The 71654-nt window shown below is 47.9% G+C and overlaps 1 protein-coding gene across 1 annotated transcript; it reads right to left on the bottom strand.

Annotated features, from left to right (window-relative positions):
- Positions 1-35844: 35844 nt before the first annotated feature.
- EFNB1 (ephrin B1) lies at positions 35845-48795 on the bottom strand. Its single transcript, XM_006056627.4, has 5 exons — positions 47879-48795; positions 39032-39309; positions 38191-38283; positions 37848-37976; positions 35845-37695 (listed from the first exon to the last, which is right to left on the bottom strand). Exons 1-5 carry the CDS (start codon positions 48004-48006, stop codon positions 37283-37285), a joined length of 1041 nt encoding a protein of 346 aa, XP_006056689.1. The 5' UTR covers positions 48007-48795; the 3' UTR covers positions 35845-37282.
- Between the last annotated feature and the right edge of the window lie 22859 nt (positions 48796-71654).

Raw genomic sequence — 71654 nt, 5'->3', positions numbered from 1 at the left:
TTCCCAAACCTTGCTTTGAGCTTCATGAGTTCCGGTCTTCATTCCCAGTGCTTCCCAACCCCTTTTCCTCCCACCGAGCTGCCATTAGATTCCTTAAAGCCCCAAAAGGGATTAGAGTGACCATTCATACAAATGCACATACGTATGGGGACATGTGCACACACATCGCCCAGATATGGGCACTGAAGTCTGGTTCTTTGCTTCCATTGCTGGTCCACAGAATTCCAGGGAGCTCCCAGGCCCTGCACTTCCCCTCCCAGGTTTCTCTCAGCTGCTGCTCTTGTTCCCCCAATGACTCCCTTTTCCTCTCCAGGCCCCTGAGCCTCTGCCTTCTGCCCTCAAGGTCTTCATTTTCCCTCCTCTGACCCTACCTCTGTGCCCCCAGGACTTGTTCCCTCCCTTTACTTGTCTACCTAGTCCCAGCTCCTCGCCCCTTGGTGTGCCCATATCTCTGTCCTTTCCCTCATCACCACCTCAGTCTCTATGCCTCTGCCCTCAGGGTCTTCCCTGCCACTTTCCCTGTCCTTTCAGTCACCCCTGTTATACCTGCCCTTCCTTCTCTGCTTGGTGCCCTCAAGTCTCGCCCTCTCCCTGCAATGCTCTCCCTTTCCACTTGCTGGCAAACACCCAGGCTTTGGCTCTTACAGCCTCTATCTGTTTCTGCCTGGCCTTTGTGCCACCTGCAGGCCCAGCATCCCCAAGGGCTCTCCACACAGCCACTCACTAATTAGGTCAATTATGAGGTCAATTATCTAATCCTCTCCAATCCAGCTCTGCATTGCTCCACACACTCGCATTCTCAGGCACTTTCAGAGACCCCAAGCTGTAGATATTCCACTCCTTGCTACCTCTCCTGTAGATGCTCCCTGCCTGGCCTCTTGGCTGAGCAGGTTCTGCTCATCCCAGAAAACTTTGGAAGGGGCAGAAGTCACTGAATGGTGGCTAGAAAGACTAATTTCCAAGAGCGATGTGTGGGGAGTACCTCCATAAGCAACACTGAGGTCCCCATCCCAGGGATGACTTCACTGGAGTCAATCCCCAGTACCTGGACTTGTGCATGTGTGTGTTGGGGACTGGAGAATGGATCCTGCCTGGAGACAAGGGAAGGGACCAAAAGACCTTTAGGCCAAGGCTCCTCAATCTTTTCCTGAAGTCATATGACTCTTGAGCATCTTGAAGGAAGAACTGGACTATAGAAACACACACCTACACCCGTTTGCAATTCATTTCAAAGAACTGGTCCCCAGACCCCTGGAAACTGTCCAGAGATCCTGGCATAAACTTGGATCTAGAAACTCTGATCCAATGGCTCTTCCCAGCATTGGGCCAGCCTCTATCAGGAAAATCACCCCTTCAGGATGAGGTCCAGAAACCCTCAACCTTCCCTGCCTCTTCCCAGAGCCTCAGTTTTCACTTCAGGAGCGCCTTGCCTGCCTGCTCCGTTTCCTGACAGCCAGGGCCATGAAAGCCCAGTGTCATTGTAGCCTCTGGGGCACCAAGGACTGCCACAAGAACCTGACGTCCATGATAGATCTCTGCTGAAACGCCCCACCTTGCAGCTAAGGCCACCGCTCATTGGCAGTCTGACCCAGTAAGGGAGCCAAGGAGAAGAGGACCAGAGCAGGGGCTGGCAGAAGTGAGGAAATGAAAAAGGGAAATAGAGAGTCTAGGTAGGGAAGAAAATGGAGGCCAGAGAAAGACACTAAAGAGAATGAAAGCAGACACTCAATGAGGGCAGTGTTGACATTGCCGAGGAAAATTCAAGAACTTCACCAAGTCTGATGTCTTCCACTGCACAGATGGGCAGATTCAGGCCCCAGAGAGAAAAAGGGACTTGCCCAAGACCCTACAGCCTGTCCCTGGCAGCATTTCAAGTACTCAAGCCCAGACTATCACTGCCCCACCCCACTTGAAGGGCCCTGGGAGGAGAGGGCGTGGAGAGGCATAGAGCTAACAGCCTACAAATCTCTGTCTCACTGGCCACAAAGATATTCATTACAACCATCAGTATAATAAGGATATTTTTAAAATAACTTGAATATCAAACAACAGGAAGTTAAGTATACAAATTCTAGTTTAGCTATAGTGTTGAATGCTTTGTAACAAAAAGAAATTGTAGATTAAATTTCGTATCAGAACATGTTCACAGTACACTTTGGAGATCAGTTTATAAAACCAAACCAGTAAACACATACAGGAGTAAAAAAGGACGAGAAAGAGGAAACACACTAAAATGTTAACACTTGTTATCTCTAACAAGAATGTTGCAAATTATTGTGGTCTTCTTTTTGCTTGTCTACATTTGCCATATTTTCTTCAGCATGCAAGTATTACTTTTGCAATGACAAAAAGCAGTACAGTGTTACATGTAAAACACTTCTTAGAATGTTTGTCTCCAGCTCAGACTTCTCTCTTGACCTCCAGGCTCCGAAATCCACTGTTGGCTGTCCCATCAACCAGAGCCAGAACACAGGGCTGAAGGCTCCTCCTCCTCCTTGTTGTTGTTCAGCTGCTCAGTTGTTTCCAACTCTCTGCATCTCCATGGACTGCAGCACGCCAGGCTTCCTGTCCTTCACCATCTCCCAGAATTTGCTCAAACTCATGTCCATTGAGTTAGTGATGCCATCCAACCATCTCATCCTCTGTCATCCCCTTCTCCTCCTGTCTTCAATCTTTCTCAGCATCAGGGTCTTTTCCAATGAATTGGCTCTTGGCATCAGGTGGCCAAAGTATTGGAGCTTCAGCTTCAGTATCAGTCCTTCCAATGAATACTCAGGGTTGATTTCCTTTAGGATTGACTGACTTGATCTCCCTGCAGTCCAAGGGACTTTAAGAGTCTTCCCCAGCATCACAGTTCAAAAGCATCAATTCTTCAGCACTCAGCATTCTTTATGGTCCAACTCTCACATCTGTACCTGACTACTGGAAGAACCATATCTTTGACTATATGGACCTTTGTCGGCAAAGTGATGTCCCTGCTTTTTCTCTGCTGTCTAGGTTTGTCATAGTTTTCCTTCCAAAGAGCAAGTGTCTTTTAATTTCATGGCTGCAGTCACAGTCCACAGAGATTTTGGAGCCCAGGAAAATAAAGTCTGTCACTGTTTCCAGTTTTTCCTCATCTATTTGCCATGAAGTGATGAGACTGGATGCCATGATCTTAGTTTTTTGAATGTTGACTTTTTTCGCGCTCCTCTTTCAACTTCATCAAAAGGCTCTCTAGTTCCTCTTTGCTTTCTGCCATTAGGGTGGTGTCATCTCCATATATGAGGTTATTGATATTTCTCCTGGCAAACTTAATTCCAGCCTGGCATTTTGCATGATGTACTCTGCATAGAAGTTAAATAAGCAGGGTGATAATACACAGCCTTGATGTGCTCCTTTCCCAATTTGGAACCAGTCCATTGTTCCATGTCTGGTTCTAACTGTTGCTTCTCAACCTGCATACAGGTTTCTCAGGAAGCAGGTAAGGTGGTCTGGTATTCCCATCTCTTGAAGAATTTTCCACAGTTTGTTGTGATTCACACAAAGTCTTTAGCAATTGTCAATGAAGCAAAAGTAGATGTTTTTCTGGAATTCCCTTGCTTTTTCTATGATCCAATGAATGTTGGCAATTTGGTCTCTGATTCCTCTGCCTTTTCTAAATCCAGCTTGAACATCTGGAAGTCCTTGGTTCACATAGTGTTGAAGCCTCACTTGAAGGATTTTGAGCATTATCTTGTTAGCATGTGAAATGAGTACAATTGTATGGTAGTTTGAACACTCTTTGGCATTGCCCTTCTTTGGGATGGGAATGCACACTGACCTTTTCCAGTCCTGTGGCCACTGCTGAGCTCTCCAAATTTGCTGGCACATTGAGTTCAGCACTTTAACAGCATCATCTTTTAGGATTTGAGATAACTCAGTTGGAATTCCATCACCTCCACTAGCTCTGTTCATAGTCATGCTTCCTAAGGCCCACTTAGCTTCACACCCAAGGATGTCTGGCTCTAGGTGAATGACCATACCATCATGGTTATCTGGGTCATCAAGACCTTTTTTGTAGTTCTGTGATTTATCAACTTTAGCTGTCCCCACCTATGCCCTTCCTAGCAGAAGCCACAGCCATGCCCAGGCAGCACTACTGCAGCCTCTAGCCTGCTCCACTCCACCCTGCTCACAATGATAACCTGGGAAATTTTGTTAAAAGGTTCATCCAGCCAAGTCTCTCTCACCTGCAAAGTGCCCTAGAAAAGGACCTATGGGCCTTCAGCAACTTTGTAAATCTCATTTCCAAGATTCCTGTTCCCAAAAGAGGAGGAACACACACATACACACTTCCCACCTCTGCTACTATTGTCCCATCCCTACTTGGCAAAATCCCTACCAAGACTTCCCAGATGCCACTCTCCCTGCATGCTGCTGCTAGGTCACGTCAGTTGTGTCCGACTCTGTGCGACCCCATAGACGGCAGCCCACAAGGCTCCCCCCATCCCTCGGATTCTCCAGGCAAGAACACTGGAGTGGGTTGCCATTTCCTTCTCCAATGCATGAAAGTGAAAAGTGAAAGTGAAGTTGCTCAGTCATGTCCGACTCCTAGCGACCCCATGGACGGCAGCCCACCAGGCTCCTCCGTCCATGAGATTTTTCCAGGCAAGAGTACTGGAGTGGGGTGCCATTGCCTTCTCCCCTCTCCCTGCATACATATCCTTTATTCAACTTCCAATCCATTTTTCCCATCTGCCCTCATTTGGGCATTGGGTTCATCTTCTCCTCTGGCCAGCAAGAAGATGATTCTTGTGGTTCGGAAGTAGACTTTAGTAGAGCCCAGCCTCCTGATAGAGGCAATTCCAAAGGGCAGCAAGGTGAGTCACAAAGTAGGGGCTGGGTGTGGGGTAAAGATGAACATGGAACTTTCTCATGGGACTGTTAACTTCAACACACACACACAGAGCCCTGTACAGTTTGCATGCCCCCATAATAGGTGGCCAGTGTCTCTCCTAGCACATGGAGCACTCATACCACACAGTAAGTATACCAACCTGCACTTTCCACAATCTCTGCCCACATGCACACCCCCGACATAAAATGTGCACATTTTCTCAATTCAAAGAAGCCTCTCCCTTATCTTTTAAGGTTTAAAGACTTGGAGTCAACACTTGTAAGCAAGCACACAACCCCACACCCTAGGATCTGCCCACCCTACAGTGGTCTACCCTGCTGTCTACCAGATGAGAAGTGTTCAGTGTGGTAGTAAGAGCTGGGATGTGGAGCCACACCAGCTACCTAGACTAGTAGTGTGTGGCCTGGTGGCAAGTTACATCACCTCTCTCAGCCTCTTCAAGTATAGAATCAGAATAAGAGGAAATAAGTATGTATAAATATGTAAAGTGTTCAGAACAGTGCCTGTCATAGAGTGTTATATGTATTTGTTGTTATTACTATTTGGTGGTTTAGTCGCTAAGTCGTGTCCGACTCTTGCGACCCCATGGACTGTAGCCTGCCAGGCTCCTCTGTCCATGGGATTTTCAGGCAAGAATACTGGAGTGGATTGCCATTTTCTTCTCCAGGGGATCTTCCCAACCCAGGAATCGAACCCAGGTCTTCTGCATTGCAGGCAGATTCTTTACCAACTGAACTATGAGGGAAGCATTATTACTACTACCTGTCATAAAAATATATACCTATATCCATACAATTCAGAACCTTTTGGGGAGAATAACAGAGGGCTATATGTGTGTGTGTGTGTGTACACGTGTGCACACACATGTGCATACATGCATATGGTCGTGCATGCACACATGTGAGCTTACATATAAGTGATTACTGAAGTGGTATGATTTAGAAGGGGACTACCCACACCTCCACCCTTAATCAACACCATTGCCCAAAATTCCACCAATATTGAGTATATCATCTGAGTCTTAAAGGCCAGTTCTTTTCAACAATCCCCTATTAAAATGCACATACCCCTTGGGGGGTGTTAAGCCTTATCAACTAACACCTTAGTTGTCAGCTAACACCTTAGTTATCAGCTAACACCTTAGATATCAGTTAACACCTTAGTTGACAGCTAACACCTTAGTTGACAGCCAGCTGAGAGCAAGACCCTGCAGGACTGGCTTTTGGAAGAAGGAGGACAGGGATAGTAGAAATAGAGGGGGTCGAATAGGGTTGAGAGGAGGGCACGGAAGTCAAACCCCACCAACTTCCCAAAGGTACCAAACTTGGCTTGCCCTGCAGTGTATAGAAGGGACAGATCTTTCCTTCCAGCTGATGTCACCAGGTGTGGGTAGGGGTGAGGCAGAAAGAAAGGGAGATCATATGCCAGATATGTCCCCCACAGCAGCTGGTAAGTGTTGGCACAGCCAGCCCAAGCCTTCCTTCAAAGGTGGATGGAAGTTGGAAGCTGGAATTTCTGCATCCTCCTGCCTCTCCTGCAATTTTCGCCCCCTCTCTACCCACCAATCCCCCTCCAGGGGCTAATCGAAGGCAGTAGAGAGGAAAGAATACAGGTAGATGGGCTCTGACTTCCCCATCCTCAATTCCCACCACCCAGAACTGCCACTCTGAAAGCCTACAGCTACTCTGTGATTGGGCCCTAAGGGGCCACTTCTATCCCATTGACCTTAGAGGTCAACACTGCCAGCTCCTGCTCAGAGCCTCTGGCATTTATCATTCCATCCAAAGCCATTCCTGTTTCCTGCCTGGACCATTCCTGTGTGTAATGAAAGCCATAAGCTCATTAAGCTGGGGGTGAGGAAGGACTTCCTTTGATTTGTCCTCAATTTACCTCCCTCAAGCTTCAAAGAGGCCTCCCACGTCCACAGGGCTGAAGCTTCAATGGCCCAGTAGAGCTCCCTGTGTTCACAGTGCTCATGATTGGAGCATTTATAGTCCATTCATTTCTACAAATGGTGGAGACCCAGAATTCCTGCAATGTCAATGCTAGAATGATGATCAGCAATCATCTAATCCCCTCTATACTCTCCCCAGTTCCTACACATTATTCAGACAAGAAAACTGAAGCCCAAAGAAGTTACTAGTCCCTCATTTAGGTCCACACTGCTAAGGTGGACAAAACTCTTTCCTGTGCATTCCCCTATGGCATACTAGGAACAATCTTGTAAATAAAGGAAGATTCACATGCCCAACTCAGAGAAGAGGAAATTGAAAGTCAGAACTGCTTAAGAACTTGACCAAGATCTCAGAGCAAAGATGTGGCAGACATGGCCTTCAACCCAAGCCTTGTCTCAAAAGCACTTTCTGGCACAAGCAAGTGATTAGCAGCACGGGCTTTGGAGTTAAATAGACATGGGATTGACTTCTAGTTACACCCCTTCCGAAGGTATGGATTTGGATTTTCTCAAAGCCTCAGTTTCCTCCTCTCAAAATTCAGGGTTACGATTACCACTCTCATGGGGTTGTTGTCAGGATGAATGGATCTGATATATTGTAAAGTGCTTATTCATTCAGTCTACAAAGATTTAGTGAGCACCTACTATGTGGGCTCTGTTCTAGGCCCCAGAGATATAGCAATGAACAAAAGACAGACAAGCCCTGCCTTCATGGAACTTATAATCTCGCACAGTGGGAGAAGCATGTGAAGAATTAAGTAAACAAGACAACTTCAGGTAGTGATGAGTGCTGGAAAGGAAATAAAATAGGGTTGAGGGATAGAGCACGCCTCGAGTGGGGGCAGGAGGTGACTTTAGACTGAGGTGATGTTTGAGCTCAGTGAGGACAGAGTGTTGGACAGAGGGAAGAGCAGGTCCAAAGGCCAGAGGTGAAACCTCAGATCTCTACCATGTTTATATATCTCTTGCCCTGACTGCTGTACTGAGCTCCAGACAGCTGCCTACTTTGATGTGCACGTGTGTGTGCTAAGTCAATTCAGTAGTGTCTCACTCTTTGCAGCCCTATGGACTGTAGCCTGCCAGGCTCCTCTGTCCATGGGATTCTCCAGGCAAGAACACTGGAGTGGGTTATCATGCCCTCCTCCAAGGGATCTTCCCCACTCAGGGATCGAACCCATGTCTCTTACATCTCCTGCATTGGCAGGTGGGTTCTTTACCACTAGCGCCACCTGGGAAGCCCACCTACTTTGACAGCTCTGCTTAATGTCTAACATGATTTTAGAGTTGACATGGCCAAAGCAGAGATCCTGAGTTCCTCCCAAATCTTCCTTCCCCCCAGTGCACCCCAGCTCAGTAAATTGTATCACTATTTGTCCAATTGCTTTAGCCCCAAACCTGGGAGTTACCCTTGAATCTTTTCTTTTTCTCACCTCACATCCAATCCATCAGAAAAGTCTAGCCACTCTACTCCCAAAACGTTTCCTAATCTGTCCACTCCTCAGCACCTCCCCCTCCACCAACCCGGCTCAAGCAACCATGCTCACTCACCCCAACAGACCTCCCCTCACCCACACAGTCTGTTCTCAATGCAGAGACCAGAGTGAGTCTTTTAAAAATGCAGATCAGATCAAATTACTCTCTTGCTTACCACTGGCCTCTCACTCTGGCTTAGAAGAAAGCCCCAAGTCTCCCACCCCTGGCCTGCAGGGCCCTGTCTGTTCTGGCCCTCCCTGTGTCTCCCACTCATCCCTTACAACTGCCTCCCTTGTCTGTTCACCTCCAACCCCATCGCCCACCTCCTTGGTGAGTCCTCCAACATGATGAAACTCTTAGAATGGATAATTATTAACACTCAGAAGATGTGAGGCGGTAGGTAAAAAGAGAGAGAAGCCTGAGAAGGTCTAGTAGAGAGAAAGGAGGACACAGAGAGCAGTTCTGAAGAAGCCCAGTAAGGAGGGGCCGGACAACCGTGTCCAAACTGGCAAGTGGTTGGTGTCCAGGCCCAAGTGGGGAGGAGATAACTTTTAGTCACGCAGACATCATGGGCTTTCACAGTGAGAGGAGAATGGAAGGCAAACCAGGCCAGAAGACAGTGAGCATGGATGCTCCGTTGTGAGAGGGGAGGCAAGCAGGAGGGTGGGAGCTTGAGGAGCATGGAGGAGGGGATATTTTGCTTTCAGGGAAAAACTGGAACATATTTGCAGGCTGAGGGCAGGGAGCCAGCACAAGGGAGAAAATAACTGGAGTGTGGTCCCCTGGGGAAGGGGCTGGTTAGACTCAGGAGGAGGAGGACCATACTTTCTTCTGAGGAGTTTGGGGGCAGGGAGGGGAGGAGGGCAGTTGGGAAGGGGAATTGGGGAAAGGGGGCTCAAGCCCATGGCCATCAGCCTCCCACTATATCCCTTCTTTTCCTTGTCTTGTTAGGCTTAACCACCAAGGGCAGTGCCAGCCAGCTGTTCTTCAGTTCTGACATTTACAGTTAAGGAATGATGGGGAAGCTGGGTGATAAGGTGTGGTGTTATAACCACCCCTTTTTTCTGCCCTAGGGCCTATGGGCACAGGTGACCAGGGCAAGTGGAGCCCATGCCTGGTGTGGCCTTTCTCCCTGGATCCCTTGTCAGATTTCTGAGTCTCAGAACAGCACCTTCACCAATCCCCATGCCCACTGCCTTAACTCACACCCCTGCCTGCATGTGCAGGGGGAGCTAAGCCTGATCCTGAGACTAGGGACACTTTGAGGAATGCCATCACCAGCCCCGGTGCAACAGTCTCATGCTTCTCTAGGCCCACAGGCTCTGTGCCAGGACTTTTGCATACCTGAGCACACACAGTCTAATGCCCCCAAAGATCTTATGAGCAAGGTAGTTTTATTATGCTCATTTTACAGTTGAGGGAACTGGGCTTAAAGAGATGCTATCAATTGCCTAAGGTTACCCAGAGCCATTAACCAAGGGGAAAAGTCCCCAGGAATTGGAAGATCTTAGATCTTAGTGTGTGTCCAAAGGCAAAAACAGTCACTGAAGCAGGAAAGGCCCTCTAAGCTCATCTTAGGGGAGTCAGTGCCAGGACAAATGGGGAAACGGAGGACATGGCAGGGAAAGCAATTTGCCAAGGTCACTCAGTGAATGGGAGTCAAGATCTGTGTCTCCCTACTCCCTGTGGGGCTACCAGGGTGAACTGACAGCACCAGGGCCAGCCATCCACCCTACAGGGCCATGGAGGAGGCAGGGTATATGAAGCCATGGAGGAGAACAGCCAAGAATGCATTAGGCTCAGCAGTCTTGGAGACCAGGGACATATCTGCCTGTTCAACATCCTGGTAAAATGCCTGGCATGAGAGTCACACCTCAGAGAATGTATGTGAGGTGGACGGAGGGAAGAACAGCGAGGGGGAGACATCTGGAACAAACCCAGAGGAAGGCCCAGAGGAAGGACTCCGTGCTGGTCCAGAATCCCCTCCTGGAACCAGTACCTCACTCCCCACTCTGCTATTTGGAGGCCAGAACCCAAGGCTCCGACTCCTCGTAAGCTGGAGAGGGGTGGAGAGGAAGCTCTGCCAAAACTGGCTTGGGGTTTTGATCGGAAAACCTAGAGTCACCATCAATGCATCCCCCAGCCTCCTTGCCCACCATTACTCCAGGAACATTCTTTGAAGCCCTCCTTGATCCTGCTGATGAAACAGAAGCCCCTGCCCCTATACAAACACACACAGCCCGCTACCCTCCTGATTGGGGTACTAATAAAGCAAACCCCTTCTCAGTTCCCAGGGCACACAAGGAACACCTTTGTGGCTGGGGCTGGCACATCTGGTCTGCCTGTCTATCAAGACCCCAGGCCTGCTCAGTTCTCTGGGGCCCAACCTCTTTTCCGCTTGTCCCATCACCCTCTCATCTACATTGCCTGTCCCACCTTCTCTCTGGTATGTGCTCAGGGAGGGTATATTTGTGCTCAGAAGCAGAGAGCAGTAGGATCAAGTCCTCACACATGGGCACCAGCCCACATCCTTGTACATACATGCATACACACACAAAGGCACACATACTCCACTGGTTATCCACACTCACACTTATGCCACTATACACACATACTGGAACTTGTAGATCACATGCACACACACAGGCTTGTGCCAAAAATGGACACACATTTATCCAGATCCAGGCATATAACTCTCCTGCCAAGGCCAGTCTGTGAAGTTTCTTTCCTGGGTGGACCCATCTTTGTTGAGGTGGAAGATATAAGAAAACATAGAGACTGGATGTAAGAGTGGGTATAATTGTGTCTCCTGTGGTTGGAAAATGTTCTAGGGTCCAAAGAAAATGAGCCAGTGTTTGGCTCTAACTCCCTCCAACCCCTCATGCTCTGACCTCTCTGTTGGATTTCTTACTGAAACTCAGCTCCTTGCCCAGTGCTCAGCCTAGTGTTCTGGCCTGGCCCTGCCCTGCCCAGTCCTCTGGGGTCCAAACATGTGGCCAGGGCTCAAGAAACCAATCTTATGGTGCACAACCTGGGAGGCTGCTCAGTTGTGGAGAAAGACCCCTCCAGGCCAGAGGTCATCTTATCTCCCCTTCCTGAGACAGTACAGCCCAGAAACCTTCCCCCAAAGGAAGGCAGGAGGTTCCCTCAAGGAAGAAGCTACAGTTCCCAGTATCAACAGGTCCAGGATGGATCCTGATAAGAGGAGGTAGAAAAGAGGGCATTGGGGCCAGCCTAGCTCTGGGAAAGGGTAGGCTCCACTTCCTCACCTCTGCTCTGCTGAGCCCCCACCAGGGATTCCCTAAGCCCCTCACTGCTCTCCCTGCTCCCCAATCCCATCTCTTCCATTCTGCCTTCTCTCTTCACCATCCTTCTCCTGATCCTCTCATGAAAAATGGATGGAGCTTTTATTAAACTGTTTTCTCTTCAAAGGAGTTTTCAATTTTTAATGCTTTGCCGGGGTCGGGGAGACAGACTGGCCCAGACAGACCATGGGGAGGGGCAGAAGAGGTCTGCCCTGAAATGTAGGTAGGAGGAGGGAGAAGGGAGGCTCTAGGTCTGCCTGAGGGTCAGGGAAGCAGGAAGCAGAAGAGATTTGTCTTTGCGATGGAAATGCTTTCCTGGGTGGGACACAACTCTGCCCTTTTCCCTCTGCTCCTCATGTTGGAAAGGGAAGTGGACCAGCTTGTGTTGAACACCTACTGTGTGCCAGGGCAGTGAAGTGGGGTGCTATAACCACCCCTTTGTCCTACCCTGGGACCTTTGGGCACATTTGATATACAGATGCCCCATTGACTCATGACACCAGCTCAGTGATGGGAGGCAGTAAAACAGAGTGATAAAGAGCAGACTCCAGAGTCAGCCTACCTGGCTTCAAATTCTGTCTTCATTGTTTGCTTGCTGTGTGATGCTCAGCCAGTCATTTCATCTCTCTGAGCCTCAGTTTTCCCATAAGTCAAATGGGAGAAGGAGTACATTCCTTGTAGGTTTGCTATGAAGATGCAATGAGATCATGCATGTCAAGTGTACATACGTATCTAACACTTAGTAAGCCCTGGATGCATACTTACAGTAATAGTGTGATAATCAATGTCCACATCTCACAGATGATGAGGCTGAATCTGTAGGAGCTTAAGGGTTGACCTTCAAAGCTTCAAGGCCATTAAATGGTGGAGCCATACATCATACCACCTCTCAAAGGGTAGAATTCTGCCTTCTTGAACACTCCCCATAGCTGGCACACAGTTGGCAGTCAGAAAACATGTGCTGAATAGTTAACTCCTGCCATCTTCAATTTTGCTGTCTTATCCCAACCTAGCCTCAATTTACTATGTGTCCCCTTAGACTAATCACTTTACCCTTGCAGTGATGGAGATCCAAGTCCCCCACCTTCTTCCCTGGCTCTCTTGGCAGATGTAGCCAGTGTGGAAAGGGGAGGGATGGGAGGAGCCCAGTTACTAGCTGGAAGAGTAAACTCCCAGTCGGATGAGACAGCCCAGGACAGAGACCCACAGACCCAACCACAAAATGCCTATCGTGGTGTCAAGTATGTAAGTTTGATTCTGTATTTAGAGTATGTACTTTGATACTTTTTATTGTGGGATCACAAAAGTAATGCATGGTCATTGTAGGAAATCTGGAAAACCTGGACAATTTTGGAAAAAAGAAGAAGAAATCTACTTTGAATCCATAATGGCTATAGGGTTGATTTGACCTCAGTTGGACCTCAATTGGTCTACATACATCTCTTCTCTGAATTCTAAAGCCAGAGGATCTAGTTCAATATGGATATTGTGGTGCATGTGTGTGGACAAAAGCGGCACGAGGCCCAGCTGAATTCAATTCAACCATGGACCCAGCAGCACTCTGGGCAACTCCAGGGAGAAGGAGATGAGGACCTTTTTTCCAACCCATCTGGTCTGGCTCCAAATGAAACTATGAAAAAAAGTTGGCTGTAAATGATAAACTAGAGAAAAATTCCTACTCCTAGGCACTGCTTTTCTAGGCATTGATCCTTTTGACTTACAAGGAGATGTTTTAACAAACTTTTTGACAACTTAAAGCATTTTTACTTCAGTGTCCATGCTGAGGGGAGGAGTTTGGTTTTTATTTGTGGGGTGTTATCTCTGATTCATTTAAACTCCTATTCTTCCTGACCAGCTGCACTGGGGGTGTTATCTCTTTTGGTGGAAGGGTCAGTGTGTACAGGGCCACTGGACCAACTACTCCGAGCCTGGAATCTACACCACTGCCATCCAGGAAAGGGGCCCAAACCAGTTTTTGAGGGAAGGCCAACGTTGGAAGCACCAAGTGGCTTGGACAACATAGACTGGCACTGAGGCAGCAGCACATGGGCTGCAATGAACGATATGCCCTGATTCCTTCCAAGAGCCTCAGATGCCTCCTTCACCTCCCACCCTACCTGGTGTGCCAAGTGTGTGTAGACATTAGGCCCACTGGCATTTTTCTTGCCAATATTTTCAAGCACCATTACACAAACAAAGCTCAGGCTAAGCCTGTCCCTGTCCCGGAAACCACACAGCACTTCAATTCTGACACTGAGCAGCATTCCCAATGGGAGCAAATGATCACCATGGCACAGTCAAAAAGATACTAAGCAAAAGCTGCTTACATTGAAAAGGGATGGATATTGAAATCGGTGAGAACATGAGCTACAGAGATAGTTGGCATTGCTGGCCAAAACACTTATTTGAAAAACTTAAAGGCAAATCACTTGAAAAGCAGATTATATTGCATTTAAAGGTTATATATTTATCCTCGATTGCACAAAGTTAGAGAAGTTGAAAGCAGCAATGGAAACATTTCAGCTTCAACTTGTTTGCTTTTGGGGGCAATTTACTTAGAACCAGAGGTAAGATTTCAAAGTTCAGGGAAACATTGCTGAACAACCAGAGCAGGATGAGTGAGTTGAAAATGAATTCCCAAATTGTTCTCCTCAAAGATATAAAAATGGAAAATTCCAGAAAAGAAGCAAACATGCTCAAAGGTGGCAAAAAAAAAAACTTCCAATAGTGTCTGAAAATTACTATTACATGGAAAACTGGTGACTGGAAATATTTCTTTTCAACCAATTTGCCATTGTCACTGCAAGCTTGTTTGACAAGTTTGACATGCTAGCAAATCCTCGAAGGTCTCCTGGCCTCAGGTCTGCGATGAGGAATCAGACAGGACACTTCCAAGCTTCAAACTCTGTGAGGCCAACCACTCCCCCTCTCTGAGCCAGTTTCCTCTTCTGTGAAATGGGGAGAAATGGCCCTTCCCGATTCATTTCCAGGCTTATTACAAGGATTACACAAGACAGGGCAGTGTTAAGAAAAGTGTGCTCAGGAATCAGTCTGCCTTGCTCTGCTGCCTAGAAGCATTTTACTTAAGCTTCCTGGGCCTCATTTTTCCCATCTACAGAATGGGGCCACACCTTACCTTCCTCGATGACATCTTGCCATCTTACATGTAAAGTATAAATACTGGTATTTACTGGCATAGAGTAAATGTTCAATAGCTGTCTGTTATCACTATGAATGGAAAAGTCCACTTTGGAGACTTGTGAGGCATTGTCACTTTTATATCTGTCTTCCCACTCAGTGCAGGAGCTGGGGGGAGGCAGGGATTGGACTTTGCCTATCTATGTATCTCTCACCAAATGGAGACACAATAGTCACCACGGCATGAAGCTTTGAGTCCTTCTCCTCCATGCACCATCTGGCTGACTGGGTCTCTTAAAAAGATCCAAATGAGTCCATATATTTCTGATGAATAGAAAGAGGAGAGACAAATCCATGATGGAGCTATCTGAGGCCCACTCTCCTGCCACCCTGACTGCCCTTGAGCTGGTGTGTGCCATAACCCCTGTAGAGAATGACAGGGTATGGGAGCCCAGGCCTCCAGTCCCAGCTCTGCTCATGACTTGCTGGAAGTCTTGGAGCAAGTGCCAGGCCCTCTCTGGACCTCAGTGCCTTTTACTAAAACATAAAGTGGCTGGACTAGATCAGTGCCGCTCAGCCTTGGAATGGAATCCATGTGTCTTCCCTTTATAGGTAGGATAAAAGTTTCAGTTGAAACAGCCCCTGAGAAGAAATCTTTGGACAACTACAACTCCCACTCCCAGATCTGCATGGCCCCCACTTGAGAAATGCCTTCAGAACTGAAGATAGGCTATGAAAATGTCTTCCAGTTGTGAATTATAGCTGTCTTTGTAAGTGTAAGAAAAATTGTGTTTAGCTTACCATCAAAATAAGAACATAAAATTTCAATTCTCAAAGAACTCATGACCCCTGAGAATATATCAGTAGATCACCCCAGCATTGCACAAAGCCCAGGCTGAGAAGCCCTGAGCCAGATGTTTGCCCACACCCTCTGGGCCTATGCCTACTTTTATGGTCTCCGGATTGTATCCCACTTGAATGCAGAGTTCCAAAGAATAACAAGGAGAGATAAGAAAGCCTTTCTCAGTGATCAATGCAAAGAAATAGAGGAAAACAATAGAATAGGAAAGACTAGAGATCTCTTCAAGAAAATCAGAGATACCAGGGGAAATTTTCATGCAAAGATGGGCACAATAAAGGACAGAAATGGCATGGACCTAACAGAAGCAGAAGAGATTAAGAAGAGGTGGCAAGAATATACAGAAAAACTATACAAAAAAAGATCTTCATGACCCAGATAATCACAATGGTGTGGTCACTCACCTAGAGCCAGACAGCCTGGAATGCGAAGTCAAGTGGGCCCTAGGAAGCATCGCTATGAACAAAGCTAGTGGAAGTGATGGAATTCCAGTTGAGCTATTTCAAATCCTGGAAGATGATGCTGTGAAAATGCTGAACTCAATATGCCAGCAAATTTGGAAAACTCAGCAGTGGCCACAGGACTGGAAAAGGTCAGTTTTCATTCCAATCCCAAAGAAAGGCAATGCCAAAGAATGCTCAAACTACCGCACAATTGCATTCACCTCACACGCCGGCAAAGAAATGCTCAAAATTCTCCAAGCCAGGCTTCAAGAGTACATGAACCATGAACTTCCAGATATTCAAGCTGGATTTAGAAGAGGCAGAGGAACCAGAGATCAAATTGCCAACATCCACTGGATCTTTGAAAAAGCAAGAGAATTCCAGAAAAACATCTACTTCTGCTTTATTGACTATTCCAAAGCCTTTGGCTGTGTGGATCACAACAAACTGTGGAAAATTCTTAAAGAGATGGGAATACCAGACCACCTTACCTACCTCCTAAGAAATCTGTATGTAGGTCAAGAAGCAACAGTTAGAACTGGACTTGGAACAACAGACTGGTTCCAAATCGGGAAAGGAGTATGTCAAGGCTGTATATTGTCACCCTGCTTATTTAACTTACATGCAGAGTACATCAAGAAATGCTGGACTGGATGAAGCACAAGCTGGAATCAAGATTGCTGACAGAAATATCAATAACCTCAGATATGCAGATTACATCACCCTTATGGCAGAAAGCAAAGAAGAACTAAAGAGCCTCTTAATGAAAGTGAAAGAGGAAAGTAAAAAAGTTGGCTTAAAACTCAACATTCAGAAAACTAAGATCATGGCATCTGGTCCCATCACTTCATGGCAAATAGATAGAGAAACAGTGAAAGACTTTCTTTTGGGGGGGCTCCAAAATCACTGCAGATGGTCACTGCAGCCATGAAATTAAAAGATGCTTGCTCCTTGGAAGAAAAGTTATGACTAATCTAGACAGCATATTAAAAAGCAGAGACATTACTTTGCCAACAAAGGTCTGTCGAGTCAAAGCTATGGTTTTTCCAGTAGTCATGTATGGATGTGAAAGTTGGACCATAAAGAAAGCTGAGCGCCGAAGAATTGATGCTTTTGAACTGTGGTGTTGGAGAAGACTCTTGAGAGTCCCTTGGACTGCAAGGACATCCAATCAGTCCATCCTAAAGGAAATCAACCCTAAGTATTCATTGGAAGGACTGATGCTGAAGCTGAAACTCCAATACTTTGGCCATCTGATGCGAAGAACTGACTCATTTGAAAAGACCCTGATGCTGAGAAAGATTGAAAGCAGAAGGAGAAGGGGACGACAGTGGATGAGATGGTTGGATGGCATCACCAACTCAATGAACATGAGTTTGAGTAAACTCCTGGAGTTGGTGATGGACAGGGAGGCCTGGCATGCTGCAGTTCATGGGGTCACAAAAAGATGGAGATGACTGAGTGACTGAACTGAACTGAACTGATTGTGTGTGCACCTTACTTCCTTAGATGCAGGCATGCCCTCTCTCCCCGTCCCTTCCTATCACTCCCAACTCTTCTGGCAAGCTAGATAGGCCCCTCACTTCCCTGCCAAGGCCCCCAGAGCAACTGTGTGGTAGGAGAGGAAGACAGGCCTGGGCAGGAGTTGGCTTTCACCCTGCCCTGGGACTGGCCAGCCCCAGTGGAGCTCCCATATCCAGCAGAGGAAATGGACAGGGGACTCTAAGCCCCAGACTTCTGCTGCCCCAGATCCACTTCTAGGGATCTGCTAGAAAACAGCTGTTGGGCCCCTGGAGCTTCTCCTCCTTCCATGGATGCCTCTCTACTGCCTTGCCAGGTGAACTCACCTGGGGAAGGAACTTGTTCTACAGGTGCTGCGGACTGGATGGAGGGGGGAGTGGAGCAGAATGGGCAAGAAGCCAAGAACGGCCATCACTCTATTATCTCTTTTCTCTGAGAGGCTGTGGTGGGCAGGGGGAGCCCTAGACCAGCATAGGGGCAGGGGTGGGAAGATCTAAGATCAGCATTGAGTGCCGGGCAGAAGACTGCCAGGCTTGGTGTCTGTCAGTGACCTGCTGCTGTATGACCTCATTTCCCTGGATGTCAGTTTACTCATCTGGGAAGTGGGCGGGATCCCCATTCTTGAGAGGACCGGAAGAAGTTATGGGTGAGAAAGCCCTTTGCAGACTGTAAATTGCTGTGCCCTGAGCACATGCATACATGTACATGGAAGCAGGCACCCCAACATACTTTCGGCCCCTCTCATCTGTCCTATAGCTCATGCTTGAGCATGCATCAGAATTACCTGGAGGGCTTGTTAAAACACAGATGGCTGGGCCCCACCCTGACTGTCTGATTCAGTATAACTTGGGTGGGGCCCAGGAATTTGCATTTCTGACAAGTTCCCAGGTGATGCCGAGGCTGCTGGTCCTGAGACCACAGTTGGAGAACCATGTGCAAACGGTGTCTTCTGTAAATGCTAACTGTGCATGTTCTCATTGTGTGTGTTGTTCTAAGTCACGGTTCGTGTGAACCACAGGCACCCCCATCCAGCTCCCACAGGCGCCTGCCAGGGAAATATCTCTTAGCTAGCTTGCCCTGTCCCCCAGGCAACCCCTGTGCAGAGCATGAGTGAGCAATCAAGAGTTAGCCAGGAACCCTTCCTAACACACATTCAAACATCTTCACACACACAACCATCATGTACACACACACTCATCTCACACCTGCATAACCTAATGGCTAAATAACAAAGACTCTGAACAGAACTGCCCAAATCAGCCAGCTCCCTTGCTTCCTAATGTGTGACTTTGGACAAGTCAACCTGCCTGTGCTTCAGTCTCCTCACCAATAAGAAGAGAGGTAAGAATAGTGCTTCATAGGGTTATCGAGAGGCTCAATGAGATAATGAGTGAAACTTTCTTGGAAGAATGTTAAATGTTAGCTATTTTTAGCAGTGGGCGCCAAGCCCCCAAAGGAAGCCTTAGTAGGAGAAAAACTCCAGGGTAGTTCATAACCATGAACAAACTCACTTGGGTCAAAGCAGTCTCCTGGCTCTACCTCAATCCACGTGGGAGCTAGGAGACCTAGACCCCAAGGCCAGGTGTTTCTAAATCACTCCTTGTGTGCCTGTGAGTCAGTCTCTTGCCCTCCCTGGCCTCAGCTTTCGCATCTGTCCCATAGGGGCTGAGCCGGATCATTTGTCAGGGCTTTCTTCCAGCTCTGCCACATGGTGGGTTCATGCCCAGTGGTGCATGGTAGAGGCAATAGCCGCAATGCCACAGGCCCAGCCCATGGCCCAGTTTCAGCCTTTCTGGAGCTGAGAGAAGCTGCTCACCCTCCCTGGAGCAAGAGACAGTCAGCAACTCTCCCACGGCTGTCTCTTCCACTGGCTCCTCAGGTGCAAAGAGCCTTGGGGTCGCCAGAGGCCTGGGAAGGGACGCTGGAGAGAAGATTCGTGATAACCACTTTACTTCTGGGCCCTGCCTGTGCAGACTACAAAGCACTGTTGTGCCCATCATGTCACCACGGCCACGCAAGGCAAGGAGCACAGGAGAAAATGCAAGTTCCAAAAGGTGGTTTCCTGCCCAGTATAACAGGACTTGAACCCAGGACTGCTAAAGCCCAAGTCCACTGGCCTGGGCTGTGAACATCTGTGGGAATCAAACACAGGAAGAGTTCCCATATGACCTTTGCTTTCTGTCTTCACGTTTTTAGTGAAATATCATGTTCTTGATAAGGCCTGAAGCCAGCCCCACCATGACAATCTTGAACCTCCTAGATCAGATCAGATCAGATCAGTCGCTCAGTCGTGTCCGACTCTTTGCGACCCCATGAATCGCAGCACGCCAGGCCTCCCTGTCCATCACCAACTCCCGGAGTTCACTGAGACTCACGTCCATCGAGTCAGTGATACCATCCAGCCATCTCATCCTCTGTCTTCCCCTTCTCCTCCTGCCCCCAATCCCTCCCAGCTGTGCTCTATTTTCTCTTCCTGTAACTGAAATCACCTTCTAATATAATATATAGATTACTTATGTATTATGTCTAGTGCTTATTGTGTGTCTCTGAGGGCATAGACAACATTTGTCTATTTTGTTTACTGAGATCTCTCCAGTGCCCACAACGGTGCTTGGCACTTAATAGGTACTCAATAAATATTGGCTGAGACAGCGGCACATCTAATAGCAACTCAGAATGGGACAGTGGAAACTACGTCTTAGCTGTTCTCCTTGCCTTGAACCCTTCCCCCTCTGCTCTGAGGATGTGGATAAGTTTCTAAAACAACAAGCTGATCAGGTCCCTTCCCTGACTCTAACCTTTCCAGGACTCCTCATCAGTCCTGAGGTGAACTCCAAATGCCTTGACCCTTCATAATTTGGCCTCCTAACTCCTCTAGCTTCATCTCTTAGGCCACTTGAAATACCCTCTGCCTTCCAACCAGAATAGATTATTTGCAGCTTCTCCAAAGTGCCCTGGTCTCACCCACCTTTGCGCCTTTCCCATGTGATTCTGTCTGCCCTCTGGCACTTCTGTAGCCTAGCAAACTCTTAATCATCCTCTACCCTTAGCTCAACTCCTCATCTTGGAAGCATTTCTCAATGAGATGATGACTTAAATCATTTCCTGACTCTCACTGACCTCCTGCTCCCCATCCCTGGCTACCTTTGTACTTCCTAAACACTCTGGAGAGGCCTGGGTTTCAGCAACTGTACCGTGATTTCTAGTCATCATGTATGTCTATCTCAGTGAGTCAGGAGCCCCTTGAGGATGGGGACCCATCGTGCCTTACTTAGTCTGTGTCCCCAGTGCCCAGCCACAGAGTAGCTGCACAACAGATACACGCATGAATGAAGTGGGGTCCATGAAGGTGTTAATGAACAGCCACAAGTATCTCAATTTTCGAAAGCTCTAAGGGAAAATGAACATTTCCTTGTGGTAGGATTGTTTAGGCTAAGACATCAAGTTCTTTTTGCGTTGGGCTAGAATTATATCACCTCCATAAGGCAACCCTAGTTATCTTATGGAAAAACTAATCATATCTTTCATCTCACTGTCTGCCGCCTATGCCTACCTTACCTGCCTATACCTATTTATCTAACCTGTCTTCTATAGACATACATCCCGTAGAAACCTGCCTACTTATCAGAGGCACACAGCAGAGTGACAGTATAGCTCTGGACTCAGAGAGTAGAAATTGCTTCCCAGGTCTACCAAGCTGTGTGACCTAGAGTGAGTAACTTGGCCTTCTGAACCTCAGTTCTCTCATCTATGAAAGAGAGATGATAATAATTGTACCTTTCTGATAGGGTGATTGTGAGATTAAATAATTTAATTCTTGGTAAGCACTGGTAAAAGAAAACATTCAGCAAATGATGGTGCCTTTTAGAACATTAACTTATATCACAAGTTATTCATCAAAAGATTTGGGACAGCTGAACAAATGCCATAAAATAGAAAATGATAAAATATGTACTTGAGAGAAATCAAGATAAAGAAAAATGAGGTAGGAAAATAATAAAGCTGGAAGTAAAATTGACACACACACAAAATGCCTTCTCTAAAGTTCTGTAGTTACTAGAGTCTGCATTTGGCTCTCAGCTCTCCTGGTAGCCGCATTAAAGAGGCAAACATCATCAATTATAAGCTTCACAGCATCTGTAACATAAAAATAAACCAAGTGTTCCAGGGAAGCATGGCTTTCCCTGGTCAGAAAGGAAATCACATCTTTCCCTTAACCCTTCACAAAGAGGACCCTGAGAGAAGCTACCACGCGGTGTCTTCAATAACATCCCTGCAGCTAGCAATGACCAGGCTGACTTTCTCACAATATTCCCTCCAGCTACCTGCTACAGGGACCCAGGGCAATTCTCCAAAAATAAAAATAAACAATAATAGCCACCATTTACTATGTGCCAGGCATAGATTCCCCCAAATCAACTCAGGAAGTGAGCATTATTTTTTATTGTCGTTATTAATTATTACTGATATTATTCTTATTGTTTTTTATTGTTGTTATTAATAGCTATTTCCCACTTTATAGATGAGGAAACTGAGCATCAGGTGAAATCACTTGCCCAAGGACACACAGGCCAAAAGTGGTAGGGCTAGATGCAAACCCAGGTCTCTCTGTTACCAGAATCAAACTAATAATCACTTTTCTGCCTCTGGCAAGACCACAGTGTTGCACTCCAAATACTGATGAACTGCCTTAAACTAAGGATAATAAAAGACTCCAGGAGATAGGTGGGGAGTCTGCTTTGTAGACAGCCTACCATAAATATTAATTCTTTGGAATGAGCTCTTGATAAGGCTGGGGCATCAGGGGCTTCAAGGTTAAGTCATCCAGAGGGATCCCAGAGTGTCGCTGTGGCGAGTCACTGATGCTGGGCAGAGCCCTGTGCTTGACTGGAGAGCCTGGCAGAAGGGAGGGCTTCGATGGGTCAAGAGGGCCTAAGAGAGATTCTCACAGAAAGACCCAGAAGGTTCCCATGGATGAGGACACCATTCCCCTGAAAACAGTTCTGAATTCCCTCCAACATACAAAGTTCTCCGCCATAGAGTCAGGCCTGCAGCCATCTCTGTCTGGAACATTTTCAAAGCAGGCGTTACCAATTGCCACTGTGGCCATTTAAAAACTCTCAAAAACTCTCAATAAAACACCCCAAGAACATCTAATTTAGGCAATATAGCTTCCTGGTGAGCCCTCCAAGATGAATTGGTTGCAAATTGCACCCCCAGGTAACTGAATGATTTGACCTGTTGTATTAAATTGTTGGAGAGAAACCAATTGAATGCTGGGGGCTGTATGCCAATGCTGATGATCTGGGTTTTCAGGTAGTTGATCTCAAGGACTGCTTTCTGACAATAATTGGGCAGTAGGATCAATTGTCTGTTGCAGTTAGTCCTAGACCATGACAATAGAATCACACCAACAACAGAGAGAAAAAGACTGATCTTTCTGTTCTCATTTGCAGGGGGCCCAGTCCCAGCATCTGGTTTGCCCAGAAGTCGCATCAAGTCATTCAAACTCAGGTGCAGAAGAAGCAGGGTAGGGAGAGAAGGTAAAATCCATACACCTCTCAAATGTGGTATCTGATTTGCCAGGAGACCGGCCTTCCCTGATGGTTCTGCTTTATATTTTTCAAATGCAGTTTTTGGTAGACAAGATCTTTAAAGCCTTTGGATTGAGCACAAGAGGAAGAGAAGAATGGGGAGGAATAATTAAAAAGGACAGCCCTAGGTGGTGAAATGGTTAAGGACCAGTGGCTCATGGCACCTCTAAGGTCTCATATAGCCTCATGAGGGTGGTCAGGCTTGAAATGTGCCTCTAAACTTCCCCTCTCCCCCAGACCACCCCCACCTCCACCCTCACTCCACACAAACATACACAAACCCCACCGTTGCAGGTGTTTACTTTGAACCCGTTGGCTTTGGAATGAGTTAAACACCTGGAGAGACTGGATTTGTGTCTGTGTGGACATCCACAACTTCCCAGATGACGCTAGTGGTAAAGAACCTGCCTGCCAGTGCAGGAGACATAAAAGACCAGGGTCAATCCCTGGGTCGGCAAGATCTCCTGAAGGATGGTATGGCAACCCACTCCAGTATTCTTGCCCGGAGAATGCCATGGACAGAGCAGCGTGTTGGCCTACAGTCCATAGGGTTGCACAGAGTCAGACACAACTGAAGCAACTTAGCGTGCACTCACGTGTGACATACAGGGACTGTGTGTGTGTGTGTGTGTGTGTGTGTGGTGATGGTGGGAAGAGGCCATTCCAAGTGGGGGAAACTGCCTAAACCAGGGCTTGGAAGCAAGTGAGTACCCTTGGTGTTCAGTTCTCAAGGTGATTTATAGTGTGTGTGTCTGGAGGAGAGCCTTGAGTGGCAGCTTAAGGAATTTAGACTTTATCCTGTAAGTACTGCGGAAGCGTGGACTGTTTCTTAGGAGGCAAAATGGCTCAGTGGGTGAGGTCAAACTCTGGATTCAGACTACATGGGTTCAAATGCTTGCTTGACAGAGTACTAGCAAATGTGAGTTTTGGCACATTGTATAACACCTGTGTACCTTAGCATATCCATCTTTGAAATGGGAATGATAGCACTTACCGTGGAAAACTGCACTGGAGATTAAATAAACTCTCATACGTGAAATGCTTAGAACAATGCCTGGCACAGAGCAACCCCTCACTTGGTGTTAGCTTTTATCATTTTTACCAGATTGGATGATGACAGGGGCTTCCTCCACTCCAGGAATGGTCCTAATGCTTTATGTGCATGCTCTCAGCTTGTCCTCACAGCCCTGTGAGATAGACCTGATTTTTATTCCCACCTTAAGAGGAAGAAGCTGAGGCATAGAGAAGCTCTGTTACTACCCTGGATCTGGAACTGAAGGTCAGGCTTCCCTCAGTGTAGAGGACAAAGGTAATGTGGGACCATGGAGGAGACAGAGGCAGGAGTCTGAGTTGAGAGGCTGGGGTGCTAGGGCACTAAGAGCAGACGCAGGGAGATAGCAGACATGGATAGATGACATGGGCCCCTACTGCACAGAGACGGCTCAATATCTCTCAAGTCCCATCTGGGCCTCTATTAATCTTGAGTAGTTGTGTCCCAGAAGCCTCACCACTCACTACAAAATACAGTGGGCCTCAAACCCCACCATGGGGCGGGATGTGAGGATGGATCCGCCCCATGTGTTAGCCCTCTGGCCAGGACTGTCCAGCTGGGAGATGGAGGGGATGGAAAGAGTTCTTGGAGCCTGGGGACAATGACTGAGTCAAAGCCTTAGTTAGTTGCCTTATTCAGGGCCCTCGGTTTACCCAGTGATGAACTGGAAAGGTGGCTCCAGGGTGTTTCTGAACAGCAGTGAATGAAGGTGTATGCCAGGGGAGCTAAGAGAGAGGAAAGAGGCAGAGAAATGGGCCAGGTTAGGGAGTAAGGGGAAGGGGACACACCTCACTGGCCTGCCCCTCCTCGACAAAGTCAAACTGCTATAAGGCACTGATGAAGCCTGCGTCCCGCCACTGGGAAGGGGAACAGAAAATGGGTGTCCCAGATACCCACGGGACTGCCCGTCCTCCTGGCTACTGAGAATGACGGTGGCTAAGGAGGAGGAGGAAGCAGCGACTAGAGAGCCACACAACTTTCCCTTGGGTAGGGCTGAATTCACTCAGTCGTGTCTGACTCTTTGCAACCCCATGGACTGTAGCCTACCAGGCTCCTCCATCCACGGGATTCTCCAGGCAAGAGTACTGGAGTGGATTGCCATTTCCTTCTCCAGGGGATCTTCCTGACCCAGGGTTCAAACCCAGGTCTCGCGCATTGCAGGCAGACACTTTACCATCTGAGCCACCTGGAAAGCCCAAGGTAGGGCTGGCTCAGGGCAAATCCTTTCTGTCCCCCAGTATCTATTCCAACCCCTAGCCCTGCCACCTCCAACCCAGCTCTAGGCAGAGAACTCTTTCTGCCCAGCTCCCCAGTGAAGACTGAACAAACTCAAGCAGCTGTGCCCTATGCAGGTCTCTGCAGATCAGGTGGAAGGAAGGTGGCATCTAGCAGTCCCTTGCATGTAGCTGTGGTGTGAAAGCTGTCTGCAAAATGACAAACAGAAGGGGTTTTCATCTGAGGGTTAGAAAACTTGGGTCACATCCCATATTCAGTGTTACCTTCCCACATGGATGTGGGCAAGTCTTTTCTCCTCTCTGGACTATGAAATTCAACTAAAAAAATCTCATATCATTTTTGCCTAAAAATCCATCACACTGACTATGACCTATTGGTTGGTCACATCTCCATCCAGATATCCAGGGATGGACACTGTCCTCAGAAGATCGGGGGGAGGGGTGGAGAGAAGAGGACCCTTGGAAGCAGAAAGCCCTGAGTTTGAAACCCCAGTGCTGTCACTTAAAGCCTGTGACACTGGACAAGTCCTGTGGCTTCTCAGATGTACCACACACACCCCATCAATAAACAGGGATAACACCACCTCCTCGTAGGACGATGGTAATAAGGACTTGATGAGACGATACATTCGGAGAACCCATAATCCCTCAGCAATGACCCTACCTGCTCAGCCTGCCACATTTCAGTGTAAAACACTCCTGGGCCAAAGAGCCAAGCTAGCAAAGCAGAAGCTGGTAATGGCCAGGAGGCTGCCCAAGCCTGGGGAGGTGGGCAGAGGGCAAAGCACAGAACTTGGATGGGGATCCAGAGGGGCAGACAGGGCCTGGGGAATGGGAGGCAGAGGAAAAGGGGAGCCTCTGAATGAGAAGGAAGGGAAAAGGGGGGCAGGAGAAAGAGAGTTTATTATTCTTCCTGCAGACCAATCACGGAACTCCTGGAGTGTCGAATTCCAGCTCCTGCAGCCAGATGTGACCTGTTCCTGTTATCATGGAATATTAATCAGAGGGGCCCTTGGGTAATTGGGAAGTTTTGATTAGAGAAATAGCCCTTACAATAATAAGCAGGCAGAAGCCTAGGGAAACCCACCCCCACTCCTGGTCACCTACCTCTTAGGCTCCATACTTCAGAGGCTCAAGGACCAGCACTGAAGGGCTGGGGAGTGCAGGGAGGGGTACCAGGTACCAAAACTGGTTGTGAGGATCAGGATTGAACCTGCCAGGTGGAGAGAGGGTGTGCAAGGATAGGTGGCTACAAAGGGGACTAGAGACTGAGAGATCTGGGGCCTGGCACTGGCCTGGCTTCACTCACCTTCCCATCAATCATCACATTAGCTGTTCCTGGGGATTCCCCCTTCCCAGACCCCCTCCTAGTCAGCCCTCAGCCAGCACCACTGCCTCAGGCTCTGGCCCTGCTGGGACCCCAGCTCTGTTGCAGGCTGCACATGGCCCCTGGGTTCTGTATATTTAGACGGTTAATGAATCTTCCTGTTTGACTGGGCCAGGCTAGAGCCTGAGATGGAGGAAATGAGGGCAAGAATGGGGAGGAGGGGCTGCACAACTGCTCCAGCCCTGGAGATCCTCTGACCACAGGGACCCCAGACCCAAAGTACAGAAAAAAACCCAGGTAGTTCAGCTCAATGAACCTGGGTGGTTGCCCCAATCCCCACCTGTACCCCCAAGACCCCAAGACACCACAATTTGAAGACAGAAGACCTGAATTCTAGGCCCAACTCTTGACTTGCCCTCTCCTGGGCTTCAGGTGCCTCTTCTTCATGTTGAGGGCTTTGTTCTCTTTACCAAATTCAGCATCTACTATGTGCCAAGCTCTATACTGGGCCCTGGAGATTCAGAAAGAAAAAAAAAATAGAGCATAGTTCTTACCCTTCAAGAGATCATATTCTAATGACAGAGGCAGTTATGCAACTACCACACATGGAGATAGTAATTGTAATAATAGTGTGGACTGAGTGGTCATGATGTGTTCGGCCCTGTGCTAAGGGCTTTCCATGTCTTATTTTCTCAATGCCTTTTCCATGCCTTCACCTTCTCAATGACCCATTGGTAGTATCAGCAGCCCTATTTTACAGATGAGGAAACTGAGTTACTAAGAGGTGACGAACCCAGTAAAAGGATAACGTTTTAGACTTTTGATATATATATATATATGTAAGTAAAAGGATAATGTTTTAGACTTTTGAGATACATATATATATGTAAGTAAGTAAATGTTAGTCGCTTAGTCGTGCCCAACTCTTTGTGACCCCATGGACTGCACCCCACCAGGCTCCTCTGTCCATGAGATTTTCCAGGCAAGGATAGAGTGGGTTGCCATTTCCTTCTCCAGGGGATTTTCCCAACCCAGGGATTGAACCCGGGTCTCCTGCACTGCAGGCAGATTCTTTACCGACTGAGCCACACACATAATTTTTGTGTATGATATATATCATATATTTGGGCTTCCCTGATAGCTCAGTTGGTGAAGAATCCACCTGCAATGCAGGAGACCCCTGCTCGATTCCTGGGTCAGGAAGATCCACTGGAGAAGGGATAGGCTATCTACTCCAGTATTCTTGGGCTTCCCTTGTGGCTCAGCTGGTAAAGAATCCACCTACAGTGCGTGAGACCTGGGTTCAATCCCTGGGTTAGGAAGATCCCCTGGAGAAGTGAAAGGCTACCTACTCCGGTATTCTGGCCTGGAGAATTCCATGGACTGTATAGTCCATGGGGTCGCAAAGAGTCGGACACGACTGAGCAACTTTGACGAATATCATATATATGTCATATATAAATGATAAAATATTATATATAATTTACATATATACATATATATTATTACCTAAGTGGCCTTCCAGAAAGGCTGTACTAGCTTAAACACCACCAGCCTAATGAGTGTAGAAAAAAAGCCATTTAGTAGTGCATCTTTCTTTCCAACTGTACCTGGAAGCTCTGGTGTCTCTGCTTCAGATCTGGGCCTCTGGCTGCTGGATCCTGGCTGAGGATGAGCATGGATTCTGGTGGGAGATACTCACTGATTCAAGGGTTCATCAGCTTTTAACTGAGCACCAGGTTCACTGCCCTAAAGGAACACACATTCTGATGGGAAGTGATAGCTCCTTGCATCGAGGTATACTTGCTGCATTTTACAAAGCAGTTTTGCTGACATCACTTCATTCCCAACAAATGAAGAAGAAACCCAGGCCTCAAGAGAAGAGATGACTTATTCAAGTATGAGTGCCAGAGTCAGGCCTCCAATGCAGGGCTCCCAACTCTGACTGCAAATCCCTCTGGGGGCACAGCAGACTGGGTGTTCCTCCCCTTGGGCTTTCAGGAATCAAGGTCAGGCCAGCCAAGTCCCGGGGCCTTGAGCTTGAGAGGGAAGTGATGAGGGCATGAATGGAGAGGAGGGGGAGCACAACTGTCATGGCTCTGAAGATCCATGTACTGAGCAATCACCAGGACCCTGTTCTCGGGGCTTCCTGTGTGCACGTTCACTCTATCCTCACTGCAGTCTCATGAGATGACTGCTACTCTCAGCCCCACCTTATGGAAGAAAAAACCAGGAACACAGAGAGGGTTAAGTAACTTGTTCAAGAATTCATAGCTAGAAAGTGGCAAAGCTGGGATGTAATCCTGGCAGCCTGATCCCAGAGTATGGGATCTGGAGCCCCGTACTAGGAGGCCTCTGAAGCCACATGGCTGACATCAAGGCTGCAGGCTACAGGACTCCAGCTCACTCTCTCCCCATGCTGGCACTGCCACCTCACTCCTCTCAAGTGGCAAAATACCTAAGCGTGTGGACTCTGGATTCTGGCTTCTTGATTTCAAACCCTGCTCTACAACTTCCTAGCTGTGTGCCCCCGAGCAAGCTACTTTCCCTGTATGAGCCTCCATTTCCTTATCTGTAAGACGGGGCTAATTGTGGTTCTACCTCAGATAGGGACCTCCCTGAGACCTCACTGAAACATAAGGTGTCCATGGAACAATGCATGTGACTAAGTGTTGAGCATGGTGCCTGGCCCATAGTAAGTACTCAATAAATGTTTGCTTTTATTGTAGGGTAATATAATAAGGCATTGACTCTTCAGATTGGCTGGACAGTAATGTGAGCAGATAGAGAGGGCAGAGACAGCCCAGCCAAACCCATTCAATTGGACAAATGTTTCAAAGTTTCATTGATATTGCTCTGCCCTCAGCTCTGTTCTGGGTCCCACTCTAAATGAGACACAGAGACAAATGAGACACAGTTCCTGCTCTCCAGAAATTCAAAATATATTGGGGAAACAGACACAGGCCACATAGTGTAAGCAGAAGCACCACAGAAGCTGAGAAGAGAGTACCAACTTTGCCTGGATTTGAGGGTTGGGAGTGTACATGAAGGATGCATAGGAGTTGCAGGCCAGGAGCAAGAGGATGGGCATTTCTGGCTGGTGGCAGTACACATGGAAAGACTCAGAGGCTTAAGGGTCCCTGTCCTGCTCAGGGACCTGTGAATAGACTTGTGTGATTGGAATGTGAGGTGAATGCAATGTGGAGGGGTTGAGGTGAGAAACAAGAGGTTGGCAGGGGCCAGGTCACCCAGGGCCTCAACCGCCGTGCTATGGAGTTAAGGGATCATTGACAAATGTGAAATGCTGAAATGGAAACTGAAGTTGGTTGACAAGACAGGATAGAGTTTGGGAAAAAACACTTTGGCTGCTGATTGCAAGAGAGAGGGATAGATGGAGGCAGGGATTGTAGTTGCAAGGTGATTGCCATAATCCAGGCAGGAGAACCAGTGTGGCAGCATTGGGGGTGATAAGAAGTGAGCAGAGTTAAGAGATGCTGAAGAGGCAGAACTAAAGGATAACCCAGAAGTTTCTAGCTCAGACCCATCTGTGACAAGACCTCAGCTGAGCTGGGAACAGTCACCTGTGCTCTTGTAAACTGGTCTCTTCCCCCTCTTCGGTGTTTATTTTCATTTCCTTGTAAAGTTTGATTCAGAAAATTCCAATCTTGTTTCAGCTGAACAGAAGAGAAAGGAGATTTTTCCATACCCTAGCTGGGATCTGGGTTCCCGGGGCCTCCCAGGATCTTCCAGGGTCCAGGCTTTGCTGGTGGCAACTCCAGCAGCGTGATGATACACAAAGCTTGGGAGATCTGTGGGGCTAGAGCCCAGGAAAAGGCTTGGCATGGCTTGGCAGGCCTGCTGTGGGGGACAAGAGCAGTTTGGCCAGGATCAGGGTACTGGAGGTGGGGCGTACACAGAGAGAGAGAAGTGAGCAAATCCTGCCTGTTGCCTGTTTGAAAGGAGAAAGGCTCCCTTCCCTTGGCAGCGCCCTTAAGTCATGGGCACCTCTGGCCTTTTCTTTTCTGGATTCTACTCTCCTAGGCTCCACTGAGAGTGCATTGGATGAGTGGCTGTGCTAAAGGGAGGGATCCCAGAGCCCACAATTAACAGCCTTGGATGGGGGTGGGGTGGGAGAAGAGGGATTGGGAAGCTGTGCGGTGATGTGAAGGGGCATTGGGCTGAAAGTCAGAAGACCTGGGTGAGGGCCAGTCCTGGTAAACTCTCTGTGTGACTCTGGGCAGCTCCTTCTTCCCTTCTCTGGACCTCAGTTTTCCCATCCATCCAACTAGGGGGCTGGACTAGTAGGTCTCTAAACGCCCAAACAGCTTGAAAGATTCCATTCTCTTCTCTGAATCTGCCCAGGGGGAGGCCTTGGGGGCTGGGGCACAGGCAGGGGCTGAGAATTCCATAGCAATTTGCATGTGAAAGCATGTTACTGCCATGGCTATTAGTGTGTGCAGGGGGCCTGAAGACAGGGCAAGGACAGCTAACAGTCAGGCTCTCCAGAAAGGCCTGCTGCCCAGGTGGGGGAGGGAGCGAGGGAGGTCCTGGAGGTGTGCAAGGGAGGCTGGACCACTGCCTTGGGTTCCCAGGGAAGGATGAATCCCGAGACCTTTAGGGCGCCACCCAGCCTCGAGATGCCCAATCCTTGGTCTGGCCGCTACAGAGACCTCCAGGCTGTCAGGCTGTCCTTGTCAAAGAGTGACTTCAGAGCTGCGCGAGGTGCCACAAGAGAGGGGCCCCAGGGAGGGGGCCAACTGTTAGTGCATTTGCTTTTCCAGATCTGCTTTGACCAGGCATAAACCTCTCAGGACCATATTTTCCTCAGGATTATGTGTCCTTTTGGTAATTGCCTTGTATAAACTTACCTAGTTTGTCAATATAAATACTGTGTATATACAGGTTTGTTTGGTTCGCTCAAAAGGGCTCCTGGGGATTCCAGGAGAACAAAACAGCTGTGTGCAAAGAGGGCCCACATCTGTGACCTGTGAGGGACAAGAGGTGGCCCTATCAGCACTCTTCATAGGCCTCTCAGTAAGTCCCTTCTGGTATTTGGGTCTCAGTTTCCCCATGACACATTTGATCTAGAAAGGACTCTCAGAAAAGTCCTAGCTCTACCATTTCCTGGCCTCTGACCTCTCAGATTCTACTGAACAAGCATGAGGGCAGTGAGGGAGGCAACCCACTGGTCCCTCCAAGAACAAGGGCTCTGTCCATCAGAATCCAGCCGGCAGACAGACCCCAGTGCAGGGTGGCTCCCAGTCTCCTTGGCTGCTCCTGGTACCCTGGGAGCAAAGGAGCCACCTGGAGCCCTAGGGCCCTGGCCAGAATGCAGGTATTTACCTACTGCTCCTGGGAAAGGCTGGTAGAGACTAACCTATGGAGCCACAGCAGTAGGTAAGGGCTGAGGGCACACATCTTTTCTACTTTGGCTTTGGGATGTATATATCATGGGTATATTTCACTCAGCCCCCAGCCCAGGTGGGACTGGGGATAGGGGATGCAGATTGGGAGTGAGACCTCAAGATAACTTCTGATGATGATGTTTAGGAACTTTGCAAAAGGCCAGCTTTGGTCAATGAAGATGGGACTAGCCAGAGCTTGAGGGCCACTCTCAAAGCAAGAATGATCCCTGGGAAGCACAGTCCCAGAGCTTAACTGGCCACTCCACACCTCGTGGGAGAAGCAACAGCTACCCTTTATTGGTGCCAGGCATTCAACACTTGTTAAAAAATGGATGAACGAACACATGGAAGGCTAACTTTAGTACCCAAGCTTTTAATCTCTGTATCCTCCATTCTGCCTCTCACATCACCATAGAAGCACTTTAAGAGCTAACCAGGCACTTAAAGGTCATTCTAGAATGTGAGATCCTTGGGGGCAGAGACCATGACTATCCTGTTCATCACCGTACCCTAGTGCCCAGATTGCTGACTGGCATATAATAGGTGCTCAGTAAATATTCTCTGAATAACTGAAGAAATATAATCCCACTCATTACCCAGACAGGGAAGTTGAGGCCCAAAGAGGCAGGGACCTGCCTGCCCCTAGTCAGAAAGAGTCATGGTAGATCTGGACAGGCTCTGGGCTCCAGCCTCAGCTCAGGGCTTTTTCAAAAGGCCCCATGGCAAACTTTTCCTGCCCTTCCCTACCCATTCACACATTCCTTATCCACTCTCCCCCACCCCCACCGCCCAGCTTTCCCTCTTTCCTTTCTCTTTGCCAGCTAGATAATTAACCATTGGAAACAGAACCTATAATTACCGTCTCCCCCATGCCCTTAAATTGCTTTCAGTTTGGGTTCTATGACCCCTGTCCTGGATGGGAGTTGGTCTCCCCCTCAGCAGCCTCCCAAAGGGGGAGTCAACCTAACAAGCACCAGCTGAGGCCCTCACTCTCCAGATCTGATGGCCAGCTGTACAGGAGGCTGGCAGCAGATGGGCGAGGAGGGTCCCCCAGCAGGCTGGGGCTGACTCAGCTAGGGTGTCAGTGGGACTGTGACGTGCCTGGGCAGGACAGGAGACCAGGCAGGCAGGCAGGCAGGCAGGCAGGCCGGATTTCCGAGAGTGATTGATGCCAGGTGGCCAGAGGGCCGCTTTCTCAGCAGGGCCCAACCTAGGATGGTCCCAGTAGGGCCGGGTCTTTTCTTGGGTCCTTCAGTTCATGCTCATGTCCCTGACTAGAGGGTGTCAGGCCATCCACATCCCTGGTGCCTCAGGGAGGCTGGGAGCTTAAAATTGATCAGTGCAGTAAGTCCCAAGAGCCCTGGCCTTTCAGCCCCACAAGGCCTAGCCATTCAGGGAAACTGAGGCCTGATTAGCACCTGCTCAGCTTGGCTTCATTGGTGATCTGGACTCAGCCTGTGGAGGAAGCCAAGCAGCCCCACCCTCACCTGGGAAGCATCCTCTATCCCTGACTCACTGGGAGGGAGTTTAGGCCCAGCTGGAACAGGAAGGAGAGCTGAGGGTGGGGCCGGTCTGGGGCCCTACCACAGAAAGCTCACACCCCCTGCCTCCAGCTAGCTAGGCTTGGTCCCTCCCTGACCCACACAGACAGTAAGGGAATGAGGAGGGTATGGCTCCCCTTCTTCAAGAGCCACAAGGAAGCACACTTCCTCAGTCTCAACCAAGGCGGGCAAGGAGTGTGTGTGTGTGTAAGGGTGGGGTGGAGGAGAATCACCCTCCAGCAACTTCTGTTTGCTCACAGTATAGTAAAAAGACCTGAGCTTGAAGCCTCGGACTTGCGTTCACTTGATGTGTGTTCTTGCAATAGGTCTGTTTCCTCATCTCAAATATGAGGCCAAGAATTCTTCACCTCCTACCCTCACAGGGAAGTTAATGAAATTCAATGAGATAACACGTGTAAAAGTGCATTTTTTTTTAGTGGCAGGCATTGTCCAGGTGAAGGACACTCTGCCACAAAGGGCTACTGAGTGGTGCTGTGTGGCTGGCAAAGCACAGACATGGAGTTCAGACCAACAGCAGCCTCGGCTCCCAGGCCAGAGCAAGTGACAGCAGAGGTCACAAACCTTCTAGGCTGTTGGAGAAGTTGCCCCATACTTTGCTTTGCCCTCTCCCAGAGATTTTACTTCACATTCCCCACAGCTACTTCCAACAGGCCCCCAGAAACTCGATCCCCCACTGAGATGGTGGGGGCAGCCAGTGTCCCAGGTTGGGTGGTGAGCTACCCAAGGACACTCAGTTGGTGATGTGTGGGAAGGGCTCTACCCAATTCAGATCCCCCTCAGTTAGAGAAATCAATCTGGCCTAAACCAGCCTTGGGTAGAGACCCCTGGCCCAGGCAGGGGCCCTGCTCTGGGCAGGCAGTCAAGCAGCAGAGGCCCCATCTGATCCAGGCACTTCCTTTGGTTAATGAGAAACCAAATAAACAGCCTCTGCCCCAGCTGGCTTCAGGAGCACCCCAGCCGGGCCCAGCCCTGCCTGCTCCAGCCAGCCTCCCTCCCCTTCACCGTGCAGGTCCCGTGATTCTCCTCCCCTAGCCTTCTCTGTGCGCTTCCCACTTCCCTCACAGCCCTGCCTACTCCTTGGCTGGTGTGCTGGGGCTTCCTGCTCTGGATCACTAACTAACCCTCCCCTTCCTTCCTCCTCCTCCTTTCCTCTAGTTCCTTCTTACCCATTTTTAGCTGCTGGGATCCCACTTGTTCTCCTCTCCTGATATCTGTCTCAGCCATCTCGATAGCTAATCCCCTACCAAGAAGACTGTGGGCTGCTCCAGGCCCTGTCAGCCTGAGTCTCTGCTGTGGGACTGAGGCCAAACCTTATTCAGGGTGCTCACTTCACTCTCAGACCCTCAGCCTGTGGGAGGGAGACTGGGTACTCAGGGCTTTAACTGTCAGCCAGAAGCCCCTGAGTATGCCATGCTGAGAACTCTGGTGTGCAAGAGAGAAAAGGCTCTTCTGGCTAAGAAGCGAACTGGGATGCCTAAAGCAGCCTGGTTACCCAGTGGGCCAAAGCTGAGGCCCAGCTCTTCGGAAGTTATTTCCATCCACCTCCAGGTGTCTTGAGGCAGGGCAGGGCTGGGCCTGTCAGCAGGTTCCAGATCTAGCCCCAGCCAGGTGGTGGCAGTACTTACGGACACACCCAGGTCCCCATGGGAACAGCCCCTCCCCCATCTACCCTCTCTAGCTGAACCTAATGCCAGACTGGGCAGATGCCCGTGGCCTACGCCACAGTGGTGACAGGATGGAGAGGGGGATATGGTCACAGTATCTAGCAGAACAAGAAGGCAGAGGAATCTGTGATGAGGAAGGGCACAGAACACTTGCAGCATCTTGCTCCACTAGGATATAGTCACCATCTTCCCGCACCTGCCCAGATCACCAGCGTTTTGGTCAGGTGAAAATCATACACACACACACACACACACACACACACACACACACACACACAACTCAATCTCTCTCTGTGTCTCATTCATATATTCACTCATACACTCACACTTCATTCCCCAAACATCACGACATCATTTTACACCCATTTCTCCATGTGGTTTTTTTTTTTTTTTTTTTTAGTTCTCATTTTTTTCTAAGAAAAAAGCAACAAGAAAATAATTCAGAGTTTATACAAAACATCTTTACATTATTTTTTTCCAAAAAGACTAGTATTTACACAAATGGCAATAGAAACAAAAACAAAAAAACCCTTTTGACTGCCACCTGGAAGGGGCTGGCTGTTCTGCTCCCTCTCCCACCTGGCTCTGGAGTGGGCAGCTGGCCAGGAGGCAGTGTGGAGGTGGATGGTGGAAGGCCCAGCTCCTTCCATGGCCACTCTGGGAGCGCCTGCAAGGCGCTTGCAAGTGGCAGTCTGTTAGCAGCCGTGCTGGCAAGGAGCCGGGGTCAAAGTGCACGGCGTGCTGGCCAAGCCCTGGGCAAGCCTCTTCCTCTTTCCAAGCCCCAGACCAAGACTGGGGGGCTAGTGGGAGCTGGGTTAGGGGGACACCCACCTGTGATAGAGCCCAGAAAAGGAGCAGGCCACCTGGCCTTATACCCGCTTAGTTCTCCACCCTGGGCTTCTGTTTCCCCACCAGGCCAAGGATGCCAAAGGTGAGGGGAGAACAGGGCAGAGGGGAGAGGGGGGAACTCCCAGCTCTGCAGGGCAAATAGCCACCTGGGCACCTCACCCTCCACCCCCCATGAGGTCATCTGCCTGCAGCAGCTCTCCTGTTCCCCAGGCAACAGCCAATTAAGACGTTAATTACCGTGAGAGTGAGGGAGGCAGGAGATGCCCAAGAATCCCACAAGGGAGGGATTTTTTTTTTTTTTTTTTGGTGGAAGGGTGGCAGCCACTACCCCATTGCCAAGATCAGCACTGTAGAAGTAGGGTCAGTAGGGGAGGGTGAGACACCTTGCCCAGTGACACTCTTGTCTTCCCTCATGGGCAAGAACAGCCCTGGCCTGCCTCCCCCCATGCACCCCCCTGCAAAAAAAAATGTCAAGGAGTTTACAAAAGAAGTGCCATCCTATGCTTCCTGGCTGGTCACAACCTGCCCCAGGCCCCTGATACTGGGGTAGGCCAGGCTCAGAAAACCTGGGGAGGGGCTGCCTTTTCCATTTTTCTTAAAAAAAAAAAAAAAAAACAGATGAAAATGAGTTGACAGCTAAAAAATGAACACAAAACATTAAAAACAGTGATGATAGCGGACAAGCAGTCCTGGGAAGGGAGAAAGGGGGCGAAGTGGGGCAGGGCCAGGGGGGCATCTCCCTGCCTGCTGTCCATCAGCGTCCGACCCTGCCCTCCAAGAAGGGGCACCCCCGCAGAGCCCAGAGGCCTGGCCAGAGGGGGAAGGCACAAGAGCATGGGGGCTGGGGGCACAAGCACCCCCCTCCAAAGCCCAGAGGGTGCAGCAAAAGGGGGATTATAAAAGCCAAGAAACTACAAAACTAAATACAAAGGTGGGCACAGCTGGCAAAGGGAGGGGTGTAGGTGAGGAAGGGGAGGTGCAGTCCCGGCTGACTGTCCCTCGGGACTGAGGCTGCTCAGGCCCTCAGACCTTGTAGTAGATGTTCGCTGGGCTCTGGGGCGGCATCTCCTGGACGATGTAGACGGGGTGCCCGTAGTCCCCACTCACCTTCTCATAGTGGGGGCAGTAGTTGTTCTCTGTAGTCCGTAAGGGGATAATGATGTCGCTGGGCTCGGTGCCCGCAGTGCCACTGCCCCCCTTGGGACTGGCCAGGGTGCTGAGTGAGAGGGCGGGCGCCCGCTGCTGTGTGTGCTTGCGGTGCCGCTTGCGCAGCTTCAGTAGCAGGATGGTCAGGAAGATGATGATGAGTAGGAAGATGACGCAGCCAGCGCCCACAGCTGCAAACAACGCCACCTTGGAGTTGAAGAAGCTGTCGGGGTCCCCGCTACTGCCTCCATTCCCACCAGAGCCACTTTTCTCATCCTGGTTCACAGTCTCTGTGGATGGGGGAGGGAGGGGAGAAAGGTCAGCCAGGGGTTGCAGGGATACATGGCAGATGCTGGGCTATGCCCTGCCTTCCTTCAGAGCTAGCGCCTGAACAGGCAGCCAAGCAATGGCTTCTGCCCTCTGAAAACTCCCATACACTCACCATGCTTGCCGTCAGAGTCACCCATGGAACTCCGACCACCGGGGGCCTGCGTGGCCATCTTGATAGTGTTGTCTGCCTCCTTGCTGGGCCGGCTGGTAGTCAGCTGCTCGGGTGTCACAGCATTGGGGTCTGGAGGTGGGGAGAGGGCAAGTAAGCCAGGGAAACTCCGGAAGCACAGGTGCCTTGGTTATGTAGTACCTCCCAGCCAAGAATGGTCCAGATGTTGGACCTCAGATACCCTATCCCTGCTGCCCCCTCTGCCACTACTCTCCACACCCCCACACCCAATCAGGAGCATCTGTTGCAGAAGCCCAGCTGGGGACCCCTTGGCCTGGATGCTCACCTTGCCCAACCTTCATGACGATCTTCATGGTGCGTGTGCGGCACACACCTCCCTCCCGGTTCTCCAGTCCCTCCAGACTCCCATTGGATGTAGCTGCAGCAAGAGGCCAGAGCAGTCAGAGGGAGGAGGGGTCTGCCAGCATTACCTAGAAGCCCTAGAGATGCCTGAGTCCATAAGAATAGAACTGGGAACTTGGGAGTTACAAGCAGTCCCACCCACCTGTGAACCTTTCTACTTCTCTCCCACTAGGAAAAGTCTGGGACCTAGCCCCTCCCACGAAGATGCTGCTCCTCTATCATGACCAGGCCTTGGCCCTTCTTTCTTAATTGAAACTATGTGCGTCTTCCTCACTGGGTAATGTGGCTCAGAGGCCAAGCAATTAGAACTCGCAAGGTGAGGGAGGCTTCTCTACAGACTGGAAAGAATCCTAGATTGGAGGTCAGGAGAACTAGATTGGAGACCCAATCCTCTCTCTCCCTGTGTGATCTAAAGCAAGAAGCCCCTTCACCTCTTGGGGCCTCAGTTTCCCATAAAGAGAAAGGCTGAAGGTCTGCCAATTCTGCCATTCCCAAGATTAGATCTTAGGTGGGCAAAGAAAATAAGAGACAGAGCACCATGGACTGGAGTCCTCTCTCAACTCTTAAGAGCCAGGGCGAGCTGGCAGCAGACCCCATGGTAATTGTTGGGGCCAGAATTCCAATACCAGGCTAGGAGGAGAGCATGTCAATCCTCAAGGGGACTGGATCAGGCTGGGCCTGAAATGTGTGTAGTCTCCTTGTACTACTCAGAAGCTCCCACCACTACAGGACAAGACAGAAACACACGGTGGGTAGGGACTCACAGGTAATATAGTAATCATGGTGCTTCTTGAACTCCAGGCCCATGTAGTTGGGGCTGAACTCCTGGAACTTGATGGTGAAGCGGATTTCCTGCTCTGGCCTATTGCATGTGACTAGCACATTGGGGTCAAGCACAGTGCTACAGGCCGCTGCCTGCTCAGGCCGCACCAGATACAGCTTGTAGTACTCATAGGGCCGCCCAGCTTCTGCTCGGGGGCAGATGATGTCCAGCTTGTCTCCAATCTTTGGGTAAATCACCAGCCCCTTCCCACTCAGGAACCTGCCCAAAAAGAAAGAGAGATGGTTAGCCTCAGGGTTGGGGGTCTCCGGCCATTCCCAGAACCAGGAGAGCAGACAGTGAGGACCAGGCTAGGCCCATTGGGTGGAGATGGAGAGGACAGACATTCTGTTCCTTCAACCTTATGCTGTGGGTGGGGAAAGAGAACCACACTGCCAACAGGGCGTGGAAGGGGTGGCCCATGGGCAAGGCTGCCAGCCTTTGACTGTTCGGCAGGGTAGGGCACTACCTAGCTGGGAGAGCCCTTTGTCCTAATGTGGTATTTCCGCAGGGGGCTGACGTGGCAGATGGGCTGGGCACCAAGGTGTCGGGTTTGGGCTGCCTGGAGGTGGTGGCCCTGTCCTCCTCTCACCCCCAACACACTCACATTCCTTCATAGCCACTGCTACCAGCTCCTCAGCACACACACATGTGTATGCACTTATGTGCACAGAACACAAAAACACACACAGAACAAGCCCACACATGCCCTAGAAACCACCCCCGCAGCTCCCAGTCAACGGCTGGGGGTGCACAACCTATCTAAGACCCATGTCTTCTCCCCAGTTCGTGCTAATCTTGGGCATGATAAGGAGATAGGAACAGACCTTGCCTAGAGCCAAGGGATAATGGGCACAGTCTCCAGCCAGGTAAAGCTCCACACAGCTCTCTCCACTCCCCACTCCAACTGTCTGGCATCCTACCAGGACTTATCCCACCCCCATAATGCCAGAGCCCAAATGCCCAAATCTGACCAGTCTCACTGCTATGAAGAATAGAGAAAGGGGAGAAGAGGCCCAAGCAAGAATGACAAATCATATAGGACAGGGCCCCAAGAACCTTGCTCACCCGCCTTTTATTGACCATACACACACACACACACACTGACTCTGCTCCCAATCCTGAGAGAAAATGGATAAATGCCTCCTGAGCCAGATCCATCTTCTGATCCAGAAGGCCAGGCACTGGGAAATAGCAAGGGGATGGCAGCTGCCTGGGGCCACTGATTCATATCATCCTGTCCTTGCCTAAGCACACACTAAGTTCTCTCAGCCATTTCTGAGCCTGGGAAATGTAGGAGAAAGAAGACATGCTTTGGAATCAGACACACAGTGGCCCTTACAAGCTCTGCGACCTTGCATGAGCTGCCTGATCTCCCTAAGCTTCTGTGTCCTCACTTATAAACTGGGAGTGGTAAGAGTCCCACCTCTAAGGATGGTGGAGGGGAGACATGATGGCATGTACAGAGCACACAGTTGGCACTCAACCATTTGACTCCTGCTTAGAAATAGTCTGGTCTGCCAAGAGGCAGGAAACCAGACACTAACACCAAGGACCTATGAGCCCAGTCTTGTTTCTTGGGTGGGAAAGAGGAAAAGATGATACAGCTCCATCCATAAGGACTTTACTGTCTCGTGTGGGTCGGAAAAATAAATGGCTCATGTGGCAGCAATGGACAGCACCCGGCTATCTGGAGGCTATATGCAAGGATGGTGGCTCAAAAGGCAAGGGCTGGAAGCAGAGAGAGGAAGGAGACAGCTCATCTGACAGGATAGTCAGAAATGGTCCTATAGATCGCTTCTTGGCCTTTTGGCTAGGATGAAGTGTAGAAATGGTCCCACAGAAAGAGTAGGATGAAAGCAGGTCCCAGGGGAGGAATAAGAAGTCAACACTCAGCAATAATAGACAGCACTGGCTGGGACACAAAATCTAGGCCAGGGATTGTACCAGTGATGGGTAGAGAAGAGCAGAAGAGGTGGAACAGTTCAGCTGGGGTCAGACTGAAAGGCAAGGGTTACAACAATCAGTGTGGGTTTCATCCAGTTGGGGACAGACTCTCCAGCAGGAAGGGCAATGAAGAGCTGAAAGTAGTGCTTCAACGGAATGAAGTTGATAGTGGAAAAACATGGTTCCACTCCCCAAGGACCCATTCCACAGCAGGGACTACACGGGAGCTCAGTATCAGGGGAGGGAAATGAGATCCAAGGAGGTAAAGGAACTAGACCAAGCAGATGAAGTAGATGAAGAACAGCAGCCCTCTCTCCATGTCCAGGGAGGCTCCACTAAGCTGGAATCTGCCATCCTGCTGTGCAGGAGGGTAAAAGTCACAACGAGAAGGTCTCCCCACTTAGTACCTGGCTTTACCAAACTCCAGAGGGCCAGCAAGGAAGCAGGCATGGGATGGAGGCCCACACAAACATTTGAGAGAAAACACCTCCAACTCCATACACCACAAAAAGCCAAGAAGTTTCACCAAAGCCTTCATAATTCCCAAGGCATTTTTCACTTTATAATCCTCATACTGGTTCCAGCCAGGCAGTAGGATTAGACAACTTCTAACAACTAGAAGGAACCTTTGAGAGCCACTGAGTCCAAGCTCTTCATGTGAGGGAATGAGCAACCAGATGAATGTTCCTATTGAGGGGTGCTCAAAGCCAAGCCAGGGAGCCTAAACTCACCCAGGATGTTATCCCCCAGAGGTCTAAGAGTACCTGAAACATTGGCTGAATCCTTGTGCAGCTTCTCCTCCACAAGACCCTACCTGGAGATGACAGCAGGTAGACAGAGAGCACGCATAGGGGTACAGGCCAGCTCTCTTTTCTAACCACTTGGCTCACCTTACCCATCAGGGAGTTTTGTCAACTCTGAGCAGTCTCCCATCACCACTTGGGTTCTGCAGCCCTGGAACCTAGACACAACCAAGGAAACAGATGTCTACATAGGGGGTGGGGGAATGGGAAAGAGAGAGGACTATTGCCCCCAGTACCCCTCAGACTCTCATCAACCTCAGCGAACAGGATTCATAAATATGCATGAGTTTATTTGCATAGCAGCTGGCAGAGGGAAACTCACCTTCCTCTAAAATGCAGAATGGAGCGGAGCCTGATGAGACCTGCCTTCCCTGACCCTGGTGCACCATGATGGTGCCTTCTCAGCCTCTTTCTTCCCCACCACTGAAAAAAGTGCGTCTGGGCCTGTGAGAAGCCCCAGAAAGTGGCGAGGGGCCATGAGGGATGGGTATGCAGCCTGTGAGAGTGAAGCCTGAGGTCAGGTAATACACTAGTCATCCTCTACAGCAGGGACCCTGCAGGTCTCCCTTTATATCCACCAGGAGTAGGGGCTGAGAGGAAGAGGATGAGAGTGCCTAGTTAAACTGTTTACCCCCCAGTTTTCAAAAACTAGCACTCCCTTCATCATCAAACCAAGCTTTTCTGTCTGGGGCCACCCCCAGACAAAGCCCTTTTCTGGAAAATAAGGGGATTGACATGGCCCAGCAGGAAGCCTGCAGCAGGTCACCATGGTAACCCCTGAGGCCTTCCCTCCTTAGCCTCTGATAGCCCCTGGGACCCCAGAGAGCCACCCCAGGGAGTAGAAGGACTTTCGGGAGGTGGCCTGAGCATTCAGGCTCCTATCTGTGGCCTGCCTCTTCCCCTCCACCTTAACCCAAGTCTCTTCCCCAGGCTGCCTACTGAGCTTAAAGAATTCTAGAAGGGGAGCAGCCTGAGGGTCTGGTGCAGTAGCCAGTACTGGTCAGAGGCCAACTACCCCCCTGCTTCTTTGTCCAGCTAAGCCCCTATTCACCCAAAAACCAACAATCGACAGCAGGGAAAGTTTTGGATCTGTGGGGGTTGTGTCTAGAAACCTGCCCACATTCCACCAGCTCTACATTTCTGTCCCTCTCACCCTTCCCTCAGGCCCTAGGAACTTGTGGTCAGAGACTGCCCAAAAGGACAAGTCCGGTCCTAGGCCACGCCACCACAGGTTTGGTAGAAGACTCTAGCCACAGCTTTGATTTAGTGACTTCGGCACCCCCAAGGGTGGCAGGACCAGTGGAGGACAGACCCCAAGCCAGAGCTCAAGTCTACACTCATTCCAGCAAGGGTGGAGAGTCCCCAAATTAAAGGCTCCTCTTTCACTCCCCCAGCTCCACCCAGCCCCCGAGGCAGCAGGAGCAGGCCTGGCGTGTCCCAGCAGTGCCCGCCCAGGCGTGGGTGGGCAGGAACAGCAGCTGGGTCCTGGCACACACACAGTGCTGTCAGAGGCAGGGAAGCCAGGACAGCCCCAGAGGAAGCCACCCCTCACACACACACCTACACTAAACCATGCCTCCCCTCTGCCCCACCTGGCCAACACTAGGGCCCACTGGAGGCTCAACAGCCCCTTCCTTGTTGTCTGCTTTCTGTGGAGTCCCTAAAAGGCAGGGAGACTCCTGGCCCAGAGAGGAACCAAGGGGGCTGTTTAGAGCTCAGGAGGAAGTGTACCAGGCATGGAGCTAGCTGCTTGCGCAGGTGCGGCCTGGGGTCCACGTGAGGCATTATGTCTGCTCTGCACGTCTCGCGTGTCCGGGCCTTGTATCTAGATCATCCCGAGCAGCCTGCCCTCAGATGGTGGCCTAGGAAAGTCAAATGAGGAAGCTGGAGCTCTGCTCATCCCACGTGGGCAGGGCCTGAGTCACAAGGACAGATGCACATACACCTGTGAAGTGAGAGGGGAAGCCGGCGGCTAGACCAGCGCCTCTTCCCAAACCCTGTCTCTCCCATATCCCAAGGCAGCAGGATGGTGTGGAAAGAACAGCACAAGGCGGCTCTCCCCGCTAGGAGCTGACTGACTTGAAACAAGTCACTTTCCTTTTCTGGGCAAATGCCTCCTCATCTGCAAAACAGGGGCAATTCTAACTTCCCAGGGCTGTTGGGAACATCCAATGAGCTCACAAATGAAGATGCTTTGGAAGTAGCAAGGTACTGCCCAACTGTTAGCACACCAAATACCATTTAGAAGAAGCTGAAGAAGCTTACTACACTCCTGGCTGCAGCGCCCCTACCCAAAATGACTACCATGAAAATCCACCCAGGAGGGGCTGCCACAGAGCCCAGGGCCATTAACCCCCAATATGGCTGGTGAGCATCCCCCTACTTCAGCTCCCCTAATAATCATAGGGTGGATCCTCCCCCTAAACCTACTGTTCCCATGGCAACCAGCAGCCTCCTGGCTGGCCTACCCGCTCCATAACCCCAATACCAAAAAACAGTGATGCACAGTAGTATCCAGGGCCCACCCATCCCCACCCACCACAGTTGCTGAGGCAGTGGAGAGCCTGAGAGGAGAAAGGGAACCCTAGATTCAGCTCCTGGCCCAGCCTCACCAGGCCCTTCTTGCCCTGGACTGAATGCCTGGGGTTGGGGGAGGGAGGGAGGGGAACAGGGAACTTTAGGAGCTGCTGGGTTCCCATCGCTTTCAGGCCCCCACCTGTGGCCAATCAGCCACAGAGTAAGAGGTCAGGTCCCTAGCCGCCCCGGAAAGGGGGCCCCCTGAGCTGGCCTCCCCAGGACTGTGAGCTGGAACAGCTGTGAGGGGGCTGGGACCAACACTTTGGCTTACAGCAGGCAAGCCTGGGTTGGGGTCTGCAGCTGCCCCCACCCATGCTGGATGGAGTCAAGGGTCCTGGATGCCAAGCTGAAACCCCCACCCCCACCCCTTGCAGGGAAGGTGTAATATGATCTCAGGCACATTCCCACTCCCTGGAGGTGGGGGAACCTGAGTGGGGGGCAGGAAAGGGTCAGAACAGGACTGAGAGACTGAACTGCAGCAGCTGGACTTGGCTGAGGACTCAAGTATGAGGCCTGCCGGCTGCCCCAAGCTCTCAGGGGAGGAGGCTGGAGGAGGGGGCTGCCCTGGGACCTTCCATCACAGCCCCCCACCCCCACCGATCCAAGCACGCTCACGCACTCTGGTTCCTCCCAACCTCTAGTGGGCCCAGACCCATCTTCTCACACTGCACTCACTGGGCAAATCTGACAAGAGGGGCCAAGGAGACAGATGCTCTTGCCACCAGAGACTATCACCCTGGAAGGCCCCAGCACCAATTGGGGTAAGATGCTGAGAGTCTGGAGTCAGCCCTTCCAGCTCCCTTCTTCTGGTCAGAGCTGGGGCTCCCTGTACCCTGGAACCTGGAAACATACCCCCAGCCCCACCACTTCTTTATTTTGATTTTTTTCCCAAGGAGGAAGCAATTAAGCAGGGTTTATAGGCACTGGGAGATTTTTTTGGGGGGAGGGGGTTGCCAGCTCCTGACAGGACTGAGGAGAGAAACCAAAAGCCGGGAGGAAGAGGGGAGGGAAGAGAGAAAATGAGCCTGTGAGGGAGAGCACGGGCATGTGCGAGAAACAAAAGGACTTGAGAAAAAGAGGCAGAGAGTGACTAAGAGTGAGAGGGAGTGTGAGAAAGAGGGAGAGCCGGGCAAGTCGAGCTGGAGAGGGGAGGTGAACGCGGCTCACACAGGGTGTAAGAGGGCGAACCAACAAGGGCCTGAGAGGGAGAAGTCAGGCATGAGGCAAAGAGGGAGACACGGACAGAAAGAGACTGTTGATTTGAAAGACTGTGGGAGCTCAAGGCTTGGGCGCGGTGGCAGAGGCAGCCCCCAGAGCTCAGAGTGAAGCTGAGGGCAGTGCCTTCCTCTTGTCCTCCTGCACCCCGCCTCCGCAACCCGTGCCAACACACACAGACAGGCTGCATTCCAGACCCCGGAGTATAGACGGAACATGGATTGGGGGGCCATAGGGGCACCAGGATCAGTCCCCCACTGTTCCTAGAATCTGCTCAATTATAGGATGGAATTCGTGCAGGTCCTACTGAGGCCCCAGCCACCACCCCCACCACCCCCAGGATGCCTGCCCTCAGCCTGAAGTGGATCTGGGAGGGGGGCAGACCTCAAAAATCTGTAAACTGGTCCAGAGCACTCAAGGCTCAAAACACAAAAAGGGTGAAGCTCAGGGAGATCTTGTTTCTCCCAGTTCCCACCCCCCGCACTCTGCAGGAGGGCTTCCTTCCAGCTGTGGAGCAGCCTGCTATCTCTGGTTAGAGACCCGAGAGAGCAATTAGGTCACTCCCATGAGCCCCTGTGATGGGCTACCCCAGGCGGATTTCAGCTCTCCACACTCAAGAGACAGCATTTCCAGCCTCCACCTTCACAGGAGAGAACTGGGAGCTTCACAACCTTTCTCCTTGGGCTGAGCAGCCCCAGGGCCCAAGACCATTTTGAGTCCCTGCTGTTAGCAGAGCACTGTGTCCAGTTTGGCTTCTGAGTTAAGAAGAAATTCTTGTCAATCCCTTTCCTTGTACCCTGACCCTGGTTTAGACATCCCACTAACCAATAAATAGGACCGTACCTTAACTCAAAGAGAAGAGAACTAAAGAAGCTGCCCTCTTCCACTCCAGGGCTGAGAGATGCACTGCCCCTGGAACCTAAGAGGCCAAGACAGGCAGGAGCTCGAGAAGTTAGCGGGAGCCCAGGAGAGTGGACAGAAAGAGATTCCAGATATAGGAATCATACCGATAGGGCAGGCCTAGGGCCCCCAGTTTCCCACTAAGTGAGGTGTCCGCACACTGCTGGGCCCTCCAGAAAACAGGAAGGAAAAGCAATTTTGACCCTGGGTTCCAACCTAAGTCCTGGATGCCAAAAGAGAAAAAGGTCCAGAGGTCACTGCACAACCCAGCGACTCCCCACTAACAGCCCAGAAACCATTGAGCCACCGCCCTGAAAGGTGTGTGGTTGGGGTTGCGGGGGGGGGGGGGGGGGGGGAGGTTGGGCGAGGATTGTGAAGGGGAAGGAGAATAGAGAAAAGAAAGGATCTCCTCTACATAACTGCCTCCCCAACCCCTTTGGAAAAGCTAAGCACAACTCCCCAGTCTGAGGGACGGGGAAGATGGGGAGGAGCAATGGGACCAGCCTGGGCAGGAATCTTTCATTTGCCACCCACCTCCCTCGCCAGCTCGGCCGCCACACTCCACCCCGGCCAGCCCTGGAAGCTCTGCTGTCGGCTCCATTGGACCCCCGACGGGCGATGGATCGAACCCACCCCCCCTCCAACAAAACCCCTTTCCCACTCCGCCTCTCTCCACCCGCCGCCTTTGTGAGCCTGGGAGCGGCGCCCGCCCTTCCATGGCCCCAGCAGGGAGAAAGGTGGCGGGGGGGTGGGCGCGAGGGCTGGAAAAGGCAGCAAAACGAAAAGCTAGGGAGGCGAATTGGGAAGAAAGAAATGAAAATGGGAGAAGCCCGAATCAGGATACAGGCACTGCCACCCACCCCAAGCGCGAAGTCCCGCGCTGCGGTCCCTTCACTGCTTAAACAAACGGGGAACCCGTGTTCTGGCCTCTTCCCTTGCCCAGGTCAAGCTCGCCCCCACTCCCCTACTCCGCCAGCGGCTCTCCGCGAAAACCGCCACGTTCCCAGGGGCCCTAAAGGGGGCTGCTTTCTCTCCCCTACCCAGCTCTCCGGTGCGCTCTAGAGCGCTCCGACTCCCAGCTCTGCCCGGCGCGACAATCTCGACTTGATTTGGGACGTGCGGAGGAGAGAGCCGAGAAGCCGAGGGGTCACAATCCAGCCAAGTGCCCCCACCCAACCCCGCCGCACCCTTCCCCGCCCGTCCGCAGGGAAACACACTCGAAAAAGCCAGAGACAAAATAGGGCGCCGCTCCTCCTCTGAACACCTTCCCACAGGCGCTCGGGGGCGCGCGGCCTCACCCCGAAGAAGTGCCTCCCACCCTCAGGGACCAGAAGAGATAAGTTACTCACTTGGGGTTGAGAGAGCTCCAGGACACGGGCTCCAGATTCTTGGCCAGCGGAGTGGCGAGCCGGCATAGCGCCAACACGACCATCGCGACAAGCCACTTGCCGAGCCAACGCTGGCCAGGACGGGCCATCTTCCCGGGGGCAGACTGCACTTCGGGATCCCCTGGCACCTCCTCAGCAAAGCTGGCCTCGCCTTCCCGTGCCGCGCTGCGCTCCGAACCTCTCAGGCGCCCATCCTCCGCAGCCACCGGCCTTGAAGTGCTCCCCTCCCGCCGGCTTTGGTGTCGCTCTTCTCCGCCCCGCCGGCCAGGAGGACTCACTGGGCAGCCGCCCGCAACTCCGGCATGAGCTGCGGCCTCGGAGGGCTCGCTCGCCTGGCCTCTCTGCCACACGAAGCGCGACGGGGGCTCTGCCCCCCACCGGAGGATCCGCTCCGATTCCACTCGGCTCCCCGAGACTGTTTGGGACTGCGTGCCCTCTCCCCGACGGGGTCTCCCCGCTGGGGACTTGGTGGCCGCCCCGACGCCTCAACCGTCCTGGAATCGGCACCCCTGGGAAGAAGTGGGAGTCTCCCCACCACACAAGCTCGGTCCGGGTGCTCCCGACCGGGCCGTCCTTGCACGGGCTCCGTTCCTCCAGGCCACACTGGAACTCCGGGCTGGGCGCCCCCCGACAGCTTCGACTTCAGCGCGGGCCCCGCTTAGTGTATTTAGAAGAGCGGGGAGACGCTGCCGAGCAAGCCAGTCCCATCAGTTTGCGCCTCTGAAGCCTAGGCGTTTGGCCTGGCAGCCCAGTCGCCGAGTCCTAGCTTCCCGGCGACTGCGCCCGAGGGTCTGCGTTCAGTGCGAGGCTCACACACCTCCCACTGCTGTCCAGCACGCATAGACTCCCTCCGCTGCCGCTGAGCTGTCTACTCCCCTGCTCAGGCGTACGCAAGGCCAACCCTACTCGTTTTAGCCAATAGCAAGCTCCGTTACGGGGTCCTTGCCCCGCACCACGCCCCTAGAAGAGGAAGGGGGCGGGGTTTCGGGAACTCTTAAGGACGCCGCACTCTCGATGGCACCAATCTGAGTGTGCGGCTCGTGCGGTTAGGGATGGGTCCCGCCTAGTCCTGTTCTCAGAGCGCTCTGCCCGTGGGAAGTTGGCGTTCCTCTCGAGTTGTTGGCCTGCTCTGCTCCCTGCGCGCCTGTTCAACACTCCGGCCCACTGCCCTGGGCCAGACAGGTCCTGTCACGAGTATCCCGGGAAAGTACTGCCATTCTTGTTACACACGCGAGCCCTGAGGTTTTTGCTCCATGCCCACCACTGTGGCAAAGATAACTTGTTTACTGCCTGTCCCTTCTCTCGCAGGACTCTGGTAGGCTTTCTTCCTTTCACCTTCGCAGTGCAGTGTCCACTTGCACACGGACCCGGAGTCCTGAACAGACAAATGGATATCGGTGGGTGGTGGAATCTCAGAGGGGTCAAGGCGGGGAAAGAGGAGGGTGGGGGAGAATTTCTTCGCCCCTGGGGACTAGGCCTTGGAAATCTCAACTTTGCAGAAGAGCCTTGTGGGACACCAGGGGCCCAGATTTCGAGTCTTGTCCTGTCTGAAGGTATGGGCAAGGCCCCGAGATAGGCCAGAGGGAATGAGAGGGCACCTCGATAAAGAATGACGCAAAGAGGAAAGGTTATAGGGCAGAAGCACCTTTAGAAAATGCAAAAGCAGATGCCCTGGCCCTAGCACACCAGACTCCAGCGCCTCCCGGCCTCGCCATCTGGGTCTTTGTCTCCCAGCCCTGGCCTGTTCTCCCCGCCCCTCCTCGCCTCTTTGCTTATAACTTTGGCTCAATCCCATAGCTCAGACCCTCCAGGTCCGACCCACTCTCCCTGTCGGACCTCAACAGATGTACCCACATGCTAATGTCTCCCTCTACTGGACTTTTATAACACTACCGGCTCCTGGGACCGACTGAGAGTACCCACTCCAACAGGAGCGTGGCACACACGAGCCTGGCACACGTGCTCGAGCACAAGACCCAGGACAGGGGTAGTGGCCTTGGCTAGAACCGCGGTCCCCTATGGGGAGGAAGACAGAGCACTAGGAGGAAGATCTGAGTTTGGAGTTGGCTCAGGGATTGCCGAGGACTTAAAGTCTCTTTGCTGCTGCTTTATGGAGATAATTAGAGACATTTCCGAAGTGCTCTGCCATTTACACAGTTTCCTGTCCTTCTCTCACTTAAAGAGGAGGCTGAGTTACTGACTTTCTCATTGGATCCTCTGATGACCTCTTTGATTCATAAAGTGGACCTATATTTGGGGGAAACAGAGAGGGAAGTGGGTTATTCTCACTTCCAGGAGAGGAAGTGGGTTACTCTCACTTTCAGGAACAGGGCCTAGAGGATGAGGAGGATATGGGTAGAAATAGAAGAGGAGGAGCTGTTTAGGGTCTCTCACCTCCCAGCTGGATTCCTTATTAGGGTGTGAGCAAGGAAAGATAAGAACAAGGTGCAGAGACACACCAATAGACCAAGTTGGAGACTAGGATTGTCCAAAGGGCATAGAAGGACAGCAAATTGTGAGGATGGAAAACAACCTGCCACTTACTGAGTGCCTACTATGTTCCAGGAACCATGGTAGAGGCATTTCCCTTCACAACCCTTTGAGATGAGTTCCATGATCCCTATTTTACGTAAGAGGGAAAACTAAGGCTCAAGGGGAAGTGACTCATTTGAGGTCATGGAGCTGATTGACGGTAGAAGCAGAATGTGGCCCCAGACTTCTCTGTCTCCTAAGCCTGTGCCCAGTTTCCTATACCATACTGAGTCACCACATTTCCAGCCCCTCTTCTTGCTTACTTGCTTACTTACTTCATTCCTGGTTAAAAGCTGGTTCATGCCTGGAAAGCAGCAACCTTCAGAATGGCCAGGACTCCACTCTTCACTCACAGTCCTCTGAGGGGTTTCTAGGCCTGGGGAAGTTCATCTATGTCCCTAGCCATATCCCCAAGTTCCCAGCTAAAGTCAACCACCATCAATTCCAGAACCAGCCTCAGATTCCACTGCTAACATGCCGAGTGCCCTTCAGGAGGTGAGCCTAGGTGGGGGGCTGATCAGGTGGGGGATGGGGCAGATGAAGCTATGCTGCCAGACTTGGGAAGCCTGGGAAGACAGCAGCAGCTCCTGTGTGTGCCAACACCTCATCCTGGGTGGGGAGGGCACAGAGGAAAGAAGAGAGGACTCTGTGTCTAGGCCTGCTCCACACACTGGTCACCGCTGGTCATGGTGCAGCCTTTCTGCCTGAACCTGCCTACTGGAGCCTCTGTAGCAGGGCTGGGCCTATTCCATGCTGCAGCCAGGGCCAATGACTCCAGGATCCCACCTCCTGCCCCACCCTAGCAGGGCCTCTTAGGTAGTGATTCATGCCCCCTAAGGTAAGGAAAATTACTCCCCAGGGAAGCTGAAAAGGAAGTCAGGATCTGTGGGGGGTGTGGACCCTCTCTTATCCAAGCTCACTATCCTAGTGGCAGTTACACACCTTCCCAAGCCTCCCAGATCAGTGTCACTGAACACACACACCCCTCAGGGTTAAAGTCCACCAGGGTTTCCTGAGCACTGATCCTGTGATTGCCTCTGAGCTGAGATCCAAAGAGGAATCCCACCAAGCCCTGCCTTCAAGAATCTCCAAGCAGATGGAAATCTGTATGTAGGGGCCTTCTGAACCCAGGGGTGCCAAAAAACAACTGGCAGCTGCAGGAGGCCTCAGGTATCATAACAGCCCCCCAGAGAGCTACATAACTCAGCTTCCCACACCCTCGGGAGGCATGGAGTTATGGACTTCAGAGCCATAGAGTTCACTGCTTATCAGTTGTATCTCCTTGGTCAAGTCGCTTCCCCTGTGTGCTTCAGTTAACTCTTCTGTAACCTGGAGATCATCTCTCCTTCATGGAACTGTGCTGAGCGGGGAATGAGATAATGCACAGAAAGGTCTCAACATCACAGCCAGCCCACCATGGTGCTTACTAAATGGAAACTATTACTCCTCCACAGAGCCTCCCACAGACACCCTCATTCCCAGTCACACATGTTTTCACCCGTTCACACATGCTTTATGTGCCACATGCACATTTTTTTAGCTCTTCTCATATTCTCACACATGTACATATTCATATATGAACTTACTGTCTTCCTTGCCTATTGATTCGCACAGCACCAGCTATCAGGCCTGGTTCCTAACCCTATGGGACATAGAGTCTAGCCTCCACATTTTCTCATGGGACTGTCCTGTCCATGTGCATGAACACTCACACTCCCTCTCTTACTACCGTGGCCCTTGTCCTTGACCTTTCCTTGTCTTCTTTGTACTCTGAGACAAGAGAAGTGAACTTCCTCACCTGAAGCCACACAGCCAGGGAGAAGAAGAGTCAGGATTCAAACCTGGGCCATAGAGCTGCGTAACTTGAGCTTAGACACATGACTCTACTCGGATACTCCAGGGCCCTGGAAAGAAATATGTGTCAAAGTGTGGACCTTGTACAGTGAAGGGTCAGAGGACAGGAAGCCTGCCCTGAGGCCTGGGGTGATGCCAGCTGGGACTACTCCATGAGGCTAGCAGCCCTCTCTCCTGTCTACAGTCATCTCTGGCCTACCCTAATCCTCCTGTCGTCCTCTTGAAGACCCACAGCCTCTGCCTGCATCCTCTTCACAGATGTACACAACTGATCCCTACAGGGAGAAGGAGAGTTGTGTTTCTTGAACCCCATGTGTATGCCAGGCACTGTAGCTGGGCACTCTCACCCTTGATGCTATGCAATCTTTGTTTAATTCTCACAACATCCGTGAGATTGATACTGATAGGCCTATTTTAGAGAAGAGAAAACTGAGGCTCCAGGCTCAATCAGGCTGCATCCCCTGCCCCTACCACCCTCAGCCTGCAGAGCCCTCTCTTACCCAGCCAACTTCTTTATCCCACTAGCCGCTTCTCTCCTGGTCTTCCTCTGCCTTCACTGCCCTCTAGCAGAGACCACCTGGGGTCTGTGTTGAGCTCAGGCTGTCCTCCCTCCCCAGTGAACATCTTGCTTTTCCCAAATCACTCTATCTCTGGGTCAGGCTCAGGGCAAGCCCAGGGTGGGAGCCTTCCTACTCTTCCTCCCATCCCTCTCCCGGCTGCACCACACCCCAGACCAAGCCCCAGGTAGGTAAGCCCTGCTAGTCTAGTTTCACTGTAGCCATGGCAATTCCCAGTGGCTGGGGAAAGAGAGGGTTGTCCCAAAAGCCAAGAGTTCAACCAGACGTTCAATCCCTGGTCCCTGCCCCAGCTTCAAGCCTGGTTTATGGGTGTGTGCACTGAGATTACCTTGATCTTCCGGTGTCAGCCTGGCTCCAGATCATGCTGTTGGCAGGATGACACCAGAGATAAGAGACCTTCTCTTCCTGAGATGGGCCTGCCCTCTCCCTCCCTCTCTCTTTATCCCCTCCTTGCACCTCATTACCCTACCTTGAACTCCTAGAAATCTGTCCAAAGCCCTTGGGCCCACACAGGCAAATGACCTTCCCTTGTGCCTGAAAAGAGCCTAGAACAGGGGATTTGAAGGCCAGCGCATGGCTACCGGTGGCACGGCAGGTAGCACAGGCTCTGGACTGCAGCTGGAACCCTTGGCTCCTTGAAGGCCTCATCTTTGGATATCCCTGAGCCCCTGTGTGTCACTGATCTGGGTTCAGCTTACTCTAATAGTCCCTCCTGTCCTTGCTTTCTGGCTCCAGGGAGGGCAGCTGTGGGGGAAACTCTGCAGCACTCCAGTCTGGCCCACCTGTCACTCTCTCACTCCAGTTACCTGGGGAATGTGCAAAGAGGGGCTGGGCCATTCATCACTGTCAGGGGCTCAGGAATTCAAGGTGGGGATCAGCCATTGTCCCCATCTGTCACTAACCCCAGCTTAGCTTCCCATCTCAGAGAACTAGTAAGCCCCGAGGAGGACAATGCTGGCTGCAGAAATGGCATCTTTGCCCAATCCTGCTCCTGGCTCCTTAAAGAACACACTGGACTTGTCAAGCCCCATAAACACAGGGAATAAAATTCCCTTGGAGGAACACCCAAAGCAGAGCAAATATTTGAACAACCTGAGGAACCAAGGGAAGAGGCAGTGCTTCCTCCTCTCTCCAGCCCTCCTAGTTCTTACCCCTCACTAGTCTATGAGCTAACTTCCTATCTCCCAACCTACCATAAGGGTTAAAGGGTCAGCAATATGTAATCATAGTTTTTCAGTGAAGTAAAAAAAAAATGGTTAAAGGGTCAGGTCTGGGCTTTCTCAACTGATAAGCTCAAGCCTACTGGTAGAAAGGTCATGAGCCCATGGGCCATCCTGAGGCGAGATAAGGGACTGGACACAACTGGCCAGATAACCAAAGGCAAATATATGGGACCCAGGCCCACCACCCTCCAGCTGCCCCTGAGCCAACCAAGCCAGGATCTCTGACATTGAAACCTCCGCTCCCCATTCTCTACTTAGTCCAGCTTGGTTTCGAGACCTTCCTTCTCATCTTTAATCATCAAGACCCCAGTGCCCAGGCTCAATGTACCTCCCAGGGAAGGTCCAATTTCCTTCTAAGCCTTTAGTCTCCCAACCAACCTCCCTCACCCCCACCCCTGCCATACCTCCACCTTCCAAGTGCTGACCAAGTTGGGGCTGGGTGAGGCCTCAGTTGACAAACCACCCAGAATCTTCCTCACAATGAAGCCACCCCCTCCTCAGAGGAAGATAAATCTCCCTGGCCTGGCTTGTTTTTCTTTCACAGCTGCTCTCCTGGACACAAAGCAGAGACTATGGCAGCCCCAGGCTTTAGCCAGAACTGGAGATGGGGGTGGGGATGTGGAGAGAGAGGGAATTTTCCTCCTTGGGTTGGTGTTCTGGGCAGGGGTGGGGAAGTCAGGAAGCTCTGGGGCTTCTGAACCAAGAGTGTCTTGGGGGGATTAGGGCTCTATAGACAGCGGAGGAAGGAGGAGGGAATTTCAGAGGGGAAATGAGACCTTAGGCAGGTTGTTCAATCACAGAGGTAGTCTCTAAGGAAATCTCTCCCTAGTAGCCTCCCTATTCTTCAATCTCTGTCGACCCCCAGTGGCCAGCCCAGTATTTGCAGTACTGGGCCTGGCCCCCAACAGCCTGAAGGAAGATAGACGATACTGCCAGCTTCAGGTGCTGGCCCAGGCTGAGCTAAGCCGGGAATCCCTTTATTCTCTTCCCCCTCCTCCTCTAAGTACTAGAGATTCAATCTATCCAGGCCTACCATAGCACTCGCCTCCTCTGAGCAGCCTTCCTAGAAGCCCCAAGCCCGCAGATCTGTTCTCTCCTTTGATCTCCATTTCCTGATTGTGTGCCTCTGATCAGCACTTGGATTTCCAATATTACTGTGTACCTGAGCTCTCCCACTATATTCTAACCTGGGGCAGAAATCACTGACTGCTTTTCCTTTATCTTCTGCCAAGCATCAAAGCCAAGCATCAGGACTGGCATACAGTGGGTGCACAATAAATGCTAATGGTGTTGGTGATGATGATGGTGGGGATGGTGGTGACAGGCACCATCTACTGAGCACCTACTACATTCCAGGTACTTTGTATCTATTCTCTCACTCAAAGTCATTTTATATTCCAATGATAAAACTGGCATTCTCAGAAGTTAAGTGACCCAAATAGCATCTTATGTCTAGTATTTGACAGGCCCTGAAGTTTGGTGCAGATCTCTCTGGCTCCATCTCTGCCTCCATCTCCTACATACTAGACACTGCCTTTACTCCTGTAAGGGACACAGGGATGACTATGATGCAGTCCCTGACAACATGACATGGTGTGGGCAGAGCAAAGATTGTAACTCCGTGCAGCATGGAGAAACTGGCTTTGCATCTATCCTCCTTGTTCTCTCTCTTGTCTTGGGGCACTTCTCCAGTTTGCTCATTTGGCAGAAGGACAGACAGCTCAGCCAAGATGGGCAGTCTCTCAGCTACTGTCACCTAAGGAGGCTAGAGCCAACTAGGAGAGTCCTATAGACAATGGACAACCCAAAAATTTAAGAATCCAGGCCTGCAGAAGGAGGGTCCATCAGAGATTGCTATCTGTAAAATAGACCTTCTCAGGAACAAACATGGGTCAGTCAGTTCACAAACACTGCTAGGCCTCCCCCGGGAGCCTACAAGGTGCTAGACTCTGATAGCAAACCATCCCAGGTCAACATGCACCATTGAGTAGAGGGCCCATCAACCTGAACCTTACTCTTGTCTGTGGCCTCCCTGAGCCATTTTGCCTTTCTCCAGCCTGGTGATGTTGGAAATCAAGGCACTCTATCCTCTTCCCTTCCCCACGTAAGCCACTCACCTGAGACTCTTTCAGTCACTTAGGTCTTAGTAGTCCTTGGTGTGGAGAAGGCAATGGCACCCCACTCCAGTACTCTTGCCTGGAAAATCCTATGGATGGAAGAACCTAGTAGGCTGCAGTCCATGGGGTCGCTAAGAGTCGGACACGACTGAGCGACTTCAGTTTCACTTTTCACTTTCATGCATTGGAGAAGGAAATGGCAACCCACTCCAGTGTTCTTGGTTGGAGAATCCCAGGGACGGGGGAGCCTGGTGGGCTGCTGTCTATGGGGTCGCACAGAGTCGGACACGACTGAAGTGACTTAGCAGCAGCAGTCCTTGGTGTGAAGAATACCTGCCCAGACTGAAAAGGAAAAGAACCTATTGTGGAAGTCTGAGGTGATTCAACCCCCCTCCCTTACCTGCATCCACTACTAGGGTTCTCCCAAGGCCCTGGCTTGGAGTTGACAACTCTGGAAAGCAGACAGCCTATTCCATTTCCCAGGCACATTCTCCAAGGTGCAGAGCTTGCAGGTGTCTTCCAAGGGCACTTCATGAAGGGATTATGACTAAAGTGGATTGGCAACACCTGCTTTTAAAATGGTCCAGACTGAAATGACTAGAGCCAGGCAATAAGGTACAGGCTTCTATGACTCTGATTACCCGTTTTCCTCACATGAGAGCAGAATGGAACTGCTTCCTGCAGGAAATCTCAGCCCTACCAGAAGAGCCTCCCAGGGCCCACTTCTGGGCAGAAGCACAGTGGTCTTCCTCTAGAAGCAGACATGCCTTCGCAAGGCAACCCACCCACCCCTTGTCTACTTGGCACCCATATTTATCTCTAAACCATACTTAATCTCCAGATAAAGATAATAACAAGGTCATATTTCTGCCAACATAGTACAACTATCCTGCCTACCACCCAAAGCACACTGACCCCTTCTGCAGAGGAGGAAATAAAGTTCTTGAAAGCTATTTACTCTTTTCCTTGATATCCTATGAATTAAATATTATGATAGGAAGTTAACAATACTTAAATACTGATACCCATATTTCCCTTTGCCTCTCTTATAAGAATACTTGTCATTGAATTTAGAATGTACCCAGATAATCCAGGACAATCTCCTCATCTCAGGATCATTAAACTTAATCACATCTACAAAGATAGATCTTCTTTCCAAATAAGACAATATTCATAGGTTCTAACTATTAGGGCATGGACATGGTGGTGGCCACATTCAGCCCAGTATGGTGAATAAAGGGATGGAAGGCATGCAGTAAGGAACAAGACAGAGAGAAGGTGCTAGAAGGGGCTGTCATGTTGTGTTTGTCTCAGGCACCATCATAAACATTTTTTGAGTAATTACCATATACCAAGCTCCATGCTAGGCCCTTTATGTATATTATCTCATTAAAGTGGCCCAACCCTCTGGTTGTTACTATTGTTATCCCCATTTGCTAATAAGGAAGCTGTGATACAGAGAAGTCAAGCAACTTGCCCACACTCACAGAACAAGGAAGTGGTGGTGCCTGCTTACTAGCTGTGTGACTTTGAATACAGTATCCCTAACCACATCCATCAGCTTCTCCCTCAAACAGGCTTGTGAACTGGAATTCATGGTGTTGCAGTTGTTTGAGAAGCATCCTGATATGACTGCTGGGAGCCAGGCTTTGAGATCAGTTAGGCTTGGGTTTCAATTCTGTTTCTGACCCATTACTTCTGTGACTTCCCTAAGCTTCTGTTGGCCCTATGATGAACTGGGGAGAAACCATTAATTCGTTCACAAGTGCCTATCATGTACCAAGAAAATATCACTTACCTATCAGGGTGCTGTGCAGCTTGAACTAGCTGATGAATATAAACCCCTGGTCCATATTACATGCTTGCCAGAAAGTGGCTATTATTATTGTGTAGTTGCAGTTGTTGGGCTTCCTGGGTAGCTCAGCTGGTAAAGAATCTGCCTGCAATGCAGGAGACCCTGGTTTGATTCCTGGGTCGGGAAGATCCCCTGGAGAAGGGATGGGCTACCCACTCCAGTATTCTTGGGCTTCCCTGGTGGCTCAGATGGTAAATAATCCACCTGCAATGTGGGAGACCTGGATTGGATCTCTGGGTTGGGAAGAGCCCCTGGAGGAGACCTGGGTTGTATCTCTGGGTTTGGAAGACCCCCGGAGGAGGGCATGGCAACCCACTCCAATATTCTTGCCTGGAGAATCCCCAGGGACAGAGGAGCCTGGGGTGGCAAAGAGTCGGACACAACTGAGCGACTAAGCACAGCACAGTTACAGTTGTTAGAGCGAAAGGGGAAAACAACCAGAAGGTGTTCCATTTGGAGTGAGACCAGATGGAGTCCCCAAGACTTAGACTGATTCAAATGCCAGGGAGGCATTGGCATAGACAGGCCAGAGAAAGGCTAAGATCCTTGGCCAGGTCAGCGAAAGAAGGCTCTGCCAGCAGGGCCTTAAGTTGTAATCTCAGGCTGAATTTATGTAAGGTGAACACATGAGGGCGTGCACCCCTCATAATGGGGAGGTTCAGAGATTCCCAAATCCTGGGCTCCTGCTCCCTGTTTTCACCTCTAGGTCCTAGCTGAGACTGAAAAGGAGGTTGAGGGAGGGAGGAGATATAGGAGATTAACAGGTAACTCTCTGAGGCACAAAAGAGCAGATACTGGTGTTGACCCCCTGAAGAAAGTAAAAGGGGAAATAGAACAGACTCAGCAGATTGAGGATTGGGTTGGTGGGTAGAAGAAGTCACAATACAGGGATCAGAATGACCTCTTAGCCTGGGCACCAGGCAAGTAAAGAGCATCAGTCTGTTACTCTCTGTCTCTCTGTCTCTGCCTCTCTCTCTCTCTCTCTCTCTCTCTCTCTCTCACACACACACACACACACACACACGGGTTATGAGGGAGTCCCAGACTTAGAGAAAGGAGCCTGAGTGAGGCATGAGACTGTCCAGCCAGGAACATTTGGGGTCAGACATGATCTCAGTCTTCATGTAATGACTACAAAAAGTAAAGACAGTAAACCTTGGTGTCTCTAAAGGGTCAGTTGATGGAAAAGGTTAACTTGATATCTCTAGTGAGACAGCTCCAATGAAATCAGGCCAGTCCCAAAGTTAGGAATCTCAAAGCCTGAACAAGATAGTTTAAACTTCAGAATAATGGGAGAGCAAGAGATAATAGCAAGGTGCACCAGTCTTGACATTAGGCATATTCACTACACACTTGCTGGCAGTGTGACCTTGGGCAAGTTACATAAACTCTCTGAGTTTGCTTCATCTTTCAAATAGGAATAAGAATAGTAGTACTACTAGGTAAGAGGTAAGTAAGATACTGAGCATGGAAGTATCTGGCACACAAAAGGTGCCTAGAAAATGTTGGTTCTGTAGCTATTCATAAGGGTGTCTGAAGAACCAACTGAAATGGGAAACTGGGGACCTTGAGGCAGATTGCCCTACCTGGGATCAGCAGCTTACTATCAGGAGATGAAACCTATGTAAGATTGGACCTGGACTAGAGAACCTTTAGGAAACTTCCACTCCTGACACTCCATGGTCTGTCAGTCAGCAAAGGCAATATATAGGGCATTGTGGGAGATACAGAAAGATTCAAGTCAAATCTCAGCTCAATTGTCACTTCCTCAGAGAAATTTCTCCAACCATTCAGATGAAATTAGTGCCATTCCCCCAACCCTTTTTGTCATCTTACCTTGTCATCATCTTACCTTTTTAAATTTTCTTCATAAGTTATCAGTCTAAAATGACTATTTTTCTCATGTGTTAATTTTATGGCATGCACACACAAATAAGCTCAGTAAAATGTGTTGCTGTGATGTATAAGAAATGAACCCTGACATCAAAGAGCTTATGAAACCAGTATGGGAGTAGTTGAGGGCTCATGTGTCAAGGTCAAGGGCTCACTTCTAGCCAAGAAATACGAGTTTCAGTAGTTGCTGGGTTTTGACTGGGGCTTTGAAGGATGAACATTAGAAAAAGTGGAGAAAAGTGAGGAGAGAGGAGTCAATGAATGATAACAGAAAGTACAGTTCTCACATTCTGAGCACCACACATTACCAGACCTGGTTCCCACTCCAGCAACAGATCACTGAACAAGCCAGAGGAGGTTCTGCTTCTGGAACAGTGCTCACATCAGTGGAAGAAGACAGGACATGTTCAGATAGTAGTCAATACTATGGAAAAGATAACACAGGGTAATGGGATGGAACAAGGTGGAGATAGAGGTGAGAGCGGCTCCTTCAGAAGTGGGCATCACAACCTCATGGGGCTTTTGAGGAGGCCATGTCTGAGCTGAGATCAGAATGATTAAAAAATCCAGGCATCCAGAATCTAGTCCATCCTTCTACACATGGTAATTCCCTCTACGTTCAGCCCTTGACACATCTTCTCTTTCTCTGTTCTCCTCTGATCTTTCCCCAGAGTCTTCTTTGCTTTCTCTGGTCACTCTCTACTCTTCTATAAATCAGTCCTAACTTTCAAAGTCTCTTTCAATTTTTCTTTAGTCATTACTACCAGTTCAACAAACCAAAGGCCCCAAATGAAGCCAGAAAACCCAAGAAGTTTTTTAGAAAGGGGGAGAGAATGAGGAAAGACCATGACTCCTTAAGTCTCATTTCCCCCCCGTTCACCCTGGTGAAGTTGAAAAAAGAAATAGCAACCTGACAGAAATACTGTGGGGGTTACCCTACCTAGTACATATCATGTGCTCAGAACATGTTAATTCTCTTCTTCCTTGATGTTTTAAAGCATGAAGTGTCCGATCTTAATTACATGTTCATTGTAGAATGTATGGAAAACAATGTAAAGTAGAACAAAAGAAAAATAATAACAATCACCTTCACAAAACCCCACAACTCAAAGTTAACAGCTTGTTGACTTTTTGGTGTATTTCTTTCCAGGATCTTTTCTAGATTTCTTCTTTTTAAAAACAACTCTTTTGAGATATCATTTAAACCATAAAGTTCACCCTTTTAAAGTTCACAATATAATGTTTTTTAGCATAGTTCCCAAAGTTGTGTGATCATCACTATCTAATTTTAGAACATTTAATCACCCAAAAAGAAACTTTGTACCTCCAACTCACCTCCAGGCCCAAGTAGCCATTAATATACTTTTTGTCTCTATAGATTTGCCTACTCTGAGCATTTCATAAAAATGAAGTCATACAATTTGTGACCTTTTGTGTCTGGCTTCACTTAGCATGATTTCAGTGTTCATTCAAGTTGTAGTATGTATCAGTACTTCATTCTTTTTTATAGCCAGATAATATTCTTTATATGGATATGCTACATTTTGTTTATCCAATCTTCAGTCGGTAAGTGCTTATGTTATTTTCATTTTTGGCTATTATGAATAATGTTGCTATGAACATTCATAAACCAGTTTTTGTGTGAATATATATTTTCATTCCTCTTGTTATATACCTAGGAGTGGATCTGCTAGGTCATATGGTAACTCTAACATTTTGAAGAACTACCATACCATCAACGTTTCTTTCTTCATAGTTATGGTGATGCTGTAACACAATCACCTGTACTAGCTTTCTGAGACTTATTTTGATTTTCCCTAGTTTCTTGGTGAAGTATTTTTTTCAAATGCCCTTTTAAAATATATTCAATTCAATAAAGCATGGAATAAGCCCTGGGACTATAAACATGAAGCAAAGCTGGTCACTGAAATCAGGCATCCCACAATCCAGTGGGAGAAGCAGACTCATCAAGTTAAATCCTATGTGATCTGTGCTATAGTGGGGCAATGTACTAAATGTTGAAACAGCACAGGGGAAAGAGGACAAAACTCTTACTGTGGAGTGGTAGGGAAGGCCTACTAGGACATATGACATTTTCAGACTCTGGGAAGATGAGTGTGGGTTCATCAGGGAGATGAGGGGAAGGTAGAGAGGGAAGAGAAGAAGGAGGGGAAAGTTAAGCAGAAGCAACAAAGTATGCAAAATCATGGAAGCATGAAAGAATATGGCACCCAAGATGCTGCAAAAAGATTGCTATGACTAGAGTCTCAAGTACTTTAAGGAAAAGAGCAGTAATGTTGCTGGTAATGTAGGTTGGGGCCAGATCTTAAAGGGTTTTGAATGATATGTAAAGAATTTATAATTTAACATGTATCACTAGGGGGATCTGAGGCCAGGAGTGGACAGGATTAGAATTGCAGAGTTTAAAAAGTACTTTTGAAATCAAAATATTACACATGTATATGGTTAAAAATCAAAGACCAGAAGTGTCAATATAACAACCAACCATCCCTTGCTCCATCCTTTCCCATGCCAGACTTTCTTCTCCTTTAATGGTTTCTCCTGGTAATTAGTTCCTGCATTTATTCCTATTTATATAGTAAGCTACTATTTCTCTTTTTTCTTCCAGTTTTACTGAGATATAACTGACATACAGTATTGTGTAAGTAGGTGGCCTTTACACTTTGTGGATAGTTTCCTTCATCATGCAAAAGCTTTTTAGTTTGATGTAGTCCCATTGGTTTATTTTTGCTTTCATTTTCCTTGCTTGGGAAGACATCCAAAAAAATATTGCTAAGACCAATGTCAAAGAGTGTACTGCCTTTGTTTTCTTCTAGAAATCTCACAGTGCTGAACATTAAATTTATTCTTTGACTCCACTGTGACTTAATTTTTGTACATGGTGTGAAAAAGTAGTCCAGTTTGATTCTTTTGCATGTAGTTGTCCAGTTTTCCCAGCACCATTGATTAAAGAGGATGTCTTTTCCCCATTGTATATTCTTGCCTCCTTTGTCATAGATTGATTGTAAATGTGGGTTCATATTCTATTCTATTCCATTTATCTATGTAACTATTTCTGTGCCAGTATCATATTGGTTTTGATTACTATAGCTTTGTAGCAGAGTCTGAAGTCAGGGAGCATGATGCTTTCAGCTCTGTTCTTTCCCAGGATTGTTTTGCCTATTTGAGGTTTTTTGTGTTTTCATGCAAATTTTAGAATTATTTCTTCTAGCTCTCTGAAAAATGCCATTGATATTTTGATAGAGATTGCATGGAATCTATAGATTTCCTTCGGGAGTATGGTCATTTTAACAATATTAATTCTCCCAATCCATGAGCTCAATATCTCTCTCCATCTGTCTGTGTCATCTTCAGTTTCTTTCGTCAATGTTTTATACTGTTCTATGTACAGGTTTTTCACTTCCTTTTTTTTTTTCACTTCCTTAGTTAGATTTATTCCTGGGTATTTTATTCATTTTGAATTGGATTGTTTTCTCAATTTCTATTTCTGATGATTCATTGCTAGTGTATAGAAATGCTACAGAATTCTATGTGTTAATTTTGTATCCTACAGCTTTATGAATTCATTGATGAGCTCTAATAGTTTATAGTGGCATCTTTAGGATTTTCATGTAGAGTATCGTCATCTGCAAATAGTGACTGTTTTACTTCTTCCTTTTCAATTTGAATCACTTTTATTTATTTTTCTTGTCTGATTGCTATGGCTAGGACTTCCAATACTATGTTGAATAAAAGTGATGAGAGTAGAATCAAAATTTTTTAATTATTTAAAAATAAACAAACAAAAAAATAGTGACAGTGGGCATCCTTGTCTTGATCCGAATCACAGAGGAAATGCTTTCAGCTTTTTATCATTGAGTATGCTGTTGCCTATAGACTTGTAATATATGGCCTTCATTATATTGATGTGTGTTCCCTCTTTTACCCACTATGTTGAGTTTTTATCATAAATGGATGTTGACTTTTGTGAAATACTTTTCCTGCACCTATTGAGATAATCATATATTTTTATTCTTCAATTTTTAATGTGGTATATCATATTGATTGATTTGTGGATATTGAACCTGGGATAAATACCACTTGATAATGGTTTATGATCATTTAAATGTATTGTTGAATTTGGTTTGTAACATTTTGTAGAGGATATTTGTAACTGTGTTCATCAGACAGTGGCTTGTAATTTTCCTTTTTGTGTGTGGTATCTTTGTTAGGTTTTGGTATCAGGGCGATGTTGGCCTCATAGTATGAGTTTGGAAGAGTTCCTTCCTCTGAAATTTTTTGAAATATTTTGAGAAGGATAGGTGATAACACTTCTCTAAATGTTTGGTGGAATTCACCTATGAAGCCATCTGGTCATAGACTTCTTTGTTGGTAATTTTTTTTTTTTTTTTTTTGCTGTTGTTTTGTTTGTTTGTTTTTAATGGTTCAATTTCATTCCTGGGAATCAGTCTGTTCATATATTATATTTCTTCTTGACTCAGTCTTGAGGGAATATACATTTCTAGAAATTTGTCCATTTCTTCTAGGTTGTCCATTTTGTTGCTGTTTGTTGTTGTTTAGTCACCAAGTCATGTCCAACTCTTTTGCAACCCAATGGACTGCAGCCCACCAGTCTACTCAGGCAAGAATACTGGAGTGGGTTGCCATTTCCTTTGCCAGGGGATATTCCCAAGCCAGGGACTGAACTCGCATCTCCTGCATTGGCAGGTGCATTCTGAGCACCTGGGAAGTCTGAGCAACCAGGGAAGCCCTGTCCATTTTATTGGTGTATAATTTTTTATAAAAATCTCTTATGATATTTTGTATTTCTGTGGTGTCAGGTATAATTCTTTTTTATTTATGTTTTTATTTATTTGAGCCTTCTCTTTTTTTCTTGATGTTTCTGGATAAAAGTTTATGAATTTTTAAAATCTTTTTAAAAAACTGACTCTTAGTTTCATTGATCTTTTATATTTTTATTCTCTATTTTATTTATTTTTGCTCTAATCTTTATTATTTCTTTCCTTCTACTAAATTTTTTTTTAATTTTCTTTTTATTTGTTTATTTAATTGAAGGCTAATTACTTTACAATATTGCAGTGGTTTTTGCCATACATTGACTTGAATCAGCCATGGGTTTACATGTGTCACCCATCCCAAACCCCCCTCCCACCTCCTTCCCCATCCCATCCCTTTGGGTTGTCCCAGTGCACCGGCTTTGAGTGCCCTGTTTCATGCATCAAACTTGGGTTGGTGATCTATTTCACATATGGTAATATACATGTTTCAGTGCTATTCTCTCAATTCATCCCACCCTCGCCTTCTCCCACAGAGTCCAAAAGTCTGTTCTTTACATCTGTGTCTCTTTTGCTGTCTCACATGTAGGGCCATTATTACCATCTTTCTAAATTCCATGTATATGTGTTAGTATACTGTATTGGTGTTTTTCTTTCTGGCTTACTTCACTCTGTATAATAGGCTCCAGTTTCATCCACCTCATTAGAACTGATTCAAATGCATTCTTTTTAATAGGTGAGTAATATTCCATTGTGTACCACAGCTTTCTTATCCATTCGTCTGCTGATGGACATCTAGGTTGCTTCCATGTCCTAGCTACTGTAAACAGTGCTGCAATGAACATTGGGGTACACATGTCTCTTTCAGTTCTGGTTTCCTCAGTGTGTATGCCCAGCAGTGGGATTGCTGGGTCATATGGCAGTCTTATTTCCAGTTTTCTAAGGAATCTCCACAGTGCTCTCCAGAGTGGCTATACTAGTTTGCATTCCCACCAACAGTTTAAGAGGGTTCCCTTTTCTCTGGACCTTCTCCAGCATTTACTGTTTGTAGACTTTTTGATAGCAGCCATTCTAACTGGCGTGAGATACTACCTCATTGTGGTTTTGATTTGCATTTCTCTGATAGTGAGTGATTTTGAGCATCTTTTCATGTGTTTGTTAGCCATCTGTATGTCTTCTTTGCAGAAATGTCTGTTTAGTTCTTTGGCCCATTTTTTGATTGGGTCATTTATTTTTCTAGTATTGAGTTGCGTGAGCTGCTTTTATATTTTTGAGATTCATTCTTTGTCAGTTGCTTCATTTGTTATTATTTTTCTCCCATTCTGAAGGCTGTCTTTTCACCTTGCTTATAGTTTCCTTCGTTGTGCAAAAGCTTTTAAGTTTAATTAGGTCCCATTTGTTTATTTTTGCTCTTATTTCCATTACGCTGGGAGGTGGGTCATAGCGGATCCTGCTGTGATTTATGTCAGAGAGTGTTTTGCCTGTTTTCCTCTAGGAGTTTTATAGTTTCTTGCCTTACATTTAGATCTTTAATCCATTTTGAGTTTATTTTTGTGTATGGTGTTACAAAGCATTCTAGTTTCACTCTTTTACAAATGGTTGACCAGTTTTCCCAGCACCACTTGTTAAAAGAGATTGTCTTTTCTCCATTGTATATTCTTGCCTACTTTGTCAAAGATAAGGTGTCCATAGGTGCATGGATTTATCTCTAGGCTTTCTATTTTGTTCCATGGATCTATATTTCTGTCTTTGTGCCAGTACCATACTGTCTTCATGACTGTAGCTTTGTAGTATAATCTGAAGTCAGGCAGGTTGATTCCTCCAGTTCCATTCTTCTTTTTCAAGATTGCTTTAGATAGTTGAGGTTTTTTGTATTTCCATACAAATTGTGAAATTATTTGTTCTAGTTCTCTGAAAAATACTGTTGGTAGCTTGATAGGGATTGCATTGAATCTATAGATTGCTTTGGGTAGTATACTCATTTTCACTATGTTGATTCTTCCGATCCATGAACATGGTATATTTCTCCATCTATTTGTGTCCTCTTTGATTTCTTTCACCAATGTTTTATAGTTTTCTATAATAGGTCTTTTGTGTCTTTAGGTAGATTTATTCCTAAGTATTTTATTCTTTTCGTTGCAATGGTGAATGGAATTGTTTCCTTAATTTCTCTTTCTGTTTTCTCATTGTTAGTGTATAGGAATGCAAGGAATTTCTCTGTGTTAATTTTATATCCTGCAACTTTAATATATTCATCGATTAGCTCTAGTAATTTTCTTCTGGTGTCTTTAGGGTTTTCTATGTAGAGGATCATGTCATCTGCAAACAGTGAGAGTGTTACTTCTTCTTTTCCCATCTGGATTCCTTTTATTTCTTTTTCTTCTCTTATTGCTGTGGCTAAAACTTCCAAAACTATGTTGAATAGTAGTGGTGAGAGTGGGCATCCTTGTCTTGTTCCTGACTTTAGGGGAAATGCTTTCAATTTTTCACCATTGAGGACAATGTTTGCTGTAGGTTTGTCATATATGGCTTTTATTATGGTGAGGTATGTTCCTTCTATGCCTGCTTTGTGGAGGGTTTTTTATCATAAATGGATGTTGAATTTTGTCAAAGGCTTTCTCTGCATCTATTGAGATAATCATATGTTTTTTATCTTTCATTTTGTTAATGTGGTGTATCACATTGATTGATTTGTAAATATTGAAGAATCCTCGCATCCTTGGGATAAAGCCCACTTAGTCATGATGTATGATCTTTTTAATATGCTGTCGAATTCTATTTGCTAGAATTTTGTTGAGGATTTTTGCATTAATGTTCATCAGTGATATTGGCCTGTAGTTTTCTTTTTGTGGCATCTTTGTCTGGTTTTGGTATCAGGGTGATGGTAGCCTCATAGAATGAATTTGGCAGTTTACCTTGCTCTGCAATTTTCTGAAAGAGTTTGAGTAGGATAGGTGTTAGCTCTTCTCTAAATTTTTGGTAGAACTCACCTGTGAAGCCATCTGGCCCTGGGCTTTTGTTTGTTGGAAATTTTTGATTACAGTTTTGATTTCCATGCTCATGATGTGTCTGTTAAGACTTTCTATTTCTTCCTGGTTCAGTTTTGGAAGGTTATACTTTTCTAAGAATTTGTCCATTTTATTGTCATATAGTTGCTGACAGTAGTCTCTTATGATCCTTTGTATTTCTGTGTTATCTGTTGTGACTTCTCCATTTTCATTTCTAATTTTGTTGATTTGATTCTTAACCCTTTTTTTCTTGATGAGTCTGGCTAATAGTTTGTCTATTTTATTTATCTTCTCAAAGAACCAGCTTTTAGTTTTGTTGATTTTTACTATAGTCTCCTTTGTTTCTTTTTCATTTATTTTTGCCCTACTTTATATGATTTCATTCCTTCTACTAACCCTGGGGTTCTTAATTTCTTCTTTTCTAGTTGGTTTAGGTCTAAAGTTGGGTTATTTATTTGATTTTTCTCTTGTTTCTTGAGGTAAGCTTGTATTGCTCTGAACCTTCCCTTTAGTACTGCTTTTACTGAATCCCATAGGTTTTGGGGTGTCATGTTTTCATTTTCATTCGTTTCTATGCATATTTTGATTTATTTATTTTCTTTAAGTATAAAGTTAGGTTGTTGATTTGCGATTTCTCTTGACTACTGACATAGGCTTGTATTGCTAAAAACTTTTCTCTTGGAACTACTTCTGCTGTGTCCCATAGATTTTTTAATTTTTTAATTGTTGTATTTTTGTTTTCCTTTGTCTCCAGGTATTGTTTAATTTCTTTTTGATTTTTTCAGTGATTCATTGATTGTTTAGCATTGTATTTTTTAGTCTCCATGTTTTTATGTTTTATACACTTTTTTCTTGTAGTTGATTTCTAGCCTTAAGTCTTCTGGTCAGAATAGATGCTTGACATGATTTTAACCTTCTTTAATTTACTGAGACTTGTTTTTTGGCTTAACATATGACAAAATCTTGAAGAATGTTCTGTGTGAACTTGCAATGATGTGTAGTTGCTGCTTTTGGATGGAAATTCTATATATACCTGATATATAGATATTCTGAGTATGTATGTTAAGGTTTTTTTTTTTTTTATCATGAAAGAGTGCTGGATTTTGTCAAATTCTTTCTCAGCATCAATTGAGATAACCGTGTGGATTTTTTTCCTTTCTTCCATTAATATAATTTATCATATTGATTGCTTTTTATATGGTGAAACATCCTTGCACACTTGGCATAAATCACTCATTCTTGGTGTATGATACTTCTAATATACTGCTGATTTCCATTTGCTGGTACCATGTTGAGAAATTTGGGATATATATCCATAAATAATATTGATCTATGGCTTTCTTTTAATGTGATATATTGGTCTACCTTTAGTATCAGGGTAATGGTGACCTCACAGAATGACTTACAAAGTATTCTCTCATCTTCTTTGGGAAGATTTTGAGAATTGGTGTTAACTTATTTTTAGATGTTGGGCAGAATTGATCCTGACATTTTCTTGCATGGAAATTTTTTGATTACTGATACAATGCCATTACTTGTTACTGCTCTAGTCACATTTTCAATAAGATATGACAATTATGAACACATGCACCCAACCACAGATTCCCATAGATACGAAGCAAAAATTAACAGAATCAAAGGGAGGAATAAACAATTCTATACTAATAGTTGGAGATTTCAATATCTTACTCTTAATAATGGAGAGAAAAATTAGATAGAAGATCATTAAGAAGATAGAGAATTTAAATAACACTATAAACCAACCAGACTTAACAGACATATGCAGAATTCTCCATAGAATTCAACAACAGCAGAATGCACATTTTTCTTCCAATTCCATATGGGACATTCTCCATAATAGAACATATGTTAGGCCACAAATCAGGTCTTAATAAGTACAAAAAAGTTTGAAACCATACAAAAGATAAGCTCTGAACACAAAGAAATGAAACTAGAAATCAATAAGATTAGGAGAACTGGAAAATTCCAAATATGTGGAAATAAAGCCATACATAAATAGCCAATGAGTGAAAGAGAAAAAATCAGAAAGGAAATCATAAAGTGTTGGGGTCCTTTAATGGACCGGAACCTGGTGGTCCAGAGTTGACAATAAGAAAGTGAAAGAGGAGAAAGAGAGAGAGGGAGAGAGAGAAAGAAAGACATGGGGACCCAAGCTCTGATGGAGCAAGGGTGCTTTATTAGCAGAAATGTAGGCTTATATATCTTTAGTAAGATGATTACTCAGCTATTACGCAGGATGAAATTTTATCAATAGCCACAATATGGATAATCTAATACATACAAGGTCGCTGACACTGAAAAGAGTCATTGCATGTCTCATCCTATGATCTCAGTCCTGAGAACTGCATGCAGCTTTACTCATTCTCGAAATAGGAACTGATAAGGAACAGAGAATCCTTGAGAAATAGAAAACAGCATGCAGGAATCCTCCTGTTAAATGTTACCCGACAATAAAGTACTCTGATACAAATTAAAATGAAAACACAATATACCAAAACTTATAAGATGAAATGAAAGCCATGCTCAGATGGAATTTTATAGCTGTAAATAAACAACTTATTGTCATACCTTAAGGAGGTAAAAACAGAAAAGCAAATTAAACAAAAACTATCAGAAAGGAATAAATAACAAAGATTAGAACTGAGGAAAATAAAATAGAAAACAAAAACATAATAGAGACAGTCAATAAAGCCAAAAGCTGTTTCTTTTTAAAGATCATTAAAACTGACCAACATTTATCTATACTTACCAAAGAAAGAGAGGGAGAGAGAAAGAAGGAGAGGAAGACATAGATTTCTAAAATCATAAGTGAAAGTGGGGGCATTGCTGTTATACCTTACAGAAAAAAAAACTTACAGAAAAATACTATGAAACATTGTATGCCAACAAATTAGATAACTTAGATGAAATAGATGAATTTTTAGATACACTCAAACTACCAAAACTGACTAAAGAATAAATAAATTAACACGTTAAATTTGTACCAACTAGTTTGAAGTAATACCAGCTTAGCTTTATTAGTGTACAAAAACATTGCTGTTATGCAGATCCAGCCCATCTTCCTTATAATGTTATTTTCACAAATAACATGTTTATACACTGTATACCTATTAACATAGATTTGTAATGATTGTTTTATGTGTTTTTCTTTTAAATTGTATATGAAAAAAAGGATTTATGAAGCAGAAATCAATAATACTGGCTTTTATATTTACCTACTCAGCTTTGTTCTTAGTACTTTATATGGCTTTGACTTACTATCTAATGTTCTTTTATTTCAGCCTGAATTACTACCATTAGCATTTCTCATAATACAGGTCTATCAGTGACAAACTTCCTCAGCATTTGTTTATCTGGGAATGTCTTTATTTCTCCTTCATTTTTGAATAGTTTTGTTGAGTATAAAATTCTTAGGTGACTTTTTTTTTCTGTCAACACTTTCAGTATGTCATTCTACCATTTACAAGCTTCCATGATTTTTTATGAAAATATATATTCTTCTCAAGTGCACCTGGAACAGTTTCTGTGATAGACTATTTAGTAGGCCATAGAATAAACCTCAGCACATTTTAAAGAATAGAAATCACAGAAATTATTTTCACTCACCACAATGCATTGAATTAAGAAATCAAAATGGAAAGATATTTTGGGAACTCACCAATATGTGGAAATTTAAAAAAAAAAAAAACTCCTAAATAACCACTTGGTGAAAGAAAAAAAAATCAAAGGAAAAATTAGAAAATACTGAAGATGAAGACAAAACATTGCAAAAGTTAAGAAGTGGCTAAAGCAGTGTTTTTAGGGAAATTTATAGCTATAAATACTTACATTATGAAAGAGGAAATATTCCAAATCAACAA

The sequence above is a fragment of the Bubalus bubalis genome, chromosome X (genome assembly GCF_019923935.1).
Source record: "Bubalus bubalis isolate 160015118507 breed Murrah chromosome X, NDDB_SH_1, whole genome shotgun sequence".
NCBI lineage: Eukaryota > Metazoa > Chordata > Mammalia > Artiodactyla > Bovidae > Bubalus > Bubalus bubalis.
This window is presented reverse-complemented; position numbering and strand designations above follow the sequence as displayed.

Bases quoted from the DNA above. Each gene is read 5' to 3' on its own strand.
- EFNB1 (XM_006056627.4), bottom strand. From the start codon at position 48,006: ATGGCCCGTCCTGGCCAGCGTTGGCTCGGCAAGTGGCTTGTCGCGATG. The intron at 37,977-38,190 runs GTGAGCATCCAG...CCCCACCTCCAG, and splicing joins CGTCATGAAGGTTGGGCAAG to ACCCCAATGCTGTGACACCC. The intron at 37,696-37,847 runs GTGAGTGTATGG...CCCCATCCACAG, and splicing joins TGACTCTGACGGCAAGCATG to AGACTGTGAACCAGGATGAG.